Source organism: Heterodontus francisci, chromosome 12 (genome assembly GCF_036365525.1).
Source record: "Heterodontus francisci isolate sHetFra1 chromosome 12, sHetFra1.hap1, whole genome shotgun sequence".
Taxonomy (NCBI): Eukaryota; Metazoa; Chordata; class Chondrichthyes; order Heterodontiformes; family Heterodontidae; genus Heterodontus; species Heterodontus francisci.
The window spans coordinates 106,285,264-106,356,488 of NC_090382.1; the positions used below are offsets into that span (position 1 = coordinate 106,285,264).

The window sequence follows — 71,225 nt, forward strand, 5'->3', positions numbered from 1 at the left end:
AGCTGCTTGTTTCGTTGCTGTCTTTTCAGTTACTGCTGTCTGTGTGACAAAACTTCCAGTTTCTTCAGAGCTGTGCACGGTTCTATCAAACCCCTTTGTTTTTTAATTCGTTTTTTTTTCTGGAATCTTCTAATGAAATTCAAGGTGCTACATGCCCTACTGTGTCTATTCACACTTGGAAGGGGTTGCTTCTTTTATACAGCACTGAAACAGGCCCTTTGGCCCACCGAGTCTGTGCTGACCATCAACCACCCATTTATACTAATCCCATATTCCTACCACATCCCCACCTGTCCCTATATTCCCCTACCACCTACCTACACTAGGGGCGATTTACAAAGGCCAATTTACCTACCAACCTTTGGCTGTGGGAGGAAACCGGAGCACCCGGCGAAAACCCACGTGGTCACAGGGAGAACTTGCAAACTCCGCACAGGCAGTACACAGAATTGAACCTGGGTTGCTGGAGCTGTGAGGCTGCGGTGCTAACCACTGCACCATTGTGCTGCAGTCAATGGGTGGGAATGGCTTTGATGACCATGCTGATAAGGCCATTGTAGGTAATTCGATCACTTTGAGCAAGACATTGCTCTGGCTGAGTTTCTCTTAGTCTTTTGTCTCCGGTCCAATCTCCTGGTATTTCAAATGTAAATTGCAGTGGCCATCTAGGTTGCTCGTTTATTTAAAAAGTTAACTTGTAGGATTATTCCACATAAGGTCTAATGTAAGTTTCTAACTGATGAAATTAATATGTCCCATTTGGCATAAAGGATTTTCCTGATAGTGTCTTTCTAATATACAGAACTATTTAAAATACTAGCGTGTCTTGAGCACTGGTTGGTATTCTGCTACTTGGAGTGTGAGACAGATCCCAAGGATATGCCTGAGTGTATGTATGTGTCTGTGCATTTAGTAAGGACATAGTTGTGTACTGGTTATGTTATGGTCAAGCCAACTGAGAAGATGAGTTCAGATTCCACCAAGGTAGTTTCAGAAATTCAGCAAAAGTGACCATGAAGTTGTCAGATTGTTGTAAAATCCCAACTGGTTTTCCACTGTCTCTTTAGGGAAAGAGACCAACTGTCCTTACCAAGTCTGGGTCTATTTGTGACTCCTAGTCCCACTTAGCTGCCCTCTTAAAAAGCTAATACTGCAATGGTTCAAGAAGGCAGCTCACCACTGCTTTCTCAATCAGCAACTAAGGATGGGCAATAAATGCCAGCTTTGCGAGCGATGTCCACCTCATGATGTATGTGTGTCTGTGTGTGACCTGCTAACATTCATTGTCCCAATTCACCCAGGTAGAATAGCTATTCAAAGATGAGCAGCTGGGAATGAATGAAAAAATGCATACTGTTACAGGTGAAAAAATATCTGACAAGGAGTGATTCTGCAGAGGGGAGTGCATCGTGGGCAATCATTAGATTTAGAGATACAGCGCTGAAACAGGCCCTTCGGCCCACCGAGTCTGTGCCAACCATTAACCACCCATTTATACTAATCCTACACTAATCCCATATTCCTACCACATCCTCACCTGTCCCTATATTCCCCTACCACCTACCTATACTAGGGACAACTTATAATGGCCAATTTACCTGGCCAACCTGCAAGTCTTTTGGCTGTGGGAGGAAACCGGAGCACCCGGAGGAAACCCACGCAGACACAGGGAGAACTTGCAAACTCCACACAGGCAGTACCCAGAATTGAACCCGGGTCGCTGGAGCTGTGAGGCTGCGGTGCTAACCACTGCACCACTGTGCCACCCTTGTATTCCTGTGATTCATTGCTAGATGGCAGAGTCACTCCAGGAGAGAGAAAGAGCCAAAACCAGGATGATGGGCCAAATGGCCCCATAAATTTCTATGAACCTGAAATATTGCAGTCCTGCCAGGGGCTATCAGATTTGGGAAAGACTTGCCGTTCTATAGCATCTTGCAGGATGTCCCAAAGTGCTTTGCAGCCAATAAAGTGCAGTCACTGCAGTAATGTAGGAAACATAGCAGCCAATTTGTACAAAGCAAGTTCCTACAAACAGCAATTGATCAGATAATCTGTTTTAGTGATCAATATTGGCCGGGACAATGGGGAGAACACTCCTGCTCTTCTTTGAAATAGTGGCCGTCGGGTCTTTTACATTGATCTGAAATGGCAGGCTGTTCAATGTTTCATCTGAAACTCGGCATCTCCAACACTGCAGCACTCCCTCAGTACTGCACTGCAGTATCAGCCTGGATTACATGCGCAAGTCTCTAGAAGTGAGACTTCTATCTCAGAGGCAACAGTGCTACCCACTGAGCCAAGGCTGATACCTGATCAGTGTCATTAAAAGTAATTAATCACTGAGGAGTCACTCTTTCTACAATAGCTCCATTCAGGCATGCTCTGCTCCACAAATCGACACGCCACACTCCGTCCCCTCAAAACCACTTAATTGGCAGACTGCCCGTGTAGAGAATCTGACCAGGTTGCTTTGTTATGTCTCTGACTTTGAGTCATTAACTCTTTCTAATAGTTCTAGAGGAAATATAACAATGTACACATTGTGTTTCCCAAACAGCTTCCAGCTCTAAAAACAAACCATCTGTCAGAGTTAGAAATAAACTGATCATTGATTCTGCAATTGGAGAGATTATATTACAACATATCACCAAAGGGGAACTGCAGCAAATAATAGATCCCAAGGTAGAAGTTTTTTTTAAATTAGAAAAAGATTTTTGTCAATTAAATAAAGACTTGCATTTATATAGTGCCTTTCAAATCCTCAGGATGTCCCAAAGTGCTACAACAACATCTTGCATTTATATAGCAATTTTATCATAGTAAAACATCCCAAGAAGGGTGATCAGAGTTTCACATTGAGTCACATAAGGAAATATTAGGACAGGTGACCAAAAGCTTGGTCAAAGTGGTAGGCTTTAAGGAGTGTCTTAAAGGAGGAGAGAGGCGGAAAGGTTTAGGGAGAGTGCTCCAACTTAGGATCTAGGCAGCTGAAGGCAGTGCCACCAATTGCGAATCAATTAAAATCGAGGATGCACAAGGGGCCAGAACTGGAGGAGTGCAGATATCTCAGGGAGGTTGTCAGGCTGGAGGAGATTACAGAGATAGGGAGGGGAGAGGCCATGGAGGGATTTGAAAACAAGGATGAGAATTTTAAAATCAAACTGTTGCTGGACTGGGAGCCAGTGTAGATCAGCGAGGATAGGGGGTGATGGGTGAATGGGACTTGGTGTGAATTAGTAGACAGGCAGCAGAGTTTTGGATGAGCTCAAGTTTAGGGAAGGTGAAAGATGGGAGGCTGGCCAGGAGAGAATTGAAATACTTTAGTGGTAAGAAAGACATGGATGAGGGTTTCAGCAGCAGATGAGCTGAGGCGGGAGGGGAGTTGGGCAATATTATGGAGGTGGAATTAGATGCTTTTAGTGATGGAACAGGTATGTGATTGGAGGCCCATCTGTGATGGAATATAGGTATAATAGTCTTAATTAAGTAGAATTTGGAAATAATTAGTGTATTGTGCCATTTAGAGTTAGGGATTGAATGGATGGTCAGTTTTTAGAACTCACTGAGATTCCCCTTTAAGAAGGTAGAGTTAAAGAATTTCAAAGTTCCTGTTATGAACCAGAATCAAGTTGGGAAATCCATTTGTGTCTCTGTTGTCAGGGGCTTGGAAGATAAATACACATATTGAAATATCCTGTCAGTAAGAGGTAGCAATTGGTTTGTGCAGACAGGTCGGCTCTGGAGGTTGCTTTGGGGTGCCATGGAAAGGGCAATTATATATAATGAAACAATAAATGGAATGAACTCACAGGGAAGAGAGGTTAAGTAAACACAATTATAACCATTTTGACCAGATAAATGCTCACAACTTCAAAAGCAAAGGAAGTTCAGTAAAACATTGTGGAGATGACAATTAAAGATATGGATTTTAAAAGGAAGACAGGAAGGTCACATCTAAATGCTAAAAGTCAGATGACACTTCAGAAATAAACATGAGAGGGTTTTGAATCAACGTTTAGAAGCCTTGAATCCTCAAACAATTCTTCCCAACTAAGGGGAATTTAAGGTAAAAAGTTTACTTTAAATTTTGATGGACATTCTAAGATATTTTGCTGTAAAATTAGCAAGGTTAAACTTTTGGATTCTGTTAGAAATAAGATTATGTGTTACATCTTTTAGTAATATTTGATATTGTGATATACTTATCCACTTAGAAGTGTATTGCATGTTAAATTATTTAATAAATTTATAAAAGTTAATAAATCATCTCCTGTAGCATTCTGTATACAACTACAAAGAACCCCCTCTCTATGTCTCTTTAAGTGGAGAGATACATATTGAAGAGCGTTCCCAGACGCTTATATTATCTGGGATATTTATGACTTAGCCATAATTATTAAAAATAGGCTATCTGAAAGATGGTAATATTCTCTATTATTTTCTTTCTTTGAGGGAAATCTAGTACAACTCTTTGGACCCAAATAAGTGTCTATGAGAATTTGTCTGGTTTGCTGTTGATTCAAGGGGATTCAACTCCTGATTTGGTTTAGTCCCTATAAGGGGTTAAAGTCATAAATCACTTCACATCTTGGGGTCATGTGAGGTTGTGAACGGTCTGCCAGGGAGAGGGCTATAATCTATGACCATCATTGAAGTACTTTTGAAGTGTTGTCATGTCAGAAAGTCAGCAGTTCATTTGCACACAGCAAGCTCCCACAAATAGCAATGAGATAAGTGAGCAGATTATCTGTTTTTAGGTGCTGTTTAGGAATAAATATTAGCCAGGACACCGGGGAGGAAGTCATGAATCTCACAGTTGTTGCTCGACGTGTGGTTGAGGCAGAGAAATTGCGTGGGATTCAGGGAACAGAAGGATTCAGGCATGGAATGGCAGTGACCATGAGGGTCAAAATGCGCTTTCAACCCCTCAAAAAGAATGCCAGGTGACAAAAACTGAACAGAGGGTCCTGCAACCTGGAAACATGGACCCATCCCTTTCAATCCTCCCGGGACCGGGACCAGGACCAGGACCAGGACCGCTCTCAGCTCTTGTTTCGGATTCCCAGCACCTATATGGTTAACTAGAGGATTCCTTCAGCTCCACACAGCCCCGCCCCTGCCTTTTAAAACCCGCCCCTCCTAGAAGCTCCGCCCCCACACCAGCAGCTTCTTGATTGGATGAAAGTTCTATGGTCTCCCTTCGGGACGGGCGCTGATTGGTCAGGGCGCCAGGGCTGTAACAAAAAAAGTTTGGAACTAAGTTTGAGCAGAGGCGGCGCCAGGAGGCGGGAAACAGGCGGAGGCGGAGGCGGAGGGACCGGGGCATCGGTTCCTCCCTCCAATGGGTCAGGGTGTCCAGTCCCAGTTCGGTCCGGGGACAGAAGCCCAGCTCCGGGACCTCCGCCATGGGACAGGCGATGCTACTCTTCTGCTGCCTTGTAACCACCGCTTGCCCTCAGGATGTGCCGGCGGCGAGGCTCAGTTACCGGCAGGAGGAGGATGAGGTCCGGCCACTGCCCGAGGTTCCACTGCCCGGGAGCGAAGCCCGGGAGCCCGCGGAGAGAAGGCGCCGAGAGCGGGAGCCCGGAGCCGGGGAGGATGGCGGACCCGCTCACTGCCGCCTCCGACATACAGGTGACAGACTGGGTGGTACTGAGGCCAACGGGCGGGGGTGGGAGGGTCTGGGGTCACTCTGAATTTAGTTGCGGAATCAAGCCTTTAAATCAGGGACCGGATCATTTGTCAGAGTCGTCACCGCCCTCCCCCTCCCCTCTTTCCCCCCCCCCCCCCCCCCCCGCCCGGTCGAACCCCCTCCATCGCAATCCCACCCCCTCCCCGTCCCACCGATTCCAGCCTCCGACCCACTCGCCCCCCACCAACCCCTCCCCAATCGAACACCCCTCCATCCCACCGACTCCACCAACCCCTCTCTTTCCCCCCCCACCCCCCTGTTCTCACTCACTCACTCTCAAACCCCCCCCCCCCCCCCCCCCGTCTCACCCATTTCCACTCTGGTGTCTCCCAATTCTCTTTCCTCCTCCCCCCCCCCCCCACCCCCCTTTTGTGGTCTCACCCACTCTTGCCCCCCCCCCCCCGCCCCCCCAATCCCAGTCATTCCCCTCACCCCCATCCCACCGACTTCCCTCCACCCACTGCCTCCCCCCCCCAACTCGGTTACCGATAAACACTGGTACAGGTTGGATGAGAGTAGGTGGCTGCGAGATGGAGACTGTAGGGACGGGGCCGACTGCGAGCAGGAGGGTGATTTATCTGTCAGGAACTGAGCTGGGGCATGGGGGAGAGAGTACAGAGGAGCAGAAGGTTGATGGAGAGATTGGTGGGATGAGAAATGATATAACGAGTGATAGAAACATAGAAAATGGGAGCAGGAGTAGGTCATTCAGCCCTTCGAGCCTGCTCCGCCATTCATTATGATCATGGCTGATCATCCAACTCAGTAACCTGTTCCCGCTTTCCCCCCATACCCTTTTGATCCCTTTAGACCCAAGAGCTATATCTAACTCCTTGAAAACATACAATGTTTTGGCCTCAACTGCTTTCTGTGGTAGCGAATTCCACAGACTCACCACTCGCTCGGTGAAGAAATTTCTCCTCCTCTCAGTCCTGAAAGGTTTACCCCGTATCCTTAGACTATGACCCCTGGTTCTGGACTCCCCCACCATCGGGAACATCCTTCATGCATCTACCCTGTCAAGTCCTGTTAGAATTTTATAGGTTTCTGAGATCCCCCCCTTCACTCAACTGAACTCCAGCGAATATAATCCTAACCGACTCAAACTCTCCTCTTGTGTCAGTCCCACCATCCCAGGAATCAGTCTGGTAAACCTTTGCTGCACTCCCTCTACAGCAAGAACATCCTTCCTCAGATAAGGAGACCAAAATTGCACAGAATATTCCAGGTGTGGTCTCCCCAAGGCCCTGTATAATTGCAGCAAGACGCCTCTTCTCCTGTACTCTAATCCTCTCACTATGAAGGCCAACATACCATTTGCCTTTTTTACCGCCTGTTGCACCTGCATGCTTACCTTCAGCGACTGGTGTACGAGAACACCCAGGTCTCGCATATTCTCCTCTCTGTTTATAGCCGTTCAGATAATAATCTGCCTTCCTGTTTTTGCTATCCGTGTATAACCTCACATTTATCCACATTATACTGCATCTGCCATGCATTAGCCCACTCACTCAACTTGTCCAAATCACCCTGAAGCCTTTCTGCATCCTCCTCACAACTCACCCTCCCACCCTGCAAATTAAATCATGAATGTATATTGTGAATAGCTGGGGTCCTAGCACTGAACCCTGTGGTACCCCACTGGCTCTCCCTCATCAACTCTACTAGTTACATCCTCGAAGAATTCTCGTAGATTTGTCAAGCATGATGTCCCTTTCATAAATCCATGCTGACTCTGCCCGATTCTACCACTGTTCTCGAAGTGTTCTGCTATAAAATCTTTGATAATGGACTCTAGAATTTTCCCCACTACTGACGTCAGGCTGACTGGTCTATAATTCCCTGTTTTCTCTCTAACTCCCTTTTTAAATAGTGGGGTTACATTAGCTACCCTCCAATCTGTAGGAACTGTTCCAGAGTCTATCGAATCTTGGAAGATGAGCACCAATGCATCCGCTATTTTTAGAGCCACTTCCTTAAGTACTCTGGGATGTAGATTATTAGGCCCTGGGGATTTATTGGCCTTCAATCCCATCAATTTCCCCAACACCATTCTCTATAAATGGTCTGGGAGTGGGTCACACAAATCTGTATTGTACGCAAAGAAAGCCAGGCATTTCCTGCCGATTTCAAGGTGACTTCCCGATAATGGGAAATGCCCTCATTGACCTCAGCATGTGCTTATTTACAGCAGTAGGATCTTGCAGCCTTGCCCAAGGGTTGCATCATCCAACCTATTGGCATATCTGAGGCTGTATCTACTTGACTGAACTTGCATGTCTCAAAGGGATGAAATTTCAACATTAACAGGGGACGTAAAACGGACAGGAGCGTGTCCCCCACTGGTTGTACCAATCCCACCTGTTATCTCAACCACTCCCACCCTCTTTTGCCCCCCCCCCTCCCTGGTTTCCTGACTTTCCATTAACAACCCTGTCACAGGGACCTAGGAATTCATAGATTCTTTCAGCACAGAAGGCCATTAGGCCCATCTTGCCTGCTGTGCTGGCTCTTTTAAAGAGCTAGTTCACTTGCAAGAGGAAATGCCATTACTGTTAAAGTAGGAAAATTCAAGAAATGGTGTGTGCATCAAGACTGCATGTGTAGGACGAGTTAATCTTACTGTTGTTTCCTGAAGGCAAGACATGGAGAAATTTCAAATTAATTTTAGGAAACATATTTTAGCAGATAATTAATTTGTGTTGAAATCTATACATCAGGCAAAAGATTTTCTACATCTGCATTATGTCATTAAACCACATTATAAACTGCATCTTCAATATGGAGCTAACTGCTACTGAATTGAAACATTGGGTATTGGGCGACTAACTTCCAACTAAAATGTTATTGCATCTATCTTCCAAGTAACTAATATTTAATTGGAATTAATTTAAAGGAAGTGACTTTGGCTGAAGAATAAACAGAAACTTTAAGATTTGCTCCTGTGCGGAAGTTGTCAATAACTTGCATAATTTAATTTAACCGACTAGGACATCTGGGAGTAATTTTGAAATGATTGTGTGGGAAAAGAGCTCCCATGTGTTGTACTAGTTCTGTGCAAATCCTGTTTGTGTTTGTGACTTTGCCTTGTTGAGTAAGAAATCAGGCCACCTTCCATAAACCTGAGATCATCTAAGGCATGGGAGAGGGCGCAGAGGAGATTTACCAAGGGTGAGGGAATTAAATTATGTGGAGGGATTGGAAAAGCTGGGGTAGTTTTCCTTCAAGCAGAGAAAGTTAGGGGGAACTCTAATAGTGGCACTCAAAATCATGGAGGGTTTTGACAGCGTAAATAAGGAGAAACTGTTTCCAGTGGCAGGAAATGGTTACCTCTCGGTAACCAGAGGGAATGGATTTTGACAAAAGAATCAGACGCAACATAAGGAAACCTCTCTGAACGCAGCAATTTGTTGTAATCTGGAATGTGCTGCGTGAAAGAATGGTGGAAGGTGATTCAGTTGTAAATTTCGAAGGTGAATTGGATAAATACTTGAAGGGGACAGATGTGCTGGGCAATGAGGAAATAGGAGAGTGGGACCAATTGAACAGCTCTTTCAAAGAGCTAGTACTAGCACGATGGGCTGAATGACCGCTACCTGTTCTGTGCGATTCCTGATCTGCATGGGCTGGTATCACACCAGGCAGGAATATGTCACTGGAGAGATTTCAACAAGATTTGGGATCTTGCCAACAAGGTTCAGAAATCCCATTTGCCTCTATATTTAGATCCTTAACTCCATATCCTGAAGGTATGTGACGTTTCTGATGCTGACGTACTTTAGGATTTCCTGCCTTTTCTTGCAGGCTGTGACTGCCAGGAAAGTGTTATCAACTTTCTGGCTTCTTGACCATCCCTGATTTTAATCGCTCCACCATTGGCAGCCATACCTTCAGCTGCCTGGGCTGTAAACTCTGGAATCCCCTCTCTGCTTCTCTCTCCTCCTTTTAAGGCGCTCTTCAAATTTACTTTATTTTCCAAGCTTTTGATCATCTGTTCCAACATCTCCTTATGTAGCTCGGTGTCAATTATTTTATTTTATTCATGGGATGTGGGTGTCACTGGCTAGGCCAGTATTTATTGCCCATCCCTAATTACCCTTAAGGTGGTGGTGAGCTGCCTTCTTAAACTGTTGCAGTCCGTGAGGTAGCTACACCCACAGTGCTGTTGGGGAGGGAGTTCCAGGATTTTGAGCCAGTGACCATGAAGGAATGGCGATATAGTTCTAAGTCAGGCTGGTGTGTGACTTAGAGGAGAACTAGCAGGTGGTGGTGTTCCCATGTATCTGCTGCCTGGGTGGTAGAGGTCATGGGTTTGGAAGATTCTGTCGAAGGAGGCTTGCTGAGTTGCTGCAGTGCATTTTGTAGATGGTACACACTGCTGCCACTGTGCAATGGTGGTGGAGGGAGTGAATATTTGTAGGTGGGGTGCCAATCAAGTGGGCTGCTTTGTCCTGGATGGTGTCGAGTTTCTTGAGTGTTGTTGGAGCTGCACTCGTCCAGGCAAGTGGAGAGTATTCCATCACACTCCTGACTTGTGCCTTGCAGATGGTGGTCAGGCTTAGGGGAGTCAGGAGGTGGGTTACTCGCTGCAGAATTCCCAGCCTATGACCTGCTCTGGTAGCAACAGTATTTATCTGGCTGGTCCAGTTCAGTTTCTGGTCTGTGGTAACCCCCCAGAATGTTGTTGGTGGGGGATATGCTGTTGAATGTCAAGGGGAGATGGTTAGATTCTCTCTTGTTGGAGATGGTCATTGCCTGGCACTTGTTTACTGCACATGTTACTTGCCACTTATCAGTGTTGAGTGTTGTCTGAGTGTTGTCTGACTTTTGCTACATGTGGGCACAGACTGCTTCACTATCTGAGGAGCTGCAAATGGTGCTGAACACTGTGCACTCCATCAGTGAACATCCTCACTTCTGACCTTCCGTTGGAGGAAAGGCCATTGATAAAGCAGCTGAAGATGGTTGGGCCTAGGACGGCACCCTGAATGATGACCTTTGAAGTGCCTTGGGATGTTTTATTACATTAAAGGTGCTAAAGAAATGCACATTGTTGTTGAAGTAATTCTGTACTTTAGCAAAAATGTAAATCGTGTTTTTTTTTTTTAAAAAGTGCTTCTCTTGGTAAAATCTGCATTGGCAACCTGCCCTGAAGTTTAAGGAGCATCTTAAAGGAGGAGAGAGAGGTTTAGAGAGGAAATTCTTGACAGCTGAAGGCACGGTTGCTAATGGTGGGTGATTAAAATCAGGGATGTGCACTAAAGGCCTGCTCGGGTCTGCAAAACAAAAAACCTGACCTGAGCCCGACTCGGCCCAAATCCTTCCATTTTCTTTTCCGTGCCAGACCCGACCATTAGTTAACTTGCCTTCCGTTTTTCATTGTCTTGTTGATCTGCACAATCTTAAAATAACTAACAAAACCACATTTTCTAGTCCAAAAATTAAATTAACAGAGAAACCACTTACCTGTGATAGAGGGTGTCCGACCCGAGCCCGAATGCCGGACCTGGAAGTGCGACACGACCCGAACCTGACAGGTCGCCTGGTCCCGTCTTGGAGAGATCTTGGAGGGTTGTAGGGCTGGAAGTGGTTATGGAGGTGGGGAGGGTTGAGGCTGTGGAGAGATTTAAAAACCGGATGAGCATTTCAAAATTGAGACGTTGCCTGACTGGGAGCCAGTGTAGGACAGCGAGCACAGGGGTGATGGGTTCATGGGACATTGTGAGTTAGGATATGGGGCAGCAGAGGTTTGCACGAGAGTAGAAGGTATGAGGTTAGCAGGAGAGCATTGAAATAGGACTGTGGTTCCTTAGCGATTGGGACCCGTGGTAGGGGGCGGAAGACAATTTCCCTTGCGTTTGGGGCCTTGGGAAGAGTGTGGTGGCCAGGTTTGCTCAGTCAAGTGAGGATGGAATGGTTTTTTGGTGCATGGTTGTGGAAGGTCCCTTTGGGTTGAGGTAGGCATAACAAAAGGTCTTTTCTTTGTCCCTGGTCCAATTTCAGCCAATGCTGTTGTCCAACCCTGAACCTTCTTAACCATCGTGTCTTCGTACCCGACCCTAACCACTATTCCTAGTATCCATCTTCTCTCCCTGTTACAACTCCACAATGCTATCAAGATGGTTACCTGGTCCAAGTAGGGTTGCCTGCTCTGGTTGTACATATTCCTGGAGGTCTTATCCAGGTTGACATTCCATTGGAGTACTGTGGGAGTGCTGCACTGTTGGTCATCTTTCAGATGCAATGTTAAATTGAGGCCCTGTCTGTCCTCGCAGTTGGACATGAAAGATTCCATGGCACTATTTTTGAAGAAAAGCTGAGTTTCCCCGTATCCTGGCCAATATTTATTTCAAATAGTATCACAAAGATAGATTATCTAGTCATTATCACTGTTCCAAGTTTTCATTTCCCCTCCGTGTGGCTGCAAGTTTTAAGGATCTGGCTGTGTGCATATTGGCTATCTCGTTACTTACATTAAAATAGCGACTACACTTCATTGGTTGTAAAGTGCTTTGAAATGTCCTGAGGTTGGTGGGTGAGAGGTGCTATAGAAATGCAAATCTTAACCGTCGCTACTCGAAGGAAAACCTTAAGAGGAGATTTGATAAAGGTGTTCAAAATCATGAATCGTTTTGATCAAGTAAGTAAGGAGAAACTGTTTCCAGTCGTAGAGGGTCAGTAACCGGAGGACACAGATTTAAGGTAATTGGCAAAAGAGAACTAGTGGGAGATGAGAAAACATTTTTTTACGCAGCGAGTTGTTGTGATCTGGAATGCGCTGCCTGAAAGGGCGGTAGAAGCAGATTCAATAGTAACTTTCAAAAGGGAATTAGTCTTGCAAATTTCTCCAAGTATTTATCAATGAGGAAAGAGCAGGGGAGTGGGACTAATTGGATAGCTGTTTCAAAGACTGGTGCAAGCACGATGGGCCGATTTGGTTGCTTTCTGCACTGTATCAATCTATGATTCTAGAGGTACATTGTTGAGATACATATGGAGCACGATGGGAATTGAGCAGAAATAGAGAGGAGTCAGAGGAAGGACAGAGTCTTAAGCATATTGGAGAGGCAAGACTCTGCCTGAGTGTTATACAGTGACATAACTGTACTGTAAGCACTCACGTGCAAAGTTTGAAAAGTGCACGTGTCCAGCTCTGGACTTTGTGGGATCCCAGAGATATGGCGGTAAGTTATGTCTGTTAAGCTTGAGGATTTAAAAATTCTCATCCTTGTTTTCAAATCCCTCCATGGTGTCACCACACCCCATCTCTGTAATCTCTTCCAGCCCCACAACCCTTGGTGATATCTGCGCTCCTCTGATTCTGGCCTGTTGAGCATCACTAATATTAAATCGCTGCACCATTGGTGGCTGTGACATCGGCTGCTTTGACCCTAAGTTCCAGAATTCTTTCCCTAAACCTGTCCCTTTCTCTCTCTTTTTCTTCCCCCCCCCCCCCCCCCCTTAAGATGCTCCTTTTAAAACCTATCTATTTCACCTGCTCTCATATCTCCTTATGTGGCTCTGTCTCAATTTTTGTTTGATAATCGCTCCTGTGAAGCACCTCGGAAGATGCTATAGAAATACAAGTTGTTGTTGTTAACTTGAATCACATTTCATTTTATCTTCAAGTTGGAGGCGATGAAGTCACGCCATCGGTCGCTGACCCTGAGGTTGTTTTGGTGCCTGAAGGGGTTGCAGCGAATGCTGTCATTGCCCTGGTTGAGGTCTCCGAGGCTGGAACCCAGGTCAAGTGTAAGCTCGAGGCGGAGGGGAATTTTCAGCTCCTGAAAACCTACGAGAGGAATTATGTCATCGTGACCAACGCCATCCTTGATCGAGAGAAGAGGGCGGAGTACAGTCTAATGCTGGTAACTGAAGGCGACGGGACCCCAGCCTTTACCTCAAGCATCCAATTCATGGTAAAGATCACTGATGAAAACGATAATGCACCAGTCTTTGGTGAAAGTGCCTACCGAGCGTCCATAATGGAGAATGGTCCTCCAAATACCACTATCCTGACGGTGGCGGCCTCTGATAGTGACCTTGATACCAATGGCCAAGTCACTTACTCAATTCTGGACTCCTCCGTGGCGGGGACCCCTGTATCATCTTTAGTTGGCATCCATCCCACCTCGGGGGCCATTTATGCCCTGACATTGTACGATTATGAGCAACTGAGAACCATAGACTTTGTGGTTGAGGCCAAAGATGGTGGCCATCCTTCAACCAGGACCACTGTGCCTGTTAGACTGGACATTGGAGACCTGAATGACAATCGCCCTGTCTTCACCTCTCCGGCATCGCCAAGAATCACCGTGCCTATTGGTGCAGAGTTTGCAGCTGCCGCTGGTGAATGCAACTCCGGGCAGATTGGTTCACCCGATGCTAATGGGTCTCCATCGAGCCGCCACCAAAGCATCTACATGGTTGCCACGGTGAAAGCAGAGGACGCTGATTCCGGCGCAAACGGCGAGCTGCTCTACGAACTGGTGGGCGGCAATGGAGGGAACACTTTCGACATCAATGGCAGCACCGGGGAGATCCAGGCCACTGTTTGCAATCTCAGCGAGCTGTTGGCGCAAGACTGGACCATCAGAGTGCGCGTGCAGGACCGTGGGAACCCGCCCCTGTCTTCCAGTGCCACCTTCACGCTGACCTTCGTCCCTGCCTCCGACACAACTCATGCAAGTGAGAGGATCAGTGCCTCGGTTGTCACTCTGATCTCCCTCGGAGCGCTGTGCCTCGCCCTGCTGCCAATTCTGGTGTTGCTCAGGGGCCGGTGTAAGGCCGAGAAGCGGGATGCCAGAGCATACAACTGCCGCCAAGCAGAAACTGCCTACCAGCTGCACCCGAAACGGCCCCTGAGGCAGATCCAAAAGACTGACATCACCCTGCTCCATCCGGGCGGCCGCAGTAGGCAAGGGGAGCAAGCTGGACCGGCCTCTACCCCTCCGCTCTGTGCCAGGACTCCTGAGGGTGCACAGCAGATCCGGGAGGAGCAGGTGGAGGCGGAGAAGCCCTATCCCACCCTCCGAAGGGACCGAGACTCCCACCACCATCAGTTGCTGAGGGAGCTGGTTAGACTGTCCATGGCTGGTTTCTCGGAGTGCACCTTGGAGCTCACGTCCATCTCCCCACATGTCCAGGTAAGGGGGGCTCCTCCCAAACTGGCCGGCAGTCTGGGATTTGCGCTCTGTGTCTTTGATTTGCAACCATTGTGAACTTTATGAATCAGTGCTCCTGGTGCTGGGCTGTTCACAATGGGAACAAACATTCAGGAGCAGTGATATCCATCCATTCAGTTACTGGGCTGGCTCAGTGCAGGCTCTGTCTAGATATTGATGCTATTTTCGCAAAAAAAAAAAGTGCGAAGTGATTCATTTTGGTAGGAAGAACAAGGAGAGGCAATATAAAGTAAAGCAGAAAATTCTAAAGAGGATGCAGGAGCAGAGGGACCTGGGGGTGTATGTGCACAAATCACTGAAGGTGGCAGAGCAGGTTGAGCAAATGGTTAAAAAGGCATACAGGATCCTGGGCTTTATAAATAGAGGCATAGAGTACAAACGCAAGGAAGTTACGATGAACTTTTATAAAACAGTGGTTCGGCTTCAACTGGAGTATTGTGTCCAGTTCTGGGCACCACACTTTAGAAGGATGTTAGACAGGGTGCAGAAAAGATTCATGAGAATGGTTCCAGGGATGAGGAATTTCAGTTATGAAGATAGATTGGAGAAGTTGGGACTGTTTTCCTTGGAGAAGAGAAGGCTGAGAGATGATTTGATAGAGGTGTTCAAAATCATGAGGGGTCTGGACAGAGTCGATGGAGAGAAACTGTTCCCATTGGTTGAAGGATCCGGAACCAGAGGGCACTGATTTCCGGTGATTGCCAAAAGGAGCAACAGTGACATGGGGAAAAACATTTTCACGCAGCAAGTGGTTAAGATCTGGAATGCACTGCCTGAGAGTGTGGTGGAGGGAGATTCAATCGAGACTTTCAAAAGGGAATTGAATAATTATCTAAAGAGAAAACTTGCAGGGAAAGCGTAGGGGAGTTGGACTAGGTGCATTGCTGGCATGGACACGATGGGCTGAATGAATGACTGCCTTCTGTGCAGTTACCATTCTGTTTATTACTCAAAACAAGATATGGGTGATTTTATCCAGAATTCATCCTGTCTTAAGTTTCTGAAAATATAAGACTGCATAGTCTCTGGCTATCTGTTGCTGTGTTTCTCTGTCATTTTTAATAAGACTTCAGTATTGGGGGTGAGTTTTGTTTCCAGTTTTCTCCCCTGTCCTCTTCACAATCCTATATAGAATTTCTGGATTACTCTTGAGTCTTGTGAACAAATCCAAATGGATACCCCTCTCACCATTCCCCCCCCGCCCCCCCCCATTGAAATGAACGTGATGGAAAATACTTCAGAGTATTTCCTAAATGGTGGGAAACCTGGAACTGTGGAGTGAGCAGAGGAATTTGGGGATCCATGCAGAGTACTCAACTAAAACGAAACACTACAGATGCTGGAAATCTGAAATAAAAGCAAAGTGCTGGAAATACTCAGCAGGTCTGGCAGCATCCGTGGAGAGAAAGAGAGAAGCAGAGTTAATATTTCAGGTCAGTGAAAGATGAAAGGTCACTGATCTGAAATGTTAACTCTGCTTCTCTCTCTCCACAGATGCTGCCAGACCTGCTGAGTATTTCCAGCACTTTCTGTTCTTGTACTAAAAGCTTGAGCATGGGTATGAAAAGTAATCAAAAAGGCGAAGGAATGTTGGCCTTTATCTTGAGGGGTACTAGAATTTAAAGGGGAAGGAGGGTGCTTCAGCTGTACAGAGCCATGGCCAGACTCCACCTGGAGTAACTGCATTCAGTTCTGGACACCATACCTCAGGAAAAATATATTGACCTTGGGTGGGGGGGGGGAGAGGAGTGCCGCACAGAATGAAAATGGGAATAAAAAGTGTTAATTATAGGCCAGGTTGCAGGAACTAGGCTTGTATTCTCTCAAGTATAGAAGATTGCAGGGTGATCTAATTGAAGTGTTTAAAATTTTAAAAGGATTCGGTAAGGAGAAACTATTTCCTTTGGGAGGACTCCAGGACGAGGGGGCTGTAAAATTTGTGTGAGGCTGCTCGGGGGTGATGTCAGGAAGCACTTCGCAAAAAGATTAATGACATCTGGAACTTCCTATCCTGCAAAGTCGGAGAGTATTTGGGTTCGTTTGGAGCTTTCAAGATTGATGTGTGCGGATTTTTGTTATGCGAGGGTAATTCGTGATGTGCAGCCAGGGCGGATAAATTGGAGTTAGGATACAGATAAGCCATGATCTAATTGAATAGTGGAACAGGCTTGAGGTGGTAAATGGCCAACTCCTGTTCCTTTGTTCCTATGACGGGCAGTCAGTGCAGGGACGTGAAGCCATGAGATTCAGGAAGCTCAATTAGCTGCCGGTGGCCTTAGCAGAAGTTTATTTGTCCACATCTGGAGTGGAGCTACACAGCTGGGATAACAATGCAGTGAACGTGTCCTGCTTTTGTATTTGTGCAGGGCTCAATCCTTGTCTATGCTTGTGAATGTCAGCTTTTTGCCAGTGTAAAGTTAATGAATCACATTTGAGCTGAACAGCTTTGGGAGGTAATAGGTTGGAATTTTCCTGATTTTTGGCATTAACTACAAATAGTGAATGCAGCAGATGGGAGAATGCTATTAGCACAGGAGGAGGCCACTTTGATAGATGATGGCTGATCTGTATCTTAACTCCATCTACCTGTCTTGGTTCTGTAACCCTGAATACCCTTACCTAACAAAAATCTATTATCTCTGTCTTGAAATTTTGAGTTGACCCTCCTCCCTCCACCCCCCCCCCCCCCCCCCCCCAGCCTCAACAGATTTTTGGGGGAGAGGGTTCCAGACTTCCACTACCCTTTGTGTGAAGAAGTGCTTCCTGACATTGTCCCTGAATGGCCTGGCTCAAATTCTAACGTCCTGTCCCTTTGTTCTGGACTCCCCCATCAAAGGAAATAGTTTTTCTCTAACTCCCTTATCAAACCCTTTCGCCACCTTTAAAGACCTCGATTAGATCATAGGAAATAGGAGCAGGAGTAGGCCTGTCGAGCCTGCTCCACCATTCCAACAGATCACGGCTGACCATCTACCTCTATGCCATTCTTCCCGCACTATCCCATATCCCTTGATAGTATTCAGAAATCTGTCTATTTCTGTCTTGAACATGCTCAATGATTGAGCTTCCACAGCAATCTGGGGTAGAGAATTCCACAGATTCACCACACTGAGTAAAGAAATTCCTCCTCGTCTCAGTCTTAAATGGCCTGCCCCTTATTCTGAGACTCTGTCCCCTGGTTCTCGACTCAGATCAGCCCTTAATCTTCTAAACGCAAGGGAATACAAGCCAATATTATGAAACCTGACACGTGATTTAACTCTCTTAGCCCCGGTATCATCCTGATGAATCTGTGCTGCGCCCTCTCCAAGGCCAATATATTCTCCCTGAGGTGTGGGACCCAGAACTGAATGCAGTTACTCTAGATGGGGGTTTAACAAGAGCTCCATACAGTGTAACGTAACTTTTGTATTTCAGCCCCTTGGAGATAAATGCCAATGTTTCAGTAGCCTTTTTAAATTATGATTTGCACTTGTTCACTAGCATTTGGTACATCCTGTACATGGGCCCCTCTGTACAAAAATCATTAAGATCTAGTGGGCAGGTTTTAACACCGGGAGTTCTTAATGTAAGTGGATAGTACTGCCATTAAACAAGCAAGTAAGCACGTTATTGGGTTGAGTATTTATGAACAGGGAAATCCCCACACTCTCCCCTCCAGATAGATAGGACCCACCCTCTCACCAGAGGAGGGAGTCTCCCTTGGCCACTACGTGTGGTGATACTGGGAGTGCTTCATGAAGGTTTTCCTGCGTTTTGATATTTCAAGCAAGATCGTGAAGCGTTTGTAAAACAACTCCCGCCCTTCCCCAATGACCATTCCTGAATAGAGAGAGAGGAAAACTGCATACAATCTTCCTCAATCCCCTTGTGCTTTTTTGAAACCAAACATGCGGAGGGATTTGGAATGAGCGCGTTAAATATTTGGATGGGTACTGTGCCACTCGGAGAATACACCCAGTGGTGAGAGGGAAGGAGAGAAAGTTCATGCTCTTTAAATTGGTTATCGCTTGTAATAAAACGTAAATTCAAACTTTAAAAAGAAATCAAAATCCAGGCCAACCTGCCCAGTGCAGTACTGAGCGAGTACTGTAAAGAGTTAAAGTACTGCTGAACTGAGGTCCTATCTGCTATCTTGTGGATGTAACCAATCCCACGGCACTATTTTGACGAAGAGCGGGTGAGTTCTACCTGGTGTCCTGGCAAATATGTTTCCCTCAACCAATATCACTAAATTAAGCAGTTGATCTAGTCATTGCCACATTACTGTTTGTGAGAGCTTGCTGTGTGCAAATTGGCTGCTGCATTTCTTACTTTATAGCAGGGACTGCACTTTAAAAGGCCAGAAAGCGCTTTGGGACACTCCGAGGTCGTGAAAGGTTATATAAATGCAAGTCATTTCATTGTGAGGGATTGGTACTGGAATGTGGACATTCAGCAAACCTTGCTTGTGTCTTTAACATTTCCAATGAAACATCCCTTCTGTGTCTATAACCTTATCTCCTGGCTGCTTGATTTCCAATATTTTGGATTACTTTTTCTCTCCCCAACTCTCCTTTTACCCAGTGGCCATTCTTGGTGTTGAAAGGAATTTTAACTGGCGGGAGAATGGATTTCAGAGCTGAGTCCCTCATAGCCATCTGGATGAGGCCAACTAACTCTGGTCCAATCTATGTGGTTCTATTTTTAAAAAAAAAATCATTCTCACTGTCGCTGGCGAGGCTGGTGTTCGTTGCCCATCCCGAGTGGCCCTGAGAAGGTGGTGCTAAGCTGCTGCCTTCTTAAACTGTTGGTCGAGGGTTTGATGCAAACTGTTCTCACTCCAGAGGGTAGTTAAGCATTGACCATGTTGGTGTGGGTCTGGAGTCACATATAGGCCCAGACCGGGTAAGGACGGCAGGTTTCCTTCCATGAAGGGACATTGGTGAACCAGTTGGGTTTTAACGACAATCCAACAGTTTCATGATCAATTTTACTGACCCCAGCCTTTTACTTTCAGAATTTGAAAAATTCTAATTCTTAGACTAATGTGGTAGGATTTGAACTGGTGTCCTGTGGATTACTAGTCCAGTAATATGAAGCCATACATGGCAGAACTCATGCCCACGCAGCTACTAGTTTTAAGCTTGCTCTTAAAAGGTAAATCGAAGAGTGAACAGCCCGTGGGTAAAGAGGAATGTAGTGACTTCTGATATTTTCCTGTCCTGTTTTACAGCAAATCTCTCAGCTGCTCTCCTTACTCCACCAAGGACAGTTCCAAGCCAAGCCAAATTTTCGGGGAAATAAATATTTAAAGAACTACAGGTATGTTCTCCTTAGAGGCGATTTGATAGAGGTGTTTAAAATCATGAAGGGTTTAGATAGCGTTAAAGAGAAACTGTTTCCAATGGTTGATACTTTAAGGTGAATTATTTTTAATGCAATAAGTGGTTAAAATGTGGAATGCACTGCCTGACAGTGTTGGATACAGATTCAATATTAGCCTTCAAGGAGGAATTAGATAGAAAATTGTGGTAATATGGGGACAGAGTGGGGTAGTGGGACTATCTGGACTGCTCTTTGAAAGACCCGGTGAGAATCAATGGGCCAATTGGTCTCCTTTTGAGCTGCATGATTCTATGATTCAACAAATTGCTGTGTGGAGCTGGGAGCTTCCTTTACACTCAGATTAAAGGTTCTTGTAAGTGATTGTGTCAGTCATGGCTCAGTGGGTAACACTCTGCCCTCTGGGTCAAGTCCCGTTCCAGAGACTCGAGCCCATAATCCAGACTGACGCTCAGAGTGCAAGGCTGGGGGAGTGCTGCATTATTGGAGGTGCCATCTTTCGGATGAGGTGTTAAATGAGGCCCTGTCTGTTCTCAGGTGGGTGTTAAAGATCCCATGGCCACTATTTTGATGAATAGGACAGTAGGGGACATAGTTTCAAAATATGAGGTCGGCCATTTAGAACTGAGATGAGGAGACATTTCTTCAATCAGAGTGGTGAATCTTTGGAATTCCTTACCCCAGAGGGCTGTGGAGGTTCAGTCATTGAGCCTTTCTTACTAACATCTGGGGGCTTGTGCCAAAATTCTGAGAGCTGTCTCTCAGACTAGTCAAGCAACAGCTTGACGTCATTTGCACAGAATCATACCTTGCAGGCGATGTCCCAGACACTACCATCACCATCCCTGGGTATGTCCTGTCCCACTGGCATTTAGTTGAGAGGGAATTGTCCTGAGAGTCTTCAGATCAATTCCGGACCCCATGAAGTCTCATGGCATCAGGTCAAACATGGGCAAGGAAACCTCCTGCTGACTACCACCTACTGACCAACCCCCCCACCCCCCCCAACCCCCACCCTTGACTGGTGAATCAGTGCTTCCCCATGTTGAACACCAATTGGAAGAAGCACTGAGGGTAGCAAGGGCACAAAATGTACTCTGGATGCGGGAATTCAATGTGCATCACCGAGTGGCTCAGCAGCACTACTGACCGAGCTGGCCAGGTCCTACAGGACATAGCTGCTAGACTGGGTCTGCAGCAGGTGGTGAGGGAACCAAGAAGAGGGAAAAACCTACTTGATCTCATCCTTACCAATTTGCCTATCGCAGATGCATCTGTCCATGACAGTACTGGTAGGAGTGACCACCGCACAGTCCTTGTGGAGGCAAAGTCCCATCTTCACACCATCGTGTTGTGTGGCACTACCACTGTGCTAAATGGGATAGATTTCAAACAGATCTAGCAACTCAAAACTGGGCATCCATGAGGTGCTGTGGGCCATCAGCAGCAGCAGAATTGTACTCAACTGCAATCTGAACCTCGTGGCCTGGCATAGCCCTCAGTCTACCATTACCATCAAGCCTGGGGAGCAACCTTGGTTCAAAGAGGACAGGAGGGCATGCCAGGAGCAGCACCAGGCATACCTAAAAATGAGGTGTCACCCTGGTGAAGCTACAACCCAGGACTACTTGCAAGCCAAACAGCGGAAGCAGCATGTGATGGACTGGGCTGTGATCCCACAAAAAATGGATCAGATCTAAGCTTCGCAGTCCTGCCACATCCAGTTGTGAATGGTGGTGGACAATTAAACAACTGACTGAAGGAGGAGGCTCCACAAATATCCCCATCCTCAATGAGGATGAGATGAGAACATCAGTGCAAAAGACAAGGCTGAAGCATTTGATTCGATCTTCAGCCAGAAGTGTTGAGTTGATGACCCATCTCTGCCTCCTCCTGCAGTTCCCAGCATTATAGATGCCAGTCTTCAGCTAATCCGATTCACTCCACATGATATCAAGAAACGGCCAAAGGCACTGGATACTGCAAAGGCTATGGGCCCTGACAATATTCTGGCAGTAGTACTGAAGGCTTATGTGTGCCCCTGGCCAAGCTGTTCCAGTACAGCTACAACACTGGCATCTACCCGGCAATGTGGAAAATTGCCCAGGTATGTTGGGTGCACCAAAAGTAGGACAAATCTGACCCGGCCAATTACCACCCTATCGGTTTACTCTCAATCATCAGCAAACTGATGGAAGGGGTCATCGACAGTGCCATCAAGCGACACTTGCTCAGCAATAACCTGCTCAGTTTGGGTTCCGCCAGGGCCACTCAGCTCCTGACCTCACTACAGCCTTGGTTCAAACATGGACAAAAGAGCTGAACTCAAGTGGTGAGGTGAGAGTGACATTAAGGCAGCATTTGACAGAGTATGGCATTAAGGAGCCCGAGCAAACTGGAGTCAGTGGGAATTAGGGGGAAAACTCTCCGCTGGCTGGAGTCATACCAAGAGCAAAGGAAGATGGTTGTTGGAGGTCAATCATCTCAGTCCCAGGGCATCACCGCAGGAGTTCCTCAGGGTAGTGTCCTAGGCCCAACTATCTTCAGCTGATTCATCAATGAGCTTTCCTCCCTCATAACGTCAGAAGTGGGGATGTTCACTCAGATTCTGAAGCAGCAAGTGTCCATGTGCAGCAAGACCTGGACAATATCCAGGCTTGGGCTGATAAGTGGCAAGTTACATTTGTGCCCCCCAAGTGCCAAGCAATGACCATCTTAAACAAGAGAGAATCTAATCATCTCCCCATGACATTCAATAGCATTACCATTGCTAAATCAAAGAACAAAGAACAGTACGGCACAGGAACAGGCCATTCGGCCCTCCAAGCCTGCGCCAATCTTGATGCCTGTCTAAACTAAAACCTTCGGCTCTTCTCGGGACCATATCCCTCTGTTCCCATCCTATTCATATATTTGTCAAGATGCCTCTCTTAAACGTCTCTATGGTACCTGCTTCCACCACCTCCCCCGGCAGCAAATTCCAGGCACTCACCACCCTCTGTGTAAAGAACTTGCCTCGCACATCCCCTCTAAACGTTGTCCCTCGCACCTTAAACCTATGTCCCCTAGTAACTGACTCTTCCACCCTGGGAAAAAGCTTCTGACTATCCACTCTGTCCATGCCGCTCATAACTTTGTAAACCTCTATCATGTCGCCCCTCCACCTCTGTCGTTCCAGTGAAAACAATCTGAGTTTATCCAGCCTCTCCTCATAGCTAATGCCCTCCAGACCAGGCAACATCCTGGTAAACCTCTTCTGTACCCTCTCCAAAGCCTCCACGTCCTTCTGGTCGTGTGGTGACCAGAATTGCACGCATTATTCGAAGTGTGGCCTAACTAAAGTTCTGTACAGCTGCAGCATGACTTGCCAATTTTTATACTCTATGCCCCAACCGATGAAGGCAAGCATGCCGTATGCCTTCTTGACTACCTTATCCACCTGCATTGCCACTTTCAGTGATCTGTGGACCTGTACGCCCAGATCTCTCTGCCTGTCAATACTCCTAAGGGTTCTGCCATTTACTGTATACATCCCACCTGCATTAGACCTTCCAAAATGCATTACCTCACATTTGTCTGGATTAAACTCCATCTGCCATTTCTCCGCCCAAGTCTCCAACCGATCTATATCCTGCTGTATCCTTTGACAATCTTCATCACTATCCGCAACTCCACCAACCTTTGTGTCGTCCGCAAACTTACTAATCAGACCAGCTACATTGTCCTCCAAATCGTTTATATATACTACAAACAGCAAAGGTCCCAGCACTGATCCCTGAGGAACACCACTAGTCACATCCCTCTATTCAGAAAAGCACCCTTCCACTGCTACCCTCTGTCTTCTATGACCAAGCCAGTTCTGTATCCATCTTGCCAGCTCACCTCTGATCCCGTGTGACTTCACGTTTTGTACCAGTCTGCCATGAGGGACCTTGTCAAAGGCTTTACTGAAGACCATATAGATAACATCCACTGCCCTTCCTTCATCAATCATCTTTGTCACTTCCTCAAAAAACTCAATCAAATTAGTGAGACATGACCACCCCTTCACAAAACCATGCTGTCTCTTGCTAATCAGTATGTTTGTTTCCAAATGGGAGTAAATCCTGTCCCAAAGAATCCTCTCTAATAATTTCCCTACCACTGACGTAAGACTTACTGGCCTATAATTTCCTGGATTATCCTTGCTACCCTTCTTAAACAAAGGAACAACATTGGCTATTCTTCTGTCCTCTGGGACCTCACCTGTAGCCAATGAGGATACAAAGATTTCTGTCAAGGCCCCAGCAATTTCTTCCCTTGCCTCCCTCAGTATTCTGGGGTAGATCCCATCAGGCCCTGGGGACTTATCTGCCTTAATGCTTTGCAAGACACCCAACACCTCCTCCTTTTTGATAATGAGATGACTGAGACTATCGACACTCCCTTCCCTAGGCTCATCATCCACCAAGTCCTTCTCTCTGGTGAATACTAATGCAAAGTATTCATTTAGTACCTCGCCCATTTCCTCTGGCTCCACACATAGATTCCCTTCTCTGTCCTTGAGTGGGCCAACCGTTTCCGTAGTTACCCTCTTGCTCTTTATATGCGTATAAAAAGCCTTGGGATTTTCCTTAGTCCTGTTTGCCAATGACTTTTCATGACTCCTTTTAGCCCTCCTGACTCCTTGCTTAAGTTCCTTCCTACTGTCTTTATATTCCTCAAGGGATTTGTCTGTTCCTAGCCTTCCAGCCCTTACGAATGCTTCCTTTTTCTTTTTGACTAGGCTCACAATATCCTGCGTTATCCAAGGTTCCCGAAACCTGCCAAACTTATCCTTCTTCCTCACAGGAACATGCTGGTCCTGGATTCTAATCAACTGACGTTTGAAAGACCCCCACATGTCAGATGTTGATTTACCCTCAAACAGCCGTCCCCAATCTAAATTCTTTAGTTCCTGCCTAATATTTTTACAATTAGCCTTCCCCGAATTTAGCACCTTCACCCGAGGACTACTCTTATCCTTATCCACAAGTACCTTAAAAACTTACGGAATTATGGTCACTGTTCCCGAAATGCTCCCCTACTGAGACTTCGACCACCTGGTCATTCCCCAATACCAGATCCAGTACAGCCCCATCCCTAGTTGGACTATCTACATATTGTTTCAAGAAGCCCTCCTGGATGCTCCTTATAAATTCTGCCCCATCCAAGCCCTTCGCCCTAAGTGAGTCCCAGTCAATATAGGCGAAGTTAAAATCACCCACCACTACAAACCTGTTACCTTTACATCTTTCCAAAATCTGTCTACATATCTGCTCCTCTACCTCCCGCTGGCTGTTGAGAGGCCTGTAGAAAACCCCCAACATCGTGACTGCACCCTTCCTGTTCCTGAGCTCCACCCATATTGCCTCGCTGCATGACCCCTCCGAGGTATCCTCCTGCAGTACAGCTGTGATATTCTCCTTAACCAGTAATGCAACTCCCCCACCCCTTTTACATCCCCCTCTATCCTGCCTGAAGCTTCTAAATCCTGGAACATTTAGCTGCCAATCCTGTCCTTCCCTCAACCAAGTCTCTGTAATAGCAACAACATCATAGTTCCAAGTACTAATCCAAGCTCCAAGTTCATCTGCCTCACCTGTTATACTTCTCGCATTGAAACAAATGCACTTCAGACCACCAGTCCCGCTGTGCTCCGCAACATCTCCCTCCCTGCTCTTCCTCTTAGTCTTACTGGCCTTATTTACTAGTTCCCCCTCATTTATTTCACTTGCTGTCCTACTGCTCTGGTTCCCACCCCCCTGCCACAATAGTTTAAACCCTCCCGAGTGACACTAGCAAACCTCGCAGCCAGGATATTTGTGCCCCTCCAGTTTAGATGCAACCCGTCCTTCTTGTACAGGTCCCATCTGTCCCTGAAGAGATCCCAATGGTCCAGATATCTGACACCCTCCCTTCTACACAAGCTGTTCAGCCACGTGTTTAGCTGCACTATCTTCCTATTTCTAGCCTCACTGGCACGTGGTACAGGGAGTAATCCCGAGATTACAACCCTAAAAGTCCTGTCTTTTAACTTTCTACCTAATTCCCTAAACTCCCCCTGCAGGACCTCGTCACTCTTCCTGCCTATGTCGTTGGTTATCCAGTTTATGCAGTGCAACTCTGACACAAATACTAATGGACTTCTAGGAAAGTCACACTTATGTCAAAGAAGGAGGCCATTCAGCCCATTGTGTCTGTGCTGGCTCTCCATGGAGCTATGCAATCAGTCCCGCTTCCTGGCTCAGTTCCCCGTAGCCCTGCAAGTCTATTTCTCTCAGCTGGCCATCCAACTTCCTCTTGAAGTCATTGATCGTCTCCACTTCCATCACCCTTGTGGGCAGCGAGTTCCATTACTACCTGCTGTGTTTTTTAAAAAAAAAAAATTATTTCTTCCTCACATTCCCCCTGCATCTCTCTCCCCAAAACCTTCAATCTGTGTCCCCTAGTGCTTGTACCATTTGTTAATGGGAACAGTTTTTGGGCTTGGATTCAATACTTGGACAATAAAAAAAAAAATGCTTAAAATACAATTTTAATTCTCCAACTTCTCTTTTTCCTTTCCCAGTCCCTGCAGATGGTGTTGCTTCCCAAATCCATGTCCATCTTTCCTGCAATTCCATGTTCCTACATTGTAACACTTCAAAGCCATTTCATTGGCTGTATGGGACATTGAGGTCGTGAAAGGCGCTATAGAAATGCAAGTCTTTCTTTCACTGCACAGCACTGAAACAGCCCTAATCAGAGTCACAAATGACATCCTATGACTGGTAAATGATCCCTTTGACATACGAATGTATGAATTAGGAGCAGGAGTAGGCCATTCAGCCCCTCAAGCCTGTTCCACTATTTGATAAGATCATGGTCTTTCTGATTGGGCCTCAACTCTACTTTCCTGTCTACCTGCTATAACCTTGGCAATCAAAAATCTAATTCGGCCTTGAATATAATCAATGACCCTGCCTCCACTGCTCTCTGGGGAAGCAAATTCCACAGACTCACAACCCTCCGAGGAAAAAATTCTCTTCATCTCCGTCTTAAATGGGAGACACCTTATTTTTAAACTGTGTCCCCTAGTTCTAGTCTCTCCCATAAGGGGGAAATATACTTTCAGCATCCATCCTGTCAAGTCCCCTCAGGAACCTAGATGGTTCAATAAGATCACCTATCATTCTTCTAAACTTAAATGGATACAGACCCAAACTGTCCAACCTTCCCTCATAAGATAATCCCTTCATCCCAGGAATCAGTCAGGTGAACCTTTTCTGAACTGCTTCTAATGCAGTTGTATCCTTTCTTAAGTAAGGAGACCAAAACTGTACACAATACAATGTGGTCTCACCAATGCCCTGTACAACTGTAGCAAAACTCCCCTACTTTTATACTCTATTCCCCTTGCGATAAATGCCAACATTCCATTTGCCTTCCTAATCACTTGCTCATGTTTGATCATGCCTGTCCTCCATTTCCCAGGTGGTTACGACTGCCATTGACTGGTTCCACTCTTGCCTGTCTCTTTGTGGCCGTGGAATCAAAGGTACTATATAAATGAAAGTTGTTTTTCAGAAAATCATGTAGCACAGAAGGAGGCCATTCAGCCCATCATGGCTGTACTGGCTCTTTGAAAGAGCTATCCGATTAGTCCCACTCCCCCTGCTCTTTCCCTGTGGCCCTGCAAATCTTTTCCCTTCAAGTATTTATCCAATTTCCTTTTAAAAGCTACTATTGAATCTGCTTCCACTACCTTTTTTGGCCGTGCGTTCCAGATCATAACTTCTTGCATTTAAAAAAAAAAATTTCTAATTTCATCCACCCACCCCCACCCCGCCCCAGTTTCTTCTGTGAATTATCTTAAATCTGTGTCCTTTGGTTTCTGAACCCTGACTCTCCCCTGTCGCCATCAGAAATGGTCTCTATTGTATTTAAAATAAAATAATTTTTCTTGTTGTGTGTCTCCTACATTCTGTCTCTTTTTTCCCCTCCCTCCCAATTATTTTTTTCAGTATCTAAATTTTTGACTTTTCTCTGTCGAATCTAAGGGCCGCTGTTTTTTTTTCTCCTGTTGTTACAGGGCCGCGATGCAGGATGCGGACAGGACTAGTCTGAAGGACAGTGGGCAGGGAGAGAGTGAGGAGGGAGACAGCGACTGTGACACTGGCAGAAACTCGCCCATTGACCAGCTGCTCGAAGAGGGGCTGAGTGACCTGCTTGCCAGGGGTGGCTGGACAACACCAACAGGTGAGAAGAGTGCGTGTGTGCGTCTCTCAATTAGTAATGGTCAGGGATGTAGAGAATAAGCCTAGGGTATTTGATTTGGCACAGAACGCAAGTATAAACTGAAAAGGGGCAGAATCAGGAAGGTAAGCATTACTTCACTGAGGGAGTGGTCAATTTTTAGAATCGTTTAAGAAGGAAGGTGCTAAAAGCCTGGTGATAACACCACCAAGCCCGATGTGCACGACAGCAAAAAAGTGCTTCGAGAAACAGTCATATTTTCTTCATGCGTTCTGTTGTAGATGTTTGGATGATTCGTTTTGTTCCACTTCATCTTGTTTTTAATTTTTAAGGTTTAAGTCAGTTGAGTTTTTATTTGTTTTCTAACATTGCAAACATTTCAGCATCCATTATGTTAAACATATTCCTGATCCCTCACTATTTCAAACAGTGCATTAGGATCCCTTTAGGGTGTGTTTGTTGTTTGATTTTTCTACCTTTTTCTGAAGTCAGGAAATATCTCCAACACCTTGTTTCAGTTGTTCCGTTTCCTCTTTCGCTGGTTGGGGCAGTCTAGGATTAGGGGCCATATCCAAAAACTAGAGCCAGACCTTTCAGGAGTGAAATTAGGAAACACCTTTACATGCACAGGGTGGTAGAAGTTTGGAACCCTCCTGCAAATGGCAATTGATACTGGTTCAATTGTTAATTTTAAATCAGAGTTTGATGGCTTTGTATTCAAAGATATTAAGGGATATGGGGCAAAGGCATGAGTGAGGTCACAGATCAGCCATGATCTCATTGAATGGTGGAGGAACAGGATCAAAGGGGCTGAATGGCCTGCTGCTCCTGCGTTTCTTATGCAATGTAGGGATGTCTGGTTATCTCCAAGTGAATGGGGTCAATGGCGGGCTGTGATGCAAATGGTACATTTTTACCAAGCATTACATTTGGTGTGTCTGGTAAAGACGTATAAGAATCCGCTTGATGCAGGGAAGTTTAGTTTAGTTTAGAGATACAGCACTGAAACAGGACCTTCGGCCCACCGAGTCTGTGCCGACCATCAACCACCCATTTAGACTAATCTTACACTAATCCCATATTCTCTGCCACATCCCCACCATTCTCCTACCACCCTATACTAGGGGCAATTTACAATGGCCAATTTGCCTAGCAACCTGCAAGTCTTTGGCTGTGGGAGGAAACCGGAGCACCCGGTGGAAACCATGCGGTCATAGGGAGAACTTGCAAACTCCGCATAGGCAGTACCCAGAACTGAACCTGGGTCGCTGGAGCTGTGAGGCTGCGGTGCTAACCACTGAGCCACTGTGCCTCCGAGCTTTGTAATGCCACCCAAGGGGCTCATCAGTTATCTCTAATATGTCTCCCACAAATGTATGCCGCAGTAAAAGCCGCAATGAGCCTTGAATGGTGTTGAGATGTATGCTGCAAACTGGATTAAGTTTAGCTGTGATGGGCAGTGCTGTCAAATAGCCTGCCAGCATTCATCATCTAGAACTCAAGAGGAGGAAAGGCCGCTGGGCGAGGGACTGGTCACCCACTGTACCCATGGAATCGCATTCCCGCAACAGGCGGGCAGAGGTCTAGTTGCCCTCAGGGCAGTTAGGAGTCAGTTAGGTTTTCATGACACTCCGACAGCTTTCATAGGAGCAGGAGGAGGCCATTCAGCCCCTCGACACGGTTCCACTATTCGGTGAGATCATGGGGGATCTGTGCATTGACTCTGTCTACCCTCCTTGGGGGGGGGGGGGGGGGGGAAAGAGTTCCAGATTTCCACTACCCTTTGTGTGAGGAAGTGCTTCTAATTTTAAGGTTGTGCCCCCTTTGTGGTTGCTCTCCACAGATGAAATAGAGTAGATAAAGATGCTATCAAACCCTGTAATCATCTTAAACACCTCAATTAGATCACCCCTAATGTAATAAACTCCAGGGAATACAAGCCTATGCAAGCTATCCTCATAATATAACCATTTTAGCCCCAGTTATTTTAACTGATGCCAATCCGCAAATAACCAGCTTCGTTGAACTCAGTTGCGTACCTCACCAGGCTGGGGTTTGAACTCGGGACCTTAAGGTTGATGGCCCTCAAGCCCATTGTAAACATTTAGCACTAACTGTCAGGAAATGATTGGGATTATCCAGAGGAAAGATCAGAGTCCATGTGGGAAACGGGGAAAAATTGTTGCGGTAGCAGTCACTTCTTTGAGGGACATTGTTTAGGACAGTGTAGAGGGAGCTTTACTCTGTCTCTAACCTGTGCTGTACTGAGAATCTGGAGTTAGATGCCCAGAGTGCAGTGTTCTATTCTCTACTACCCACATCTTTCACCTCAACGAGCAGAGTATCATTTCAATGTATATCATGCGGTTGGAAGAGGATTGCTGCTGACTGTTTATTTTATGATGCTATGTTTCAGTGCTGGGAGCAAGGGCCAGTAGGGGGGAGGAGCTGAGCTTGGAGGAGCTGTGCTGGATGTTGCCATCACCACCGCCCTCTGATTACAAGGAGAATGTCTTCAAACCCGAGGTGACCAAGAATTCTCCTCCTGTCTGTGACGATGAGAAGACCACGTTCTCCACTTTTGGCAAAGATTCGCTGGAGTTTTATCCTGGGACAGAGGAGCCCGCAGTCAAAGGTTCCCTCTTGACAGAAATGAGCGCCCTTTTCCAGCTCCTGCTGTCACAGAAAGCCGAAGCCTACGCAGAGCCAAGCCCCGAGGTCGCCTTCAAACTCTCGGGTCGGAGGAGCGTCTCCAGTGACGGTGAGGGGGAGGCGAGCAGTGCATCGACTGGGGGCAGGCTTCCCGGGCGTGGTGGTCTCGGTAACGGAGCCAGATACCTCCCTGCGGTGCAGGAAACCGCAGAGCAAAGGGAGGGGACAGAGCGAGACTTCCATCAACTGGTTTAATGGTAAGTGAGTGGTCATCAAGAAAGCGAGCAGGTGAAGTATTGAAAATCACTGACACTCCTGGTAGCCCCTTCCCATTATTTGCTTGCCTTTTTTTAAAACAAAAAAAAAATTCTCTGGATGTGCGCATCACTGACAAGGTTGACATTTGTTGCCCGTCCCTAGTTGCCCTTGAGAAGGTGCTGGTGACCTCTTTGAATTACCGGCAGTGATTTTATTTTTCCCCAGAGGGCGGTTAGTGTAGGACTGGAGTCACATATGGGCCCAGACTAGTTACAGGCAGCAGATTTCCTTCCCTAAAGAGATTTTAGTCAACCAGTTGGGTTTTTTCAGTAGTTCAGCAGCTTGGTGGTTTTTTTTTATACAGAGACCAGCTTTTTATTTTCAGATTTTCTTTAAGCTGCCAGGGTGAGATCTTAGCTTGTGTTCTCTTATGTCTGGTAACATGACCACGACAGCATCGGTACCCGCTGTTGGGCACTGACAGAATTTGCTGAGAAATTGGAGATTTGGTTGAGAAAGGCAGGTGGGAGCCTGGGAATGTTATAGAAAGCTAAAGAGGTATTGCTCTAGGGACATGGGTTCGAATCCCACCACAGCAGAAGGTGGAATTTGAATTCAATTAATAAATCTGGAATTTAAAGCTAGTCTAATGGTGGCCGTGAAACCATTGTCGATTGTTGTAAAAACCCATCTGGTTCACTAATGTCCATTAGGGAAGGAAATCTGCTGTCCTGAATTGGTCTGGCCTACATGTGACTCCAGATCCACAGGAATGTGGTTGACTCTTACATGCCCTCGAAATGGCCCAGCAAGCCACTCAGTTCAAGGTAAATTAGATGGGCAATAAATGCTGGCCTGGCCTGCGATGCCCACATCCCATGAATGAATTAAAAAAAAAAAACAGGAGTGCGAGTTAATGCAGGGGCAGCAGAGTTTTGGATGACCTCAAGTTTGCGGAGAGTAGAATGTGGGAGACCAGCTGGGGTGGATTGGAATAGTTGTCTAGAGGTAACGAAGGCATGAGTGAGGCTTTCAGCAGCAGATTAGCTGAGATGGGGGTTTCCAATTAGACCCATTCTCTTTCTCCCCCCCCCCCCCCCCCCCCTCACCTGCTGTTTTCCCTTCAAGTATATGGTGGCTATTTTCTAGTCCTGTGCTGGTGTGTTTGTGCCGAGTGACTGTGTTATTGGGATCCTTGCCAGGTGTTTCCTCTGGCTCATTTCAGGGTGCGGTTGCTGTCGGAACGGATGTGTGTTTGCCTTAGGTGTTCTCTTGGACAAACTGACACGAAAACAGCGTCTGGGATTTCCTGAAGGGATTTTTTTCCACAGAAATGATCACGTTTACCTTCAGGCCTGTCAGAAACATTTTTAAACAGGACGCTGCCAGAGATTGTCTGTTGACTTTACTGTATTGTATTTTGCCTCTTGTGTAAGGGCCTGCAGCATTTATTCCTCCACTCCACAGACTTGAGCCCCATGTTCCTCTCGACACTCCCAGTGCAGTCTTCCAGATGAAATGTCGAACCGAGTCTGTCCTCTTGGGTGGACATAAAAGATGCCGCGGCGGCTATTTTGAAGGAGAGCAGGAGAGTTTGCTCCAGTGTCCTGGTCAATATTTATCCCTCAATAAACGTCCCACAACATCAGACAGTGACTACACTTCAAAAGTGCTTCATTGCCTGTGAATCATTTTGAGGTGTCCGGTGGTTGTGAAAGTGGCTATAGAAATGAAAGTCTTTGACTTTGCAATTGAGGAGGAGCTAGATAAATACACAAGGGAGAAAGATTCAAAGGATATGCTGATGAAATGATATGAAAAGGGGTGGGAGGAGGCTCAGGCAGCGTTAACACTGACATAGATGCGTTGAGGTATTTGTGCTGTAAATCCTGTGTAATTCTTTTAACTGCTTAGAATTATTGTCAATTAAAGTGCTTAATTTTGATGCAGTTGTGGTTTCATTGTGGAAAAGACTCTAATTGTCTGGCCTCTTTATGTATATTATTGACTGTTACTTTCTGTTGCAGATCTTGTCAGTCATTCATTGCGAAGAGTTGGATGAACCTGGAGGTTTGATATCCGTCGAAAGAAATGTCCAGTCTTGTTGTTTGATTTGATTTCTTGGGCAAGTTGGGCACAAAGCTGAAGAGACTTTGAGTTCACGACTTTCCTCCAGTGGGCTGTTTGAAGTACCTTCCTGGTTTGACACTCGCTGATTTACCCCTGGGGCCGCCCCCCCCCCCCCCCCCCCAGTCTCCCTCATGGAGGGCGCTGAGTTTGTGCTGCAGATCTCCTCAAACCAATGGTCTGGAAGTAGCGAAGGCCTCCATCTGAAATGTTGGCGTGTGCGTCCCACTGTCCCGGGACTGGTCCCTGGGGAGTGCGGGTAAATGTGGGTATATTTGTGCACATTCGCTAAAGGGTTTTGTAAATATTCCCCAGTTTTACACTTTTGGATATCTTACTAAATGTAAGCATGTTGGTGAACATTTTGAATTTACCCTGTATGTATCCCAGTTAAATACTACAAAATATTTTTGTATTCTATTTAATGATTTATTTCTGGCCCAGTGACCATGATTTTATATATTTATATATTTTCTGACACCTGCCTTTATTACTCAAATCGCCTAATGTATATATTGCCCTTTTACAATAAAATTTGTGGTAATTGAGTAATTAAACCGTGACACAGGTTTTCTAGGAAGAAGGAAACTGCAGCAATAGGGTTGAGGCTGTCACCCGCTCGCCTCTGTATCTTGTCCATCTGTCCAGTTCTTGCATGCAAGTGCTGGCAGACAACTGATGGTACTGATGAACCGTTCTGATGGAAGGGTCACTGACCTGAAACATGAACTCTGCTTCTCTCTCCACAGATGCTGCCAGACCTGCTGAATATTTCCAGCATTTCTTGTTTTTATATACTAAAAATAGCAAACACTAGTTAATAGGGCCATAGTGCTAACAACACTGGGAGAAATAAAATAACTTTATTTGCTTTTCAATTTTAAGTTTATATAGAACCTTGGTTAGACCTACTTGGAGTATTGTGAACAGTTCTAGTCTCCAGATTATGACAAGGATACAGAAGCACTGGAGAAATGGCAAGAACGATTCACGAGGATGATACTAGAACTGAAAGGTTTTATCAGAAAACATTTGAATAGACTCCAGAAAAAGAGAGGCTGAGGGGTGAACTGGTTGAGGTCTTTAAGGAAGGGTTTGATAGGTCTTGCTAACCCATCAGCACCCTTTTCTCATGCAGTATAAATTGTTGCTCTCTTGAAATTTGGCATTCTTGCATCTGTCCTGATGAGTGCAAGACGAAAAGCTTCGACAGCCTGTCTTTTTTCAGCCATGCTTAAGTTTTGTATCAAGCGACTATTTAAAAGATAGTCATTAATAAATCCAACAGAGAATTCAGGAGAAACCCTGTGGAGGTGGGTGGGAGAATGGGCCTCTGATCACACTGAGGGCAGGTTGTGATGAGGATAGAATCCAGCTTTTGCCTGGGAGGGTCAGCAGAGACTGGATGTTTATATAAAGATAAGTTCTCTATTAATGCATTAATAGTGTGATGCATCTCCACTTCAACATTTACAACACAATAATTTAAACAATATAATAAGGAGCAAGTATTTGCAAGAACTTCAAAGATTTTTATTTTGAGATTTACAAGAGTCTGTTAACAGGATTATTTTAAGCTAGACTGTCGTGTTCAAGGGAAACCACAATTTGTTGCTGCCTGTGAGTTAAGTACACAACTCAAAACACTATCTAAAGGATCACTCCCAGGAATGTGTGGGATTTCCCCCACACGGTGATGGAATGGGGATCTGTGTTTGCAATTCCCACCTTGCCAACGATGGCCATTCCTGCGAATGAAGGAAATGATTTAATAAAAACACGCCTACTCTTTTCCCAACGCCAGAGAGTGACTCAAGGTATAGTCTATTTTCTTCCTTCACCTTCCTTTAGGAACGTTAACTCTGCCATTCCGTCTGCGATGTCCTTTTCGTAGGGAGCCGAGCAACGATAGAATGAGGTGCGGTAACGTGGGTCACAGCGGACCGAACTGAGGAATCCGGCTGCCCCTGAGTGAGTGACGCTGTTGGCTAGAATCACGGAGCCTTTGGACAGCAGCCCCTCCTCTTCCAGTAGATGGAGGTCCCGCAGATAGTCGCTAGCCTGCTCCTGGCTCAGGAACACAAAGCCGAACGTCTCCAAGCCAAGTGCTGCCTTGAATCGAGGGATGGCCTCAGCAAGGGAGCCCGTGATCACCTGGAACTAGGAAGATGAGAAATCTGTAACGTACAATTCAGTGTCAGAACTGAATGTACAGTGGGCACCATTTATTTAGGGTAGAGGGGACTTTACCAGCTGGGCACGGGCCAGGACGTAGGAGAGGGTTTTAGTGGACGGGAAGCAATAGAAACACACACACCATCAAAGTGGTAGGTTTCTGTCCGCCATGACACTGGGGGGTAGTGCTCTCGTCTTGGTCAAAAGACCATGGGTTTAAGTCCTACTGCAGAGGCCAGAGCTGAATGGGCGGAGGTGCCATCTTTCGATGGTGGTAAAACGAGGACCCCCTTATGTAATAACCTAAGGTGACTGAATAGTCTCTCCCGCTTCCTGTGAAACAGGTTTGAGGGGCCGAATGGCCTCCTCCTGTTCTTGTGAAACAGGTTCAAGGGGCTGAATGGTAGCCTCCTGTGATGTTCCTCTTCAGGAGTGGATAGGGCTGACTGCGAATACCCCGGTTACCTGTGTGTTTTTCAATCCCGCCACCAGCATCATTTCCTCGGCCACCTCAGCCGTTTTGGGGTCTTGCTCCACGGTGTACAGCTTTGCTCCGGGTGTGAGGAGCCGAGTGATGCGAATCGCAGAGTAACCACAATATGTTCCCAGCTCGAGAGCCCTGCGTGGGACAACACGCTGCACTACCGCGTCCAGGATCTGACCTGCAACACATTCAAAGTTACAAACAACAGTCTGTGATAAGTGTTACAGCACGTACATCCCAGAAGGAGGTTATTCGGCCCATCGTACATGTGGCGCTACTTTGCAATTAAAGTAAACCTACTACCCTCCCTGCTCCTTTCCCCACAGCCCTGCAAATTTTTCCTGTTCAAATAGTTATCCAATTCCCGTTTTGGAAGTTACTATTGAATCTGCTTCCACTGCCCTTGTCAGGCAGCGCATTCCAGATCACAATACCTCGCTGTGTTTAAAAATTCTCATCTTCCCCTCTGCTTTTTCCAATTATTTGTCACTAACTGCCTGTGTCTCCCTATCTCTTTATCAAAGCACCTCCATTTTAAATACCTTTATTAAATCTCCCTTTAACCTTCACTGCTCCACAGAGAACATAGGAGCAGGAGTAGGCCATTCAGCCCGTCGAGCCTGCTCTGCAATTCAGTTAGATCATAGCTGATCATCTACCTCAATGCCACTTTCCCCGACTATCCCCACACTCCTTGATGTCATTTGTATCCAGATATCTATCAATTTCTGTGTTGAACATGCTCAATGATTGAGCTTCCACAGCCCTCGAGGGGAGAGAATTCCAACGATTCACCACCCTCTGAGTAAAGAAATTCCTCCTCTGTCTTAAATGGCCTACCCCTTATTCTGAGACTATGTCCCTGGTTCTAGACTCACCAACCAGGGGAAACATCCTATCTACATCCACCCTCTCCCTCCCTTATGAATTTTGTAAGTTTCAATGAGATCACCTCTCATACATCGAAATTATAGAGAATACAGGCCGAGTTTCTTCAATGTCTTCTCATAGGACAATCCCACCATCCCAGGGATTAGTCTGGTGAGCCTCCATTGCACTCCCTCTATGGCAAGTATATCCTTCCTTAGATGAGGAGACCAAAACTGTCCACAATACTCCAGGTGCAGTCTCACCAAAGCTCTACACAAATGCAGCAAGACTTCTTTACGCCTGAACTCAAATCCCCTTACAATGAAGGCTAACATATCATTTGCCTTCTTAATTGCTTGCTGCACCTGCATACTAGCTTTTAGTGACTCATGAACAAGGACACCCAGGTCCCTTTGGACATCAACACTTCCCAAATCTCTCCCCATTTAAAAAATATTCTGTCTTTTTTTTCAACCAAAGTTGATAACTTCACACATTCACATTGTATTCCATCTGCCATGTTCTTGCCCATTCACTTAGCCTGTCCAAGATGCCTTGAAGCCTCTTTGCATCCTCTTCACAATTTACAGTCCCGCCTAATTTTGTCATCTGCAAATTTGGAAATATTATGTTTGGTCCTCACATCCAAATCATTTATTTAGATTGTGAACAGCTGTGGCCACAGTACTGATCCTTGTGGTACCCCACTAGAAACAGCCTTCCATTCTGAGAATGACCCATTTATTCCTACTCTGCTTTCTACCTGTTAATTAATTCTCTCTCCAACGTTCTCCAGGCTGCTCAATTTGCTCACGGTGAATACAATAAGCAGAGAATAAAATTAACACATTAAGGTGTCAGTGCACCCCATAGGTAGCACTTTCGTCTCTGAGTCAGAAGATTGTGAGTTCAAATCCCACTCCAGAGACTGGAGCACAAAATCTAGGTGGACATTCCCAGTGCAGTACTGAGGGAGTGCTGCACTGTCAGAGCTGCTGTCCTTCAAATTAGATGGTAAACTGAGGCCACATTTGCCATCTCGTGGATGTAAAAGATGCCATGACCACTATATGAAGATGAGTGAGGGAATGCTCTCCAATATTTATCCCTCAATCAACGTCACTAAAACAGATTATCTGGTCATTGCTGTTTGTGGCAGCTTGCTGTGTGAAAATTGGCTGCTGTGTTTCCTACGTTGTAACAGTAACTATGTTACATCTTATGAGTGAAAATGGAATATATGTGTGAAGCAGAGGAAGATACAGGTCTATGAGGAAAGAATGGGGCAATGGGGCTAGTTTGGGATGGATACGGTTCTATGGGGAGATAGTGAAGCAGCAGGATTAGTTGGGATTGACACAGGGCAACGGGAAAGAATGAGGCAATGGGATTAGTTTGGGGTTAATATGGAGCAATGGGATTAGTTTTTGGCATTAAAATAGGGCAATGGGGAGAGAGTGAGGCAGTGAAATTAGTATTGGGTTGCTCTAGTAAATACCCAGCACAGACAAGATGGGCTAAATGTCCTCTACGGTTTCTACGATCCCTTTGTTCTCGAGGATATTTGGAAGTGCTTGGGAGGTTCCAGATCCAGTGATTAAGCCCCCTCAATAGTCTGAGGGGGCGGAGTCTCTGCCTACCTTTCTGCGGGCCAGTACTTGTCACACACTCGTATCTGCAACACCACTCGTCCAACGTGTTCAGTACACTCTCGGCCTTCCCATGTGTCGAGTTCATCAAAACGTAGCGGAATGCCCGTTCTTCCCTTGAAATTCCGGTCAGGCAGCTCCTCAACCACCCCAGAAATTGGTGGCGGTAGAGACGGACCAGCCGCCGGTGGTACTGGTACACCAGGGCAGTGCAGATGGGCACTAGGAATGCAGCCAGGACAGGAAACCACATCGTCACTGAGGGTAACACGATACAAGATATGTTATTAATCTCTGAGGAACCTGCACGCTCAGTAATAATTACTACTGAGATCATGTTCTACTTAAGGTGGCTGTCACTGCTCTGTGCGGAGCTCTCGCTCACCCCAGGTCAGAAGGTTGTGGGTTCAAGTCCAGTCCCAGACACCTGAACACAAAATCCTGGCTGACACACCCAGTGCCGTATTGAGGGAGTGCTGCACTGTCAGAGGGTCAGTACTGAGGGAGTGCTGCACTGTCAGAGGGTCAGTACTGAGGGAGTGCTGCACTGTCAGAGGGGCAGTACTGAGGGAGTGCTGCACTGTCAGAGGGGCAGTACTGAGGGAGAGCTGCGCTGTCAGAGGGTCAGTACTGAGAACTGAGGGAGCATTGTAGTGTCGCAGAGTCAGTACTGAGGGATTGTTCCACTGTCCGAGAGGCAGTATTGAGGGTGTGCTGCACTGTCAGAGGGACAGTACTGAGGGTGCGCTGCACTGTCAGAGGGGCAGTACTGAGGGAGTGCTGCACTGTTAGAGGGTCAGTACTGAGGGAGCGCTGCACTGTCAGAGGGTCAGTACTGAGGGAGTACTGAGGGAGCGCTGCACCGTCAGAGGGTCAGTACTGAGAACTGAGGGAGTGCTGTAGTGTCGGAGAGTCAGTACTGAGGGATTGTTCCACTGTCCAAGGGGCAGTATTGAGGGAGAGCTGCGCTATCAGAGGGGCAGTACTGAGGGAGCGCTGCACTGTCAGAGGGGCAGTACTGAGGGAGTGCTGCACTGTCAGAGGGTCAGTACTGAGGGAGCGCTGCACTGTCAGAGGGTCAGTACTGAGGGAGCGCTGCACTGTCAGAGGGTCAGTACTGAGGGAGCGCTGCACTGTCAGAGGGTCAGTACTGAGGGATTGTTCCACTGTCCGAGGGGCAGTACTGAGGGAGTGCTGCACTGTCCGAGGTGTTGTCTTTCGGGTGAGACATTGACTGATGCCTCTTTCCTTTCAAGTAGATGTAAAAGATCCCACAGCCACTATTCTGAAGAGGAGCAGGAGTGCCACAAGGTTTGTAGTTATACTGCAGTGGGTGCAAACCTGGAGTGATATGCCAGTAGTTTCTGAATCATTAAAGGCTGACCTGATCCACCTTCAGTAGTTATACTGCAGATCCTGCATTGGTGAAATATGAAAAACCAACTCGCGCTAACATGAAACATGCGACCTGTAACAGTTTCATAAACACCTTGAGCCAATAAACAAATACTTTGTCATTGTCTTCTCAGTCAAAGATACAAAATAAAATTCTGGAAATAATGGGGAAACTGAGAGTCTAGTAAAAATGAGAAACTTAGTGATGGAGGGGCAGTACTGAGGGTGCGCTACACTGTCAGAGGGGCAGTACTGAGAACTGAGGGAGCGCTGTAGTGTTGGAGAGTCAGTACTGAGGGATTGTTCCACTGTCTGAGGGGCAGTACTGAGGGAGAGTGGCGCAGTGGTTAGCACCGTAGCCTCACAGCTCCAGGGTCCTGGGTTCGATTCTGGGTACTGCCTGTGTGGAGTTTTCGCTGGGTGCTCTGGTTTCCTCCCACTGCCAAAGACTTGCAGGTGATAGGTAAATTGGCCATTGTAAATTGCCCCTAGTGTAGGTAGGCGGTAGGGAATATGGGATTACTGTAGGGTTAGTATTAAATGGGTGGTTGATGGTCGGCACAGACTTGGTGGGCTGAAGGGCCTGTTTCAATGCTGTATCTCTAAATAAATAAATAATATTGTTAGCACACAATAGTATTTGAGAAATTAATGGGACTTAAAGTTGATAAATCCTCTGGATCTGATGCCAACACCAGAGGGTTTTAACAGAGGAGGCTGCAGAGATAGTGGATGCATTGGTTTTGATCGTCCAGAATTCCCTAGATTCTAGGATGCTCCCCATCGATTGGAAGATAGCAAACATAATCCCACTGTTCAAGAAAGGAGGGAGGGAGAAAACAGGGAACTATAGGCCAGTTAGCCTGACATCTGCAGCAGGGAAAATGCTAGAATTTATTATTAGGGATGTGGTAACTGGACACCTAGGAAAGAGTCAACTCAGTTTTATGAAAGGGAAATTGTGTTTGACAAATCTGTTAAGAGTTTTTGAGGATGCAGCTAGCCGGATAAATAATGGGGAAATCAGTGGATGTAGTGTATTTAGAATTTCAAAAAAGATATGATACGGTGCTGCACAACAGGCTATTATATAAGATTAGGGCTCAAGGAATTGAGGGTAATATATTTGCATGGATGGAGGATTGCTTAATGAACAGAAAACAGAGAGTAAGCATAACTGGGTCATTATCAGTTTGGTAGGCTGTAACTAGCTGAGAACTTTAAGGATCAGTTCTTGGGCCTCAGCTATTTACAATCTATATCAATAATTTAGATAAGAGGACTATCTGAGTTTGCTGGTATACAAAATTAGGTGGGAAAATAAGCAGTGAGGAGGATGCAAAGAGGATGCAGAGGGATATAGACAGGTTAAGTGAGTGGGCAAGAACATGGTAGATGGAATATAATGTGAGGAGTGTGAAGCAATCCATTTTGGAAAGAAAAATAGAAAAGCAGAATATTTTTTGAATGGCGAGACTGGAAAATGTTGATATTCAGAGGGACCTGGGTGTGTGTTTGTACTGGAATCACAGAAAGTTAACATACAGGTACAGCAAGCAATTAGGATAGCAAATGGCATGCTAGCCTTCCTTACAAAGAGATTGGAGTACAAGTGTAAAGATGTCTTTGTGTAATTGTATAGGGTCTTGGTGAGACCACACCTGGTGTACAGTTTTGGTCTCCTTACCCAAGGAAGGATATTTTTGCATTAGATGGAATGCAATGAACGTTCACCAGATGAATTCCTAGGATGAGAGGCTTGTCCTATGAGGAGAGATTGAGTAGACGAAGCCTATATTCCCTAGAATTTGGAAGAATGAGAGGTGATCTCATTGAAACATATAGTATTCTTAAGGGATTTGCCAGTTAAATGTTGGGGGAGTCTAGAACTCGGAGTCACAGCCTCAGAATAAGGGGGTCGAGCATTAAGGACTCAGATGAGGTGAAAATTATTCACTCAAAGGTTGTAAATCTTGAGAATTCTCTATCCCAGAGGGTTGTGAATGTTCAGTCATTGAATATATTCAAGGCTGAGATCAATAGATTTTTGGACACTAAGGGAATTAAGGAATATGGGGGTAGTGCAGGAAGCTGGAGTTGAGGTAGAAGATCAGCCATGATCACTTTGAATGGCAAAGCAGGCTCGAAGGGACAAATGGCCTACTCCTGCAAATATTTCTTATGTTCTTCTGTAAACATTCTCAAAAAAATCCTCCTGTCTTCCACCTTCTATATCCTTCAGCTCATCCAAAAGTTGGCTGGCCATATCCTAACTTGCACTGTTCACCCATCACCAATTTGTGAAAGGGAAATCATGTTTAACCAATTTATTGGAGTTCTTTGAAGAAGTAACATGTGCTGTGGATACAGGGAACCAGTGGATGTACTGTACTTAGATTTCCAGAAGGCATTTGATAAGGTACCACATCAAAAGTTACTGCGGAAAATATAGGCTCATGGTATAGGGGGTAACATTATTGGCATGGATAGAGGATTGGCTAGCTAACAGTAACAGAGAGTCTGGGTCATTTTCTGGTTGGCAAGGTGCAACGAGTGGTGCGCCACAGGGATCTGTGCTGGGGCCTCAACGTTTTACAATTTATATAAATGACTTGGATGAAGGGACTGAAGGCATGGTTGCTAAATTTGCTGATGAAACAAAGATAAGTAGGTAGGAAAGTAAGTTGTGAAGAGGACATAAGGAGGCTACAAAGGCATATAAGATAGGTTAAGTGAGTGGGCAAAGATCTGGCAAATGGAGTACAATGTGGGAAAATGTGAAATTGCCCATTTTGGCAGGAAGAATAAAGAAGAAGCATATTATCTAAATGGTGAGAGGTTGCTGAGCTCTGAGATGCAGAGGGATCTGGGTGTTCTGGTGCATGAATCACAAAAGGTTAGAATTCGGGTGCAGCAAGTAATTAGGAAAGCTAATAGAGTGTTATCGTTATTGTGAGGGGAATTGAATGCAAAAGTAGGGAGGTTATACTTCAGTTATACAGGGCATTGGTGAGACGGCATCTGGGGTACTGTGCAAATATTGGTCTCCTTATTTAAGGAAGGATGTAAATGCATTGGAAGCGGTTCAGAGAAGGTTTACTAGACTAATATCTGGAATAGGCAGGTTGTCTTACAAAGGTTGTCTCACAAAGGTTGCCTTGTATCCGCTGGAATTTATAAGAATAAGAGGCGACTTGATTGAAACATATAATATCCTGAGGGGTCTTGACAGGGTAGATGTGGAAAGGATGTTTCCCCTTGTGGGAGTATCTAGAACTAGGGGTCACTGTTTAAAAATATGGGGTCACCCATTTCAGACAGAGATGAGGAGAATTTTTGCTCTTAGAGGGTCGTGATTCTTTGGAACTCTCTTCCTCAAAAGGCAGTGGAAGTAGAGTCTTTAAATATTTTTAAGGCAGAGGTAGATTGATTCTTGATAAGCAAGGGGGTGAAAGGTTATCGGGGTCAGCAGGAATGTGGAGTCGAGGTTACAATCAGATCAGCCATAATCTTATTGAATGGTGGAGCAGACTCGAGCGACTGAGTGGTCTAGTCCTGCTCCTAATTCGTATGTTCATAAATAGCCTTGTGGGAATATGATGTAGTGGCAATAATGGAAACGTGGCTTAAATATGGTGAGCACTGGGTGCTTAATATTCAAGGATACAAAGTATTCATAAAGATAGGGAAGGATAAAAAAGAGGTAGGGTGGCAGTACTGATTAGGGAAGACATTGTAGTGTTTGAAAGGGGTGATGTCCTTAAGGGGGTGAAGACAGAATCCATTTGGTTAAAGTTCAAAAGGAAAAAGAGGGTATTCTATAAGCCTCCAACTACTGAGAGAGAGAGAAGCAAATCTGCTGGGAAATGACAGAGATGTGCAAGAACTATGTAGAGTGGTGATATTGGGGGACTTTAATTACCCAAATGTAGATTGGGATAACGTTAGAGTAAAGGGAAAGAGAGGGAGGAATTTCTGAAATGTGTTCAGGAGCATTTCCTTGACCAGTATGCTCTCAGTACAACTGGGAAGGAGGCATTGCTGGATTTGGTGCTGGAATAAGGTGGGCCAAATGGACCAAGGGTCTGTGGGGAACACTTGGCTAAGAGTGATCATTGTATCATAAGGTTTAGATTAGTAATGGAGAAGAGCAAGTAACAATCTAAAGTAGAACTAAATTGGAAGAAGGCTAACTTCAATAGATGAGAGGGGGATCTAGCCACTCAAAGATTGACAGGAAAAACTGAGAAATGGGTGATCTTTGAGGAGATGTTTCAGGTGCAGGCTAGGCACATTCCAACAAGGGTAAAAGGTAAGGGGAACAAAGCCTATGGTTCTTGGATGACGAGGGAGATAGAGAATATGATGAAACAAAAAAAGATATTGTATGATGCATGTCAGGTGAATTCTTCAAGTGAGAACCAGGCCAAATACAATAAGTCAAGAAAAGAAGAGAAGAGAAAAACACGACTGGCAAAAGGAGAATATGAGAATAGAATGGCAGTTAACATAAATGTCTTCTACTGGCATGAAAATAGTAAGCGGGTGGTAAGAGATGGGGTGGGGGCCTATTAGGGACAATGAGGATGATATATGTTTAAAGGCACAAGGCAAGGCTAGAGTATTTAATAAGTACTTTGTATTGGTGTTTACTAATGAACAGGATGCTGACAAAATATCAATAGAAGTGGAGATGGTAGAGATACTGGATGAGGTGAAAATTGATAGGCAGGATATCCTGGAAAGGCTGGCTACGCTGAGAGTGGACACGTTGCCTGGTCTGGATGGCTTGCATCCCGGGTTGCTAAAGGAAATGGGAGTGGAGATAACGGAAGGGCTTGCTACAATCTTCCAATCTTCCCTAGATACAAGGGAGGTGCCAGAGGATTGGAGAGTGGCAAATGGGACACACTTATTCAAGAAAGGATATAAGGACATTCCGAGTAACTACAGGCTGGTTAGTTTAACATCAGTGGTGGGTAAGGTTTTAGAAACAATAATCAGGGAAAAAATCAACAGGCACTTAGGTTTGAGTTAATTAGGGAGAGCCAATATGGATTTGTACAAGGCAGATCGTACTTGACAAATCTAATTGATTTTTTTGATGAAGTAAGAGAGAAGGTCGATGAAGAGAATGTGGTGGATGTTGTCTATATGGATTTTAAGAAAGTGTTTGACAAAGTACCACATAAAAAGTCTGTTGACCAAAATTCAGCCTCATGGAACAGGAGGATGACTTCCAGCTTGGATAAATAGTTGGCTTAAGGACAGAAAAGAGCGAGTTGTGGTAAATAGCTGCTTTTCTGACTGGAGGATGGTCGACAGTGGTGTTCCCCAAGGTCAGTGCTAGAACCACTGCTTCTTTTGATATACATAAAGGACTTGGATATTGGAATACAGAGTAACATTTCAAAATTTGCTGATGTTATCAAACTTGGATGTGTCGCAGACAATGAGGATGATACCAATCAACTGCAACAGGACATAAATAGACTAGCAGAATGGGCAGACAAGTGGCATATGAAATTTAAAGCAGAGAAATGTAAGGTGATGCATTTTAGCAGAAGGGATAGGGAGAAGCAATATAGACTGTGTACCAGGAAGAGGGACCTGAGGTTCATGTGCATAGATCTTTAAAGGTGGCAGGACATATCGAGAGGGTGGTTAGCAAAGCATATGGGATCTTGGGCTTCATAAATAGAGTACAAAAGCAGGGAAGTTATGCTGAACATTTATAAAGCTCTGGCTAGGCCACAATTAGAGTAGAGTATTGTGCCCAGTTCTGGTCACCACACTTTAGGAAAGATGTGAGGGTCCTTGAGAAGGTGCAGAGGAGATTTACCAGAATGGTTCCAGGGATGAGGGATTTTAGTTACAAGGTTAGGTTGGAGAAGCTGGGGTTGCTCTCCCTGGAGCAAAGGAGATTGAGTGGAGATTTGATAGAGGTGTACAAGATTATGGCAGGTTGATAGGGTAGACAAAAAAAAAGCTGCTCCCATTAGCTGACGGTAGAAGACTAGGGAACACAGATTTAAGGTATTGGGCAAGAGATGCACTGGGAATGTGAGGAAGAACTTTTTTTTTTTTACACAGTGAGTAGTAATGACCTGCCTCTGAGGGTGGTGAAAACGGAGATGGGAATGATTTTAAAAGGAAATTGGATGGAAACTTGAGGGAAATAAACTTACAGGGCTACGGGGAAAGAGCCGGGGAATAGGACTGTTTGGATTGCAGAAAGCTGGCATGGACTCAAAGGGCCGAATGGGCTCCTTCTGTGCCGTTATGGCTCTATGACATTTGCTCCTGGTCCAACAACACCTGGATTTAAAAATTCTCATCCTTGTGCTCAAATCCCTTCATGGCCTGGCCCCTCCCCATCTCTGTAACCTCCTCCAGCCCTACAACTCTCCGAGATCTCTGCATCCCTTCAATTGTGGCCTATTGCGCATCCCCTGATTTTAATCCCTCCACTAATGGTGGCTGTGCCTTCAGCTGCCAAGGCCCTAAACTCGAATTAAAAACAAGAAATGCTGGAAATATTCAGCAGGTCTGGCAGCATCTGTGACCTTTCATTAGAACTCGAATTCCCTCCCTAAACCTCACCGCCTCTTCACTTCCTTTAAGATGCTCCTTAAAATCAACCGCTTTGACCGAGCTTTTGCCCACCTGTAAACATCTCCTTATGTGTTCTGTGCCAAATTTTGGTTGATCGTGCTCCTGTGAAGTGCTTTGGGACATTTTAACTAGTTTAAAGGTGCAATATAAATACAAGTTGTTGAACAAAACAGAACGTCACATTCTGAGTTCTTCGCATTAAAGTTCTTACCCTGGATTCTGATGGAGTATTAATGGAGTGGTCTGTCCACCTTTACGCTCAAACTGGCCAGGAGCTCGTTCTTTCGGGGATCTGGCTCGCTGAAGGTTTGGATCCGATTGAATTGTTCTGCTTGTTAATACTGAGACTTCTTCAGGTCTCCAACCTTCACCTTAAAGCTGCGTCAGGTGCAGCTGACAGTCAGTAGCAGTCCTTGAACACTCAATGTGTCATTCCCATCCACCTCACAATCCAGTCTATTGCTAGCAAGAGCCGGACATGGGAAAAGGAGGAGGCCATTCAGCCACTCGTACCTGTTCAGTCATATAGTTGGATCATGGCTGATCCAACTTCAAATCCATTTACCCAGCTTTACTCCATATTCCTTGATACCCTTTCCCAACTAAAAGTTTCTCCATTTTAGGCTTGAATAATCCAATCAATCCCCAGCATTCACAGGATTTTTGGGGGAGAGTTCCAGATTTCCTTTGTGTGAAAAAGTACTTCCAGGTTTCACTGTTATATGGCCTGGTTCTAATTTTGAGGTTATGTCCTCTCGTTCTCCATTTCAACACCAGACAGCCCATAATGTTTAAAAAAAAATAGAACATGTTGGAAGCACACAGCAGTTCGAAGGGGGAGAGGAGGAGAGGCTGACATTCTGGGCCAGAGAAGCTTGGTCCTTCCTGCACCCCTGTAGACCTCCAGTTAGCTTGCCCGAGTGGCCATTTGTCACTCAGGATTTGGCAGCGAGTGACGGTCAGATTGTCAACCTTGTGCAGCATCAGATCCAAACATCGCCCCTGCCCATGCACCCACTCTTGGCAGCAGGGTCTCCTTGGCCAGAACGGTCACAACAACAACAATGTGCATTTATCTACCACCTTTAACATAGTAAAACATCTCCAAGCCCTTCACAGGAGCGATTATCAAACAAAGTCTGGAGGCATTAGGGCAGGTGACCAAAGATTTGGTCAATGGTTTAGAAAGGTCAGAGGTCAGAGTTGGAGGGGCAGGTCGTGAGGTTTTATCTCAAGAAGTCCACCACTTCAAGCTGTTCCAGCAGTTTTTTGTGTGAAATTTCTGAATTAATAATTTAGAGAACAAGAGTTCAAATCCCACCAAGGCAGTTTTGAAATTTGAATTTAGTTAAAAAAAATCTGGAAATGAAAAGCAGGTGTCTGTAAAGTGACCATGAAGCTGTCGGATTGTCACTGGTTCACTAATTCCCTTTGAGGAAGGGAACCTACCAGCCTTAGCTGGTCTGGGCCTATATATGACTCCAGTCCCACACCAACATGGTTGACTCTTAACTGACCTGTAAAGTAACTCACCTCCTGACTCCCCAAAGCCTGTCCACCATCTATATGTGAGGAGTGTGATGGAATACTCTCCACTTGCCTGGCTGAGTGCAACTCCAACAACACTCAAGAAGTTCGACAACATCCACGACAAAGCAGCTTGCTTGATTGGCACCCTGCCTTAAACACTCATTCCCTCCACCACCAGTGCACAGTGGCTGCTCAGTGTATCTTCTACAAGATGCACTGTAGCAACTCACCAAGGCTCCTTGGACAGCACTTTCCAAACCCGCGACCTCTACCATCTCGAAGGACAAGGACAGCAGGTGCATGGGAACACCACCACCTGCAAGGACCCCTCCAAGTCACGCACCATCCTGACTTGGAACTATATCGCCGTTCCTTCACTGTTGCTGGATCAAATTCCTGGAACTCCCTCCTTAACAGCACTGTGGGAGTGCAAAGAACAGTACAGCCCATTCGGCCCTCCAAGCCTGCGCCAATCTCGATGCCTGTCTAAACTAAAACCTTCTGCACTTCCGGGGACCGTATCCCTCTATTCCCATTCTATTCATGTATTTGTCAAGATGCCGCTTAAACGTCGCTATTGTACCTGCTTCCACCATCTCCCCGGCAGCAAGTTCCAGGCACTCACCACCCTCCGTGTAAAAAGCTTGCCTCGCACATCCCCTCTAAACTTTGCCCCTCACACCTTAAACCTATGTCCCCTAGTAACTGACTCTTCCACCCTGGGAAAAAGCTTCTGACTATCCACTCTGTCCATGCCACTCATAACTTTGTAAACCTCTATCATGTCACCCCTCCACCTCCGTCATTCCAGTGAAAACAATCTGAGTTTATCCAACCTCTCCTCATAGCTAATACCCTCCAGACCAGGCAACATCCTGGTAAACCTCTTCTGTACCCTCTCCATAGCCTCCACATCCTTCTGGTAGTGTGGCGACCAGAATTGCACGCAATATTCCAAGTGTGACCGAACTAAAGTTCTGTACAGCTGCATCATGACTTTCCAATTTTTATAGTCTAAGCCCCGACCGATGAAGGCAAGCAAGCCGTATGCCTGCTTGACTACCTTATCCACCTGCATTGCCACTTTCAGTGATCTGTGGACCTGTACGCCCAGATCTCTCTGCCTGTCAATACTCCTAAGAGTTCTGCCATTTACTGTATACTTCCCACCTGTATTAGACCTTCCAAAATGCATTACCTTACATTTGTCCGGATTAAACTCCATCTGTCATTTCTCCGCCCAAGTCTCCAACCGATCTATATCCTGCTGTATCCTCTGACAATCCTCATCAATATCCGCAACTCCACCAACCTTCGTGTTGTCCGCAAACTTACTAATCAGACCAGCTACATTTTCCTCCAACTTATTTATATATACTACAAACAGCAATGGTCCCAGCACTGATCCATGCGGAACACCACTAGTCACATCCCTCCATTCAGAAAAGCACCCTTCCACTGCTACCCTCTGTCTTCTATGACCGAGCCAGTTCTGTATCCATCTTGCCAGCTCACCTCTGATACCGTGTGACTTCACCTTTTGTATCAATCTGCCATGAGGGACCTTGTCAAAGGCTTTACTGAAGTCCATATAGATAACATCCACTGCCCTTCCTTCATCAATCATCTTCGTCACTTCCTCAAAAAACTCAATCAAGTTAGTGAGACACGACCTCCCCTTCACAAAACCATGCTGCCTCTCGCTAACAAGTCCATTTGTTTCCAAATGGGAGTAAATTCTGTCCCGAAGAATCCTCTCTAATAATTTCCCTACCACTGATGTAAGGCTCACCGGCCTGTAACTTCCTGGATTATCCTTGCTACCCTTCTTAAACAAAGGAACAACATTGGCTATTCTCCAGTCCTCTGGGACCTCACTTATAGCCAATGAGGATACAAAGATTTCTGTCAAGGCCCCAGCAATTTCCTCCCTAGCCTCCCTCAGTATTCTGGGGTAGATCCCATCAGGCCCTGGGGACTTATCTACCTTAATGTTTTTCAAGACACCCAACACCTCCTCCTTTTTGATATCGACATGACCCAGACTATCTACACTCCCTTCCCTAGACTCATCATCCACCAAGTCCTTCTCGGGTGAATACTGATGCAAAGTACTCATTTAGTACCTCACCCATTTCCTCTGGCTCCACGCATAGATTCCCTCCTCTGTCCTTGAGTGGGCCAACCCTTTCCCTGGCTACCCTCTTGCTCTTTATATATGTATAAAAAGGCTTGGGATTCTCCTCAATCCTGTTTGCCAATGATTTTTCATGACCCCTTTTAGCCCTCCTGACTCCTTGCTTAAGTTCCTTCCTACTTTCTTTATATTTCTCAAGGGCTTCATCTGTTCCCAGCCTTCCAGCCCTTACGAATGCTTCCTTTTTCTTTTTGACTAGGCTCACAATATCCCTCGTTATTCACGGTTCCCGAAACTTGCCAAACTTATCCTTCACCCTCACAGGAACATGCTGGTCCTGGATTCTAATCAACTGACGTTTGAAAGACTCCCACATGTCAGATGTTGATTTACCCTCAAATAGCCGCCCCCAATCTAAATTCTTCAGTTCCTGCCTAATATTGTTATAATTAGCCTTCCCCCAATTTAGCACCTTCACCCGAGGACTACTCTTCTCCTTATCCACAAGTACCTTAAAACTTACGGAATTATGGTCACTGTTCCCAAAATGCTCCCCTACTGAAACTTCGACCACCTGGCCGGGCTCATTCCCCAATACCAGGTCCAGTACAGCCCCATCCCTAGTTGGACTATCTACATATTGTTTCAAGAAGCCCTTCTGGATGCTCCTTACAAATTCTGCCCCATCCAAGCCCCGAACACTAAGTGAGTCACTGTCAATATAGGGGAAGTTAAAATCACCCACCACTACAACCCTGTTACCTTTACAGCTTTCCAAAATCTGTCTACATATCTGCTCCTCCACCTCCCGCTGGCTGTTGAGAGGCCTGTAGTAAACCCTCAACATCGTGACTGCACCCTTCCTATTCCTGAGCTCTACTCATATTGCCTCGCTGCATGATCCCTCCGAGGTGTCCTCCCGCAGTAGAGCTGTGATATTCTCCTTAACCAGTAATGCAACGCTCTCACCCCTTTTACACCCCCTCTATCCTGCCTGAAGGATCGATATGCCGGAACGTTTAGCTGCCAATCCTGTCCTTCCCCCAACCAAGTTTCTGTAATAGCAACAACATCATAGTTCCAAGTACTAATCCAAGCTCTAAGTTCATCTGCCTTACTTGTTATACTTCTTGCATTGAAACAAATGCATTTCAGACCAACAGTCCCGCTGTGCTCAGCAACATCTCCCTGCCTGCTCTTCCTCTCAGTCTTACTGGCCTTATTTCCTAGTTCCCCCTCAGTTATTTCACCTGCTGACCTACTGCTCTGGTTCCCACCCCCCTGCCACACTAGTTTAAACCCTCCCGAGTGACGCTAGCAAACCCCGCAGTCAGGATATTTGTGCCCCTCCAGTTTAGATGCAACCCGTCCTTCTTGTACAGGTCCCACCTGTCCCGGAAGAGATCCCAATGATCCATATATCTGAAACCCTCCCTCCTACACCAGCTGTTTAGCGGCTCTATCTTCCTTATTTCTAGCCTCACTGGCACGTGACACAGGGAGTAATCCCGAGATTACAACCCTAGAGGTCCTGTCGTTTAACTTACTACCTAACTCCCTGAACTCCCCTGTAGGACCTTGTCACTCTTCCTGCCTATGTCGTTAGTACCAATGTGTACCACAACCTCTGGCTGTTCACCCTCCCCCTTCAGAATGCCTCCTGTCCGTTCAGAGACATCCTTGACCCTGGCACCAGGGAGGCAACATACCATCCTGGAGTCTCTTTCACGTCCACAGAAGTGCCTATCTGTGCCCCTGACTATAGAGTCCCCTATAACTATTGCTCTTCTGCGCTTTGTCCCTCCTTGCTGAACAACAGAGCCAGCCGTGGTGCCACTGCTGTAGCTGCTGCTGTTGTTTTCCCCTGACAGGCCATCTCCCTACAACAGTATCCAAAACGGTATACTTGTTAGAGAGGGGGATAGCCATAGGGGATTCCTGCACTGACTGCCTGCCCCTTCTAGCAGTCACCCATCTATCTGCCTGCACCTTGGGTGTAACCATGTCTCTAAAACTCCTGTCTATGACGCTTTCCGCCACCTGCATCTCCTAAGTGCATCCAATTTCTGCTCCAACCGATCCATGCGGTCTGCGAGGAACTGCAATTGGGTACACTTCCTGCAGGTGTAGTTGTCTGGAACGCTGGAAGCGTCACGGACCTCCCACATCTCACAGGTGAAGCACTTTACTCCTCTAACTGACATTTCTAGCACTAATTAATAAATTAATTTAAAATGAATACTTATTAAATCCTTACTAAATTAAGTTGCAATTAACTATATGGCCCCTAGCGCTAGATTTCTGCTATGAATATTAAATGCTAAATACAGTAATCTCCTCCCTCCGGTTTTGTTACTCCTCTACTTATTAATTAATTAGTTAATTAGGGTTAATTAGTTTATCAGTGTTTTATTTTCAAATTCAGTGCTGATTCCCTGCCAGCCAATCAGGTCACAGCTTTCCTGTCACATCACTTTTCCAGTTTTTTTTTCCACCCGAGGTAACTTACTCTATATACTTATCGCTCCGGAACTCCGCCCTCCGAGTCTTCTCCCCAGAATTTTTGATTTTTGATTTGCCTCCGAACCTCCCGCTCGAATCTCCGAGGTTCCGGCGCACTTTTTGAATGCTCTCCTCTCCCGCTGCTTCTCTCCCCTTTCATCTTTCATCACACGGACTCAGTGATTCAAGAAGGCAGCTCACCACCATCTTCTCAAGGGCAATCAGTGATGGGCAACAAATGATAACCATGTCATTGAGGCCACATACCGAGAATTAATTTTGGGGATTTATTTGCACCATATCACAGTAACAACTTGCATTTAAATAGCGCCTTTAATGTAGTAAAATGTCCCAATGTGTTTCATAGAAATGTTATGAAACAAAATTTGACACCGAGCTACATAAGGAGACACATCAGGTGAGCAAAACCTTGGTTAAAGAGGTAGGTGCTAGGCAGCTTCTTGAAGGAGGAAAGGTGGAGAGGTTTGGGAGGGAATTCCAGAGTTGAGGTCCCAGACAGCTGAATACATGGTCACCAATGGTGGAGCGATTAAAATCAGGGGATGCACAAGAGGCCAGAACTGGTCGAGTGTGGAGGTCATGGAAGGCTGTAGGGCAGGAGGAGGCGACAAAGATAGGGAGGGTTTTTTAAAAATTCGTTTCATAGAGTCATAGACCCAGAATTAGAGAGCACAGAAACAGGCCGTTCGGCCCATCGTGTCCATGCCGGCCATCAAGCACCTATTGATTCTAATCCCATTTTCCAGCACCTGGCCCGTAGCCTTGTATGCTATGGCATTTAGAGTGCTCATCTAAATACTTCTTAAATGCTGTGAGGGTTCCTGCCTCTACCACCTCTTCAGGCAGTGTGTTCCAGATTCCAACCACCCTCTGGGTGAAAATTCTTTTCCACAAATCCCCTCTAAACCTCCTGCCCCTTACCTAAAATCTATGCCCCCTGGTTATTGACACCTCCGCTAAAGGAAAAAGTTTCTTCCTATCTATCCTATCCATGCCCCTCATAATTGTGTATACCTCAATCATGTCCCCCCTCAGCCTTCTCTGCTCGAAGTAAAACAGCCCTAACCTAATCAGTCTCTCTTCATAGCTGAAATGCTCCAGCCCAGGCAACATCCTGGCAAATCTCCTCGGCACCCTCTCCAGTGCAATCACAACCTTCTTATAGTGTGGTGACCAGAACTGTACACAGTACTCCAGCTGTGGCCTAACTAGCATTTTATACAGCTCCATCGTAACCACCCTGCTCTTATATTCTATGCCTCGGCTAATAAAGGCAGGTATCCCATATGCCTTCCTAGCCACCTTATCTACCTGTGCTGCTGCCTTCAGTGATCTATGGACAAGTACACCAAGGTCCCTCTGTACTTCCTAGGGTCCTACCACCCATTGTATATTTCCTTGCATTGTTAGTCCTCTCAAAATGAATCACCTCACACTTCCCAGGATTAAGTTCCATTTACCAATGCTCTGCCCATCTTACCAGCCCATCTATATCATCCTGTAATCTAAGGCTTTCCTCCTCAATATTTACGACACCACCAATTTTTGTGTCATCTGTGAACTTACTGATCATATCTCCTATATTCACGTCTAAGTCATTTATGTACACTACAAACAGCAAGGGTCCCAGCACCGATCCCTATGGTACACCACTGGTCACAGGCTTCCAATTGCAAAAACAACCTTTGACCATCACCCTCTGCCTCCTGCCACTAAGCCAATTTTGGATCCAATTTGCCAAATTGCCCTGGATCCCATGGGCTCTTATCCTTTTAACCAATCTCCCATGTCGGACCTTATCAAAAGCCTTTCACGGGATGTGGGCGTCACTGGTCAGGCCAGCATTTATTGCCCATCCCTAATTGCCCATGAGAAGGTGGTGGTGAGCTGCTTTCTTGAACTATGGGGCGTAGGTAGACCCACAGTGCTATTAGGAAGGGAGTGAAGGAACGGCGATATAGTTCCAAGTCAGGATGGTGTGTGGCTTAGAAGGGACTTGCAGGTGGTGAAGTTCCTATGCATCTACTGCCCTTGTTCTTCGAGGTGGTTCAGGTCGCGGGTTTGGAAGGTGCTGCCTGAGTAGCCTTGGTGGTGAGCAGAAAGGGTATTGGAATACAAGGACGAGAATTTTAAAATTGAGATATTGCTGGATCTGGAGCCAATGTTTTCCAGCTGGGATGTCATTGATTCAGTAGAGATGGGAGTTTGCCCAGGCAAAGACTTTGGAGGGTACCCAAACTACTGGTTTAGGGTGCTACTGCCTCCTAGTGCAGCCACTCTGGGGGCTGATGTGTGAATGAAAGACAGGCACTTGCGCAGCGGCTGGTAGCCAAGTCATAGGGCTGTTTAAGCACCGCGCGGCCCTGTGGGATATGAAGTCCGCCATTATCGCTGTTGGTTGAGGCCGAACTGCAAATTGCTTTCGAGCTATACCATCCTGGGCCCGGAGCACCAAGCTTTTGGGCTCCCTCTACATTAAATATTTTACGCGCTCAGTTTAAAAAAAAAAACTCTATGTAATTAGCATAGAAAATATCAAAGTTGTTAAAAAAAAAACTCAACAACTTCACCAGAGTTCCAAAACGAAAACAACTGGATCCAAAACTTTGCTAGGTAGGAAAATTTCAGTCTGACTGGAACAGGCTCGAGGGGCTGAATGGTCTACTTCTGTCCCAATGACTCACGTAAGAATTTACAGAGAAACCCCCTCCCCCCTTCTTACCAGACCTCGGACAAATTTTTAAAGTTTAAAATGCATTGCCTGAAATAGCTATTAAAATTGCAGTTTGAAAAAATCTGAAGGGAAAGTTTACCATCCCAGTCTAGTTGCTACAGGTGACCCGTCCGGCGGAAGAGCTATGCAACGTAACTGACCTCCAGACGGAAGACTCGTCACTTTAAAAATGTTCTACAATCCTAGGCACCGTTCAAAGGTGATGGGGTGAAGTTGTATCTTCAGTTAACTTTGCCAATGAAAACTTCAGCTCTAAAGTTAGTCAGTCGGCAAAAGTAGAATCTTGCTGACGAGTGCAGAAGTTGTCAGCCTGGAGCAACTCAATAGAAATAGAACATAGAACATAGAACATACAGCACAGAACAGGCCCTTCGGCCCACAATGTTGTGCCGATCCTTTGTCCTCTGTCAAGGACAATTTAATCTATACCCCATCATTCTCCATTATCCATATACCTATCCAAAAGCCTTTTGAAAGTCCCTAAAGTTTCTGACTCAACAAAGAAATGATAGAGAAAAAATAATACTGTATAAAATCAAATAGATTTTACTGATATTTTATTGCTGGTAATATACTGTTTAAAAAAATAATTTTCCCTGCCCTGCTATAACTGATGCCCTCAGAATTCTCGTGTTCTTCTGACCCTAGCCTCTTGTGAATTTCTTCCCTTTGCACCACCATAAACAACTTGCATTCAGTGTTAGGATTAGGACAGGTGACCATAAGCTTCATCAAAGAGGTGTTAAAGCAGTTTAGAGGTGGAGGTGTTAAAGGAGGGAATTCCAGAGGCTAGGGCCTAGACAGCCGAAGGTACGGATGCCAATGGTGGAGCGATTAAAATCAGGGATGCGCAAGAGGACAGAATTGGAGGAAGGCAGAGATCTCGGAGGGTTGTGGGGTTGGAGGAGATTGGGGCGATAGGGAGGGGCAGGGCCACGGGGTGAGGGGGAATTTGAAAGGAAGTACAAAGCCCGTTGTCGAACTGGGAACTAATCTAGATCCGCGAACACAGAAGTGATAGGTAAATGGGACTTGATGTGAGTTAGGAAACAGGAGGCAGAATTTCACAGCCATGTTCCCTCAACCACCTTGATCTCATACTCTGGAATTCCCTGCATTAACATCATACCTCCCCTACAGCCTTGAAAATTAAGTAAATGGGATACAGCAGCAGAAATATCTTGGAATACAAATAAATCACTGGAAGTAGCAAAACAATCTGATTCGGTCATAAAAAGTGCAAAGTAGTGGGGTTCATTTCTAGATAAATAGAATCCAAAAGTGGGGAGGTAATTAATGTTAAATTTATCTAGAATCTTAATTGAATAATACGTGGGAGTAATGTGCACAGTTTTGGTCTCCATGTTACAAAAAGGTATTGAAGCACTGGAAAAAGTGCAGGAAAGATTTACAAGGATATTGCCAGAATGAATAAGTTGCAACCATCAAGGAAGATTGAACAGGCTGGGGTTCTTTTCTCTGGGAGAGACCTGATTGAAACCCTTCATAACTTTGAAGACCTCTATGTGGTGCAAGTGGACGATCCCACTTGTGGTGGGTGGTGCATAGCAATCCCATCTTCACACTGAGGACATGCTCCACTGTGTTGTGTGGCACTACCACTGTGTTAAATGGGATAGACTCAATAGATCCAGAAACTCAAAACTGGGCGTCCATGAGGAACTGTGGGCCATCAACAGCAGCAGTATTGTATTCATCGACAATCTGTAACCCCATGGCCCAGCAAATCCCTCACTCTAGTGTTGCTGCATGTCAGGGGACCAACCCTTTTCATTGAAGAGTGCAGGACAAATTGCCAGAAGGATCAGGCATGCCTAAAAATAAGCCAACCTGGTGAAACTACTCTCAATCATCAGCAGTGATGGAAGCTGTCATTGACAGTGCTATCAAGCCGAACTTACTCAGCAACAACCTGCTCACCAATGCTGTTTGGGTTTCAGACCTTATTACATCCTTGATCCAAACGTGGACAAAGGAGCTGAATTTCAGAGGGGAGGTGAGATTGACTGCCCTTGACGTCAAGGCAGCATTTGACAGTGTGGCTTCAAGGAGCCCTAGCAAAACTGAAGTCAATGGGAATCAGGGGGAAAACTTTTCACTGGTTAGTGTCACAAAGGAAGATGGTTGTGGTTGTTGGAGACCAATCTTTTTAGCCTTGGAACATCACTGCAGGAGTTCCTCAGTGTAGTGTCCTAGGCCCAACCATTTTCAGCTGCTTAACCATCTCTCCAAACTAAGGTTAGAAGTGGGGATGTCTGCTAATGATTGTATCATTCGCAACTCCTCAGATACTGAAGCAGTTAGTGTCCATATGCAGCAAGACCTGGACAACATTCAGGCTTAGACTGATAAGTAGCAAGTAACATTTGTGCCACACAAGTGCCAGACAATGACCATCGCCAACAAGAGAGAAGATAACCATCTCCCTTTGACATTCAATGACATTACTATTGCTGAATCTCTCCATGGCCCCTTGCATTCATATTATTGGCCTCCTCCTCAGGCTTTTCAAATTCATCCTCATCTGAGGAGGAATGCTGCTCTTGCCGTTCCTCCTCATGAAAAATATCTTCTAGTTGCATTGCCAGATTGTGCAGTGCACAGCAGACTACGATTATTTGTCAGACCCTCTGTGGTGCATACTGAAGAGCTCCTCTGGACTGGTCAAGGCAGTGGAAGCGCATTTTCAGCAAGCCAATGATGTGTTCAGTGATGGCCATGGTGGATGCGTGAGTAGAATTGTAGCAATCTTCTGCTGTGCTTTGGGGATGCTGCACTGGTGTAATTAACCATGTCCAAAGGGGGTAACCCTGACCACGCAGGATCCAGCCGTCAACTTTGGCTGGTGCTTCAAAAACTCCTGGCACTTGTGAGTTTTGCAAAATGTATGAGTCGTGACAGCTCCCTGGGAAATGAGCACAGACCTGCATGCTTTGTCGCCTGTGGTCACAAACCAGTTGAACGTTCAAAGAGTGAAAGCCTTTGCGATTAAATGCAACAGGCTGGTGCCATGGAATTCTTATGGCCATAAGTGCAAGTGATCACCCGTTGCACTCCAGGGAAATGAATGATGGCGGCCAAAGCCGCTGACCTTGTTGCCTGGCTGTCCTCATCTACTGGGAAATAGATGAAATCATTAGCACGGCGGAATAGGGCATTGGTCACCCCTTTTATGCACCTATGGGTCGCAGCTTGTGAGATGCCACAGATGTAGCCTGTTGAGCCCTGGACAGCACCGCGAAGAAAAAAATTGAGTGCAGCAGTCACCTCGAGGGCAACTGGCATGGGGTTCCCTCCAAAACCACGCAGTTGCAGGTCATGCTAAATAATCCCACAAATTTCAGTGACCATCATATATGATATCCTCAGGCATTTCTGGCAGTGCCTCCCTGACATCTGAAGGTAGTTTGTCCTTGTCCTGAGGATTCTCTGATGCGCCAGCCCCCATCTTCTATAATGCCTTCCCTGGATGGCCTCATTCTGAGTCGTCTCCCTCTCTTGTGCTGCCTGCAGCTGGCGTCAGCCACTGAGCAGCAACAGCCCTCTGCAGTCGCATCCTCTGCTCTTCTTCCTGTGGTAGTAGAAATAGTGGGTGTATGAGACCTCTGTCCTTGCAACTTTTCAACTATTATAATGAGACAAGCGTTAAACTTCAACATTGTTTTGCCACAGAGCTCAACCATCTGAAGTAATGCGAAGATAGCTTGTATTCACTTAACACTGTAGGAAGCCTACAATCCACCCAGCCCTCATTGGTCTCCTCCCACATCAATTTGCAATCCTAGAAAGGTCACATGGCTTACTGTCCCAATTGGAATAATGGTGTGTATTACAATGGCGGTGAGTTTTCCTACCTTCCAGCCTGCACCCAATACCCTTGACCCATCAAACATTACATCTTCCCTCTGTGGCCTTTGAGCCTCCCCCCATTACCTTGGACTGGATCATTATTAACTTATATATGTCATCTCTCCCCCATGTTCTTACACCCGCCACAATTGACATGCCCACTCACACGCTTGATCCTCCAGTTTTCCACCTCAACACCATCGTCGAGTCCCATTCACCTCCCTATGATTACATTGAATACCCAACCCTGAGTCTAGACGTGCCCTCCTACAGAACCCAACTGCCCCGTGACTGTGACCGTTCCCTTCGCCAACCAGTATCCTGACTTCGTCCTACAGCATCCCGATGTTGACAACACTCAACCCTCCCTTTAGGCCCGTTCATGACCATCACATTCATTATCTGCTCCAAACACCCTCCCCCCTTCAACAGCAACATCTTTTGTGAGGAGCAGCCTTGATAGAACGGGGTGCGGAGCGGACTTTCAGCTGAGCGGTCAATTTCAGTAAGTTACAAGTTAATCCCTTTTTTGTTTCGGAGGACCGGGGACTGCTGGGTAGGGGAAAACTATTTATTTGGGCAGTTTTAAAATCTTTGTCTTTTGCGAGGAGCAGCCTTGATAGAACGGGGTGCGGAGCGGACTTTCAGCTGAGCGGTCAATTTCAGTAAGTTACAAGTTAATCCCTTTTTTGTTTCGGAGGACCGGGGACTGCTGGGTAGGGGAAAACTATTTATTTGGGCAGTTTTAAAATCTTTGTCTTTTGCGAGGAGCAGCCTTGATAGAACGGGGTGCGGAGCGAACTTTCAGCTGAGCGGTCAATTTCAGTAAGTTACAAGTTAATCCCTTTTTTGTTTCGGAGGACCGGGGACTGCTGGGTAGGGGAAAACTATTTATTTGGGCAGTGGCACCCAACTCCAGCTCCTCGCAGACCGTGTTAGGGAACTGGAGCTGGAGCTGGATGAACTTCGGATCATTCGGGAGGCGGAGGGGATTATTGACAGGAGTTATAGGGAGGCAGTCACACCTCAGGTAAAAGAAGTAGGTAGATGGGTTACCGTCAGGGGAAGGAAAGGGAACCAGCAGGCAGTGCAGGGATCCCCTGTGGCCGTTTCCCTCAACAACAGGTATACCGTTTTGGATACTGTTGGGGGGGACGACTTACCAGGGATAAGCAATGGGGTGCAGGTCTCTGGCACAGAGTCTGTCCCTGTTGCTCAGAAGGGAAAAGGGAAGAGGAGCAGAGCATTAGTCATTGGGGACTCCATAGTTAGGGGAACAGATAGGAGGTTCTGTGGGAACGAGAGAGACTCACGGTTGGTGTGTTGCCCCCCAGGTGCCAGGGTACGTGATGTCTCCGATCGTGTTTTTGGGATCCTTAATGGGGAGGGGGAGCACCCCCAAGTCGTGGTCCACATAGGCACCAACGACATAGGTAGGAAGAGAGATGGGGATTTAAGGCAGAAATTCAGGGAGCTAGGGTGGAAGCTTAGAGCGAGAACAACCAGAGTTGTTATCTCTGGGTTGTTGCCTGTGCCACGTGCTAGCGAAGAGAGGAATAGGGAGAGAGAGGAGTTGAACACGTGGCTGCAGGGATGGTGTAGGAGGGAGGGTTTTGGTTTCCTGGATAATTGGGGCTCTTTCTGGGGTAGGTGGGACCTCTACAAACAGGATGGTCTTCACCTGAACCAGAGGGGTACCAATATCCTGGGGGGGAGATTTGTTAGTGCTCTTCGGGGGGGTTTAAACTAAATCAGCAGGGGAATGGGAACCTAAATTGCAGTGCCAGTGTACAGGCTGTTGAGAGTAGTGAGGTAGGGGATAAGGTTACAGGGACGCAAGAGGGCACTGGCAAGCAAGAACTTGGTTTAAAGTGTGTCTACTTCAACGCCAGGAGCATCCGGAATAAGGTGGGTGAGCTTGCAGCATGGGTTGGTACCTGGGATCCTGATGTTGTGGCCATTTCGGAGACATGGGTAGAGCAGGGGCAGGAATGGATGTTGCAGGTTCCGGGATTTAGATGTTTCAGAAAGAACAGAGAAGAGGGTAAAAGAGGGGGGGGGGGTGTGGCATTGTTAATCAAGGAAAGTATTACAGCGGCAGAAAGGACGTTTGAGGACTCGTCTACTGAGGTAGTATGGGCCGAGGTTAGAAACAGGAGAGGAGAGGTCACCCTGTTGGGAGTTTTCTATAGACCTCCGAATAGTTCCAGAGATGTAGAGGAAAGGATAGCGAAGATGATTCTCGACAGGAGCGAGAGTAACAGGGTAGTGGTTATGGGGGACTTTAACTTTCCAAATATTGACTGGAAATACTATAGTTCGAGTACTTTAGATGGGTCTGTTTTTGTCCAGTGTGTGCAGGAGGGTTTTCTGACACAGTATGTGGACAGGCCAACCAGGGGCGATGCCACATTGGATTTGGTACTGGGTAATGAACCCGGCCAGGTGTTAGATTTAGATGTAGGTGAGCACTTTGGCGATAGTGATCACAATTCGGTTAGGTTTACCTTAGCGATGGGCAGGGACAGGTATATACCGCAGGGCAAGAATTATAGCTGGGGGAAAGGAAATTATGACGCGATTAGGCAAGATTTAGGATGTGTAGGATGGGGAAGGAAACTGCAGGGGATGGGCACAAACGAAATGTGGAGCTTATTCAAGGAGCAGCTAATGCGTGTCCTTGATAAGTATGTACCTGTCAGGCAGGGAGGAAGTTGTCGAGCAAGGGAGCCGTGGTTTACTCAAGAAGTTGAAGCGCTTGTCAAGAGGAAGAGGGCGGCTTATGTTAGGATGAGACGTGAAGGCTCAGTTAGGGCGCTTGAGAGTTACAAGCTAGCCAGGAAGGATCTAAAGGGAGGGCTAAGAAGAGCAAGGAGAGGACACGAGAAGTCATTGGCGGATAGGATCAAAGAAAACCCTAAGGCTTTCTATAGGTATATCAGGAATAAACGAATGATAAGAGTTAGAACAGGGCCAATCAAGGATAGTAGTGGGAAGTTGTGTGCGGAATCAGAGGAGATAGGGGAAGCGTTAAATGAATATTTTTCGTCAGTATTTACAGTAGAGAAAGAAAATGTTGCCGAGGAGATTACTGAGATACAGCCTACTAGGCTAGATGGGATTGAGATTCACAAGGAGGAGGTGTTAGCAATTTTGGAAAGAGTGAAAATAGATAAGTCCCCTGGGCCAGATGGGATTTATCCTAGGATTCTCTGGGAAGCCAGGGAGGAGATTGCAGAGCCGTTGTTGTTGATCTTCAAGTCGTCATTGTCGACAGGAGTAGTGCCGGAGGACTGGAGGATAGCAAATGTTGTCCCCTTGTTCAAGAAGGGGAGTAGAGACAGCCCTGGTAATTATAGACCTGTGAGCCTTACTTCGGTTGTGGGTAAAATGTTGGAAAAGGTTATAAGAGACAGGATTTATAATCATCTTGAAAAGAATAAGTTCATTTGCGATAGTCAGCACGGTTTTGTGAAAGGTAGGTCGTGCCTCACAAACCTTATTGAGTTTTTCGAGAAGGTGACCAAACAGGTGGATGAGGGTAAAGCCGTGGATGTGGTGTATATGGATTTCAGTAAGGCGTTTGATAAGGTTCCCCACGGTAGGCTATTGCAGAAAATACGCAAGTATGGGGTTGAAGGTGATTTAGAGCTTTGGATCAGAAATTGGCTAGCTGAAAGAAGACAGAGGGTGGTGGTTGATGGCAAATGTTCATCCTGGAGTTTAGTTACTAGTGGTGTACCGCAAGGTTCTGTTTTGGGGCCACTGCTGTTTGTCATTTTTATAAACGACCTGGATGAGGGTGCAGAAGGGTGGGTTAGTAAATTTGCGGATGACACGAAGGTCGGTGGAGTTGTGGATAGTGTCGAAGGGTGTTGTAGGGTACAGAGGGACATAGATAGGCTGCAGAGCTGGGCTGAGAGATGGCAAATGGAGTTTAATGCGGAGAAGTGTGAGGTGATTCACTTTGGAAGGAGTAACAGCAATGCAGAGTACTGGGCTAATGGGAAGATTCTTGGTAGTGTAGATGAGCAGAGAGATCTTGGTATCCAGGTACATAAATCCCTGAAAGTTGCTACCCAGGTTAATAGGGCTGTTAAGAAGGCATATGGTGTGTTAGCCTTTATTAGTAGGGGGATCGAGTTTCAGAGCCACGGGGTCATGATGCAGCTGTACAAAACTCTGGTGAGGCCGCACCTGGAGTATTGCGTGCAGTTCTGGTCACCGCATTATAGGAAGGATGTCGAAGCTTTGGAAAGGGTGCAGAGGAGATTTACTAGGATGTTGCCTGGTATGGAAGGAAGGTCTTACGAGGAAAGGCTGAGGGACTTGGGGTTGTTTTCGTTAGAGAGAAGGAGGAGGAGAGGTGACTTAATAGAGACATACAAGATAATCAGAGGGTTAGATAGGGTGGATAGTGAGAGTCTTTTTCCTCGGATGAGGATGGCAAACACGAGGGGACATAGCTTTAAGTTGAGGGGTGAAAGATATAGGACAGATGTCAGAGGTAGTTTCTTTACGCAGAGAGTAGTAGGGGCGTGGAACGCCCTGCCTGCAACAGTAGTAGACTCGCCAACTTTAAGGGCATTTAAGTGGTCATTGGATAGACATATGGATGTAAATGGAATAGTGTAGGTCAGATGATCGGCGCAACATCGAGGGCCGAAGGGCCTGTACTGCGCTGTAATATTCTAATTCTAAATTCTAATTACCCAACACCCTGAACACAAGACCATTCCCTCCCCTGCACCTGAACCCACCTGACTCCCCACCTACCCTCCTCCGCACCTCCACCCGCCTGAGATCCCGTCCAGTACACCATCCATGCCATCCCCACCTCCCCTGCAAAAGCCACCACAAAAGCTGGTGCTGAGCCTGCAGCCAAACATCAATTAAAATGTTGACCTTCCTTGTGCCGAAGAGTTCAATAAAGAAAACGACTGACCTCAAACACAACTGCACAAAGCGACTGGTGCACGCCACCTTTAAATGCACTTGAACTGGGTGCCACGGAATTCCCGTGCGCTGCTGAAATCTGGCAGGTAGGACTTAATTTGAAAATTTCTAAGGTAATGAGTATGCACACTATGCAAATATACAGAAAGCTGAGGGTGAATCCAATAAATCTTCCAATATAATAAAAACAACTTGCATTTATATAGAGCGTTTTATGCAGTAAAACTTCACTGAAGCGATTAAACAAAACTTGACCCAGAGCCACATAAAGGAGATATTAGGAAAGGCAATTAACAGCTTGATCAAAGAGGTAGGTTTTAAAAACCTGTCTTAAAGGAGGAAAGAGAAGTGGAGATTTTTAGGGAAGGAATTTTAGAGCTGACAATGGCGAGCACCAGTAAACAGTGACCAGGAAAGCTGCCTGTTTGTTATAAAAACCCAACTGGTTCACTATCGCCTTTCAAGAGAATTTGTCACCCTTAACCCCCTCTGGTTTACATGTGACTCTAGTCCTACCTCTGGCCAGGCAATGAAGGGTGGGCAATACATTCATCTTTGGTCATCTTCAAAACACAGCCTAAAACCGGAGTGCAAAATCACAAACACTATGCAGCAGAAATTCTTAGGCAGCCTTTAATAAGCATATTGAGTTACAATCAGGAGCTGAATACTACAACTGAGAATTTACAAAATATAGAGTTGCACCACTGACATTTAGCAGCAACTTTATGATTTAAGGTTAATAGTTCAACAGAACCCAAAATAGAAAACATTATGACCCATATATATTCCAACACACACAATTCCAATGGCAGCACTAACATTACATTCTCCTTTTATCTCTTAAGTATTTACTTCAACATTCCAACCAAAATAAATGCCACAGTGAACCTGTCAATTCAGATACTTGGGAACAGAAATAGATCTGAAAATTCATATTTCTTTGAACAAAAGCTGATGGAAGACATTAGACAGGTTCAAATGAGGCAACCTTTAGTTTATTTGATTTCTTCCTTTTAGGATAGCAATTCCACCTTCATCTCATTACAGCTATCCAGGTAATGGGGGCCGTGGTTTGTCTTAGCTGAAGTACTGCAATTCTGGCACTGCAGCACTCCCTCAGGTGGTGTACTGCAGCACTGCCATGGTATTTATGCATTTTATTTTAACGTTTCGTGAAATCTAAATCGTTAACAATAGGTCATGAGGCAATTTGTAAAGTGGACATTTGTTAAGAGAGCAGGTATGAAGTGTCATTCAATGCGGATTAGCAGGGGTGGGCCCTGCATTGTCCTATTTGAACATTATTCTAGATTACTTCACTTAAAGGAGAAGCGAAGGCTGGATTGCAATGGGGAGGAAAGAGAGAGACAGAGAGAGAGAGAGAAAGAAAAAGGGGGAGGGTAGAGAGAGATGTTGTCATCTTAAATTACCAGAGCAACTGAGGAGAAACATGAAGCTGAAAAATTGAATTGCCATGAAGATAAACTCAAGCTGTGAGTGGATTTCTAAAAGACATAATACTATAAGCTGAAATAGAGATGGGAGAGGGCAGCATTGCAACTTTCCCTTTGTCTTAGAGGTTATCTCTTTACTACTGAATTCATTCACACTAGTTTCAAAACCGACTGGGCCTGATGTGCTCTTTAATCATCAGCGTATCTCAAACAGGCCTTTGCAAAACCTTTGATTAAAAGCAAATTGGAATATACAAGTTACAGACTAATCCCTGCAGGTGCAAGGAGGTAGTCAGTTTAAAGTAATCTAGTTTACAGGTGTATAAAAGCACCAGGAACTTTGCTTATTGAGCAAAGTGCAGTCAGTTTAGTTTCTATATAACAGAAAGCAGCCCATTTCTTGATTGTCTCTTTTGTGCGCATTTAGGAGAAGCTTGAAGCTGGCAGCAGTTTTACTTCAAAGCAAGGGCTTTCTGGGACTTTAGCAGAAAAGTAATGAGATTCAATTGCATCTTAATTATAAAAACATTCTCCCTGTTACAGTGATTGTTATGCTGTTTATCTGCACTGCACTGGAATTTCCCTTCCTCTGGGTGATGCTTTAAACCCACTAACTTATGAGTTTATGTTTAACTCCTGTCTGTTGTGTTTTAATACAGTTGTTAATGCAACCGATGGCTAAAAAAAAGACAGTATGGGTTTAATAGAAACCACAGAGAAAAATTACACCCTCTTCAATCACTTAGTTCACTTCCATCTCTTGTCTGATTACTGAGTAAGGCACGTACACTGTGGGGGAGGGTGGGGGTAAAGGTTTAAATTAAATTACACCTTAGTCATTCAGTCAGAACCAAGACAAACCTGGGTGAAGGATCAGTGGCCATAGTTCAAGACACCAAGGAGGAGAGGAAACCACAGTGAATAATTTGCCTCAATCAACTTTTGCCAGTGCCCTTTAGAACCTTGAAAACATTAATTAGATGTCCTTGAGCTAGCCCACTCCATGGAGAATAAGTCCAGCCTCCTTAACCCACCCTCATACAAATTCCCCAAGATCAGGACTCATCAGATAGATTTTTAAAAACTTTTTTTTTAAAAATGAGTTGCATTTAGAGCTTAAAACATTTCACCTACAATTGCTCTTATGCCAGAGCTTAAACAGGAAAATGTGGCACAGCAAGAGCCAACAAACACTGCTGGGGCTGAGTTGTTGTTAATCTGGTCGATGGGGGAATGCTGGCCAGGGCACTGGGAGAACTTACTGCAGCATGGGACCTTCAACAACTGCACTACAACCCCCGTCCGCCCCCTGTGGAAATAGAGGAACACGATCCCAGGACTTCACAGAATATTACTTCTCATTTTAAAGCCATAAATCTGTTACTGTTGGAAGGGCAAAAAGGCGACACATTAAAAGCAGTAAGAGGAGTCGTGGTGCATTGAAAGCTGTAAGACATGATGTATTTAGAGATGTGAGGGGGTTTGATGCATTTAAAAGTGCAGGGCATGTGATGCATTATTAATGCAGTGGTGGGGGAGGTGGGCGATGGGCGTGCTGTGATGCACAAGGAACCACAACTGCTATTGTGTCTGCAGATGTTTAATTTCACACAGGCAGGGTCAGCTGCAATAGGCAAAAGATTGAGAGTAAACTAAAAAATAAACTGGGCTGTACAGACCATCAGTGCTGAGTATTTAAAAAAAATTCTTTCTTGGGATGTGGGCTTTGCTGGCAAAGCCAGCATTTGTTGCCCATCCCTAATTGCCCTTGACAACTGAGTGGCTTGCTAGGCCATTTCAGAGGACAGTTAAGAGTCAATCACATTGCTGTGGGTTGGGACGTCTTGTGCCAGACATAAGAGAGGAGTGTGTTTGTATGAATGCTGCACCACGCACAGGATGCAGAACAAAAAGGGTGGCATGTTCAACTGGGTATAGGAGGGAAGAAATCTAAAGTAAATTAGGATGACCGCTTCCAAAAATAATGGTGTGCCCAGCAAACAGGGAAGAAGCTCAGTTCATTATTACCATCAACCATTTGGCCAGTAACACAAACTAATTGAATATATCGAGTATACAGCACAGAAACAGGCCATTCGGCCAAACAGGTCCATGCCGGTGTTTATGCTGCACAAAAAACCTCCTCCCACCCTAACACAATAACATTGTATTTGACAGACAGATTATTGAGCAATACGTGGGCAGGGTGGGGAGGGCATTCCAGAGATCAGGGGCGGGGGGGGGGGGTGGGGGGTGATGTCAGTAGCCTCAGAGTACAGTCATCAGGCAATGTGAAAGAGTTAATGTGCTATTATAAAGATCTTTCCTGGGGAGGGCAGGAGAACAGAATTCTGTTTTCGGATTGCACTAGCAAAGAGTGGGAACTGGCATGGGCTAAACAGCCTCTTCCTGTGCTGTAAACCTCTGTGGAAGGGGCGGCTTTGTCATGGCAATGGTTAGATGTGTGGCAGTCTGCAGGTCAGGGCTTTATTGCAGCATCCACTGGCACAGTGCATGGCAGAACAGAGAATGTTTGTTCCAGAAATTCCTCCAACACAGCCTGCTGTGGTTTTCTTTAATGGTGTGTGCAGACTCTGGTGGGGGAGCTGAGCATCCATTTTCTGCGAGTGTGGTAGATTATCCTTGCGGCACGGGAATCCTCCAGTCACAGAGCATGTGGCAGGGTGGTGTGTCGGCTTCTATCCAAGGCCACCTCTCCTCGCAAATCATCCCACACCCAGGATGCCACTGCGGAACGCGAGCTGCCCCGGCCGGAGTTCTGTGCGGTGATCCAGGCGGGTGACGCTTGCCGATCCCAGTAGATCGGCCCTGGTGACGAGGATTCCGTTGCTAAGTGGCGAGGCGTGGAGGCTGCCCGTGCTCCATGAGTGCGGTAGAGTCGAAGCCATGCCCGCTGGTGGATGGCGACCTCCCCAGTCCTCGTCGACTTCACTGGGGCGCTGCTGAGGGATTGTCAGTCTAGGCCTGTCCAGGGAATGAAGACAAGGGGAGGACATCACAGTCCTCAGCGTGGTATGTTCACAGGAGAAACTGAAACTTCCTGGAGAAAAAAATTATTATACATATATTTTATTTATATATATATAAAAAAAATAGGTAACAACAAATTCAGTCACCTCAGCCTTACCTTCTGGAACTCTCTCCCTAAACCCCCATGGTCCCTCTCCTGCTCTGTCCTCACCTAACCTTTCTCCTGCAATCCATCCCCACTTCCCCCTCACCCTACGGGTTGGGTACATCTCTGCATCTTGCTGGAAAATTTCCATACCCAGACAGTGGTTACAATGTGGAACTTGCTACTACAGGGAGTAGTTGTGGTGAATAGCATAGATGCATTTAAGGGGAAGCTAGATAAACAAATGAGGGAGAAAAGGATAGAAGGATATGCTCATGCAGTAAGATGAAGAGGAGTGGGAGGAGGCTCGTGTGGAACATGGATGATTGCATTAAATTTTATGTGACAATAGTGCCACTCAGTACAAGTTGTTGATGTGCTTTTTTAAATAAAAGGTTTAATTCAACAACAACTTGTATTTATATAGTGCCTTTAACGTAGTAAAACGTCTCAAGCGGCCTCATAGGAGCGTTATCTAACAAAACGTGATATCGAGTCACAGAAGGAGATACTGGGGCAGGTGACCAAAAGCTGGAACAAAGAGCTGGATTTGATCGAGTGTCTTAAGGAAGGAGAGGGGTTTAGGGAAGTAATTCCAGAGCTTAGGGCCCAGGTAGCTGAAGGCACAGATACCAACAGTAAAGCAATGAAAAGTGAGAAAAATGCAAGAGACCAGAATTGCAGGAATGTAGAGATCTCGAAGGGTTGTGGGGCACAGTCCAAAGAAGCAAGAAATTAAAGGGAAGGTGCTGGAAAGAAAAACCGTGAAAAGCTGGAAATCTGAACTATAAACAGAAAAATGTTGGAAATATGCAGGTCAGTCTGAATTGGAAAAGAGACAGCCGAATATTCTGGGTTCTGATTAATGACCGTACCCTTTCTGATGCTGACCTACTGTACATTTCTGTTCTTTTTAATATTTGTTAATAAGATCTGGGCATCGCTGGCCAGGCCAGCATTTATTGCCCATCCCTAATTGCCTTCGAGAAGGTGGTGGTGAGCTGCATCACAGGTACACCCACAATGCTGTTAGGAGGGGAGTTCCAAGATTTTGACCCAGCGACAGTGAAAGAATGGCGATATAGTTCCAAATCAGGATGGTGTGCAACTTGGAGGGGAACTTTCAGGTAGTGGTGTTCCCATCCATTTTCTGCCCTTGTCCTTCTAGTTGGTAGAGGTCGCGGGTTTGGAAGGTGCTGTCTAAGGAGTCTTGGTGTGTTGCTGCAGTGCATCTTGTAGATGGTATACACTGCTGCCACTGTGCGTCGGTATTGAAGGGAGTGACTGTTTGTGGATGGGGTGCCAATCAAGTGGGCTGCTTTGCCCTGGATGGTGTCGAGCTTCTTGAGTGTTGCTGGAGCTGCATCCATCCAGGCAAGTGGAGAGTATTCCATCACACTCCTGACTTGAGCCTTGTAGATGGTGGACAGGCTTTCGGTGGGGGGGGTCACGAGGTGAGTTACTCATCGCAGGATTCCTTGCCTCTGACCTGTTCTTGTAGCCACGGTATTTATATGGCTACTCCAGTTCAGTTTCTGGTCAATGGTAACCCCCAGAATGTTGATAGTGGGGGATTCAGTGATGGGAATGCCATTGAATGTCAAGGGTAGATGGTTAGATTCTCCCCTGTTGGAGATGGTCATTGCCTGTACTTGTGTGGCGCGAATGTTACTTGCCACTGGCCAGACCAAGCCTGGATATTGTCCAGGTCTTGCTGCATTTCTACACGGACTGCTTCAGTATCTGAGGAGTCACGAATGGTGCTGAACCTTGTGCAATCATCAGCGAACATCCCCACTTCTGATCTTATGATTGAAGGAAGGTCATTGATGAAGCAGCTGAAGATGGTTGGGCCTAGGACACTACCCTGAGGAACTCTTGCAGTGTTGTCCTGGAGATGAGATGATTGACCTCCAACAACCACAACTATCTTCCTTTGCGCTAGGTACGACTCCAACCAGCAGAGAGTTTTCCCCCGATTGACACCAGTTTTACTTGGGCTCCTCGATGCCATACTCAGTCAAATGCTGCCTTGATGTCAAAGGCAGTCACTCTTACCTCACCTTTGCAGTTCAGCTCTTTTATCCATGTATGAACGAAGGCTGTAATGAGGTCAGGAGCTGAGTGGCCCTGGCGGAACCCAAACTGAGCATCAGTGAGCAGGTTATTGCTAAGCAAGTGCCGCTTGATGGCACT

The 71,225-nt window shown here is 46.0% G+C and overlaps 3 protein-coding genes across 7 annotated transcripts in view; 1 reads left to right on the forward strand and 2 right to left on the reverse strand.

Annotated features, from left to right (window-relative positions):
- The first annotated feature begins 5,287 nt into the window (after positions 1 to 5,287).
- pcdh12 (protocadherin 12) lies at positions 5,288 to 34,050 on the forward strand. Its single transcript, XM_068043051.1, has 6 exons — positions 5,288 to 5,637; positions 13,325 to 14,841; positions 20,096 to 20,184; positions 28,298 to 28,464; positions 30,878 to 31,370; positions 33,399 to 34,050. The coding sequence occupies exons 1-5, from the start codon at positions 5,409 to 5,411 to the stop codon at positions 31,366 to 31,368; spliced, it is 2,493 nt and encodes an 830-aa protein (XP_067899152.1). The 5' UTR covers positions 5,288 to 5,408; the 3' UTR covers positions 31,369 to 31,370; positions 33,399 to 34,050.
- Positions 34,051 to 35,009: 959 nt separating this feature from the next.
- LOC137376049 (transmembrane O-methyltransferase homolog) lies at positions 35,010 to 55,851 on the reverse strand. 4 transcript variants are annotated; one of them, XM_068044027.1, is made up of 5 exons: positions 55,690 to 55,753; positions 52,863 to 53,062; positions 38,668 to 38,934; positions 36,139 to 36,335; positions 35,010 to 35,658 (listed from the first exon to the last, which is right to left on the reverse strand). In XM_068044027.1, coding segments are annotated over exons 2-5 (801 nt in total). In that variant the 5' UTR covers positions 52,864 to 53,062; positions 55,690 to 55,753; the 3' UTR covers positions 35,010 to 35,322. The 4 variants fall into 4 exon arrangements, with proteins under 4 accessions (XP_067900128.1, XP_067900131.1, XP_067900129.1 ...); XM_068044030.1 differs by lacking the exon at positions 52,863 to 53,062 and having other exon boundaries at positions 55,751 to 55,851; XM_068044028.1 differs by lacking the exon at positions 52,863 to 53,062 and having other exon boundaries at positions 55,690 to 55,798.
- Positions 55,852 to 65,055: 9,204 nt separating this feature from the next.
- The window catches only part of dele1 (DAP3 binding cell death enhancer 1), a 46,862-nt gene continuing 40,692 nt past the window's right edge, over positions 65,056 to 71,225 (reverse strand). For both annotated transcript variants that reach the window (XM_068044033.1, XM_068044031.1), the window contains one exon: positions 65,056 to 68,954. In XM_068044033.1, the coding sequence (XP_067900134.1) occupies positions 68,620 to 68,954 (335 nt within the window). In that variant the 3' untranslated portion in view covers positions 65,056 to 68,619. The remainder of the gene's footprint in view (positions 68,955 to 71,225) is intronic.

Bases quoted from the DNA above. Each gene is read 5' to 3' on its own strand.
- pcdh12 (XM_068043051.1), top strand. From the start codon at position 5,409: ATGGGACAGGCGATGCTACTCTTCTGCTGCCTTGTAACCACCGCTTGC. The intron at 5,638-13,324 runs GTGACAGACTGG...TTTATCTTCAAG, and splicing joins CTGCCGCCTCCGACATACAG to TTGGAGGCGATGAAGTCACG. The intron at 14,842-20,095 runs GTAAGGGGGGCT...CCTGTTTTACAG, and splicing joins CCATCTCCCCACATGTCCAG to CAAATCTCTCAGCTGCTCTC.
- LOC137376049 (XM_068044027.1), bottom strand. The intron at 36,336-38,667 runs GTAGGCAGAGAC...AATGTGTTGCAG, and splicing joins AAGTACTGGCCCGCAGAAAG to GTCAGATCCTGGACGCGGTA. The intron at 35,659-36,138 runs GTAACCGGGGTA...TCATCTTCCTAG, and splicing joins CGGGATTGAAAAACACACAG to TTCCAGGTGATCACGGGCTC.